Here is a 72089-nt window from a genome sequence, read left to right as displayed (position 1 = left end):
CGAATTTCTGGAGTGAATTGTGAATTGTGGTGAGTGATGATCTGATTTAGGGGTTAATAGGAGTATATATAGGCACTTAAAACCCTAGGGTAATCAGATATGGACTTGGATAACCCAAATCCACAAGGAAATAGGTCTAAACAATCAGATTTTGCAAGGAAAAAGGCTCCTAGGTGCGGCTGGATAGGGATAAGGTGGATAAGGCTTCTAGAAAGCCTTGCAAGGCAAGGAAATCAGATTTCTAGAAGCTAGGGTGCGGCACCAATGTAGGGATTAGGGATAGGGCTTCTAGAAAGCCCCAAAACTGATAGGAAATGTAGGAAACTCACGGCAAGGAGGAGAACACTCTAGAAACTTCTCATTTGTGTTCTACAACACTTAGGAGTCCTTCTAGCATTAGGAAAACATGTGAAAATCCTCCCTTGACTTGGAATTCTTCTCCTTCTTCATCTTGGATTCCTTTTCCTTCTTGGACTTGGAAAACTTCTTTGTTGCTGAAACTTGATGCCATTTGGATTTAACTTTCCTACTTCAAGTAGGAAACCTTGTTTGAGTAGGAATCTTCATCTTCTAGGAATCCCAATTCAACTAGGAAACCCATTTTGACTAGGAATCCTAATTCAACTAGGATTCCATCTTCACTTAGGCGCTTTCCTACTTCGACTAGGAAACCTTGTTCAAGTAGGAAACATCATCTTCAAATCTTCAATTTCGTCCATCCTTTTGGCTCCAAGCATATGACATTCATTCCAAGCTCAACTTTGCTCCAAAAGGCTCCAAAATGCATCCTTTTGCATACTTTGCCCTTAGAACCTGAAAACACATAAAACTAGCTTAAAAGACTACTTTACTAAGGAAAAACACTATAAATGCACAAGAACAAGCTAAACTAAGGCGCATAAATATGCTCCTATCAAATTCCCCCACACTTAGCTTTTGCTAGTCCTCGAGCAAAAACAAAACGAAACAAAAGAACAAAACGAAATAAAACAAGTAAAACAACCTAAACCTTCCAACAATCGCCTCAGGGATTTCCAATGCACATGACATGTTAAAAATCATCATTCCCACAGATTTTAACCATCTTTACACTTAAGCCCATACTTAATCATAGTCACTACTTACTAGTTCACATTTAACCAATTAAAACAATGTTTTGAATGTAGTAACATGCCTTAGAGAATCCCTCAATTCCTTACTAGATATGCACTCTATTTTCACTCAGATTTTCTAACTACACACCCTACACTAGTTATATGTGAGAAGATTGATGTAAAAATAAAAACGAATGCTCACATATATGTATAACAAAGAAAGCAATTTCCGGAGTTAATAACATGTTTATAAATATGATCTCATGAATGGAATGCTACTACTTAGATGCGAGAACCAATGACACCATATGCTCATACCAATTTCAAACTCCACAAATTGAAATACACAACACTCAAGATTAAAGTCAAGGGTTGTAACGGGGCTTAAGGTATTGGCTAACAAAAACGGATATGGAAAACAAACGTTCTTTAAAACAATAGTAAGCAAAGTATGGAAATCGAAACTTAGAATTCACTTTAGCATGCCGAAATCAAATTCAAAACAGAAGGGAAGACTCAAACAATCAATTAGGGCCGAATGCAACTCTTTGGACCCTTTCTTCAACAAACAACACTTTGGAACTCTTTTTCACATGCTCATCAACTATTTTGCATGTTTTTCACACTTTTCTTTTTTCTTTCTATTTTTCACGATTTTTTTTCTTTCTTTTCTCATTTTTCCTCTTCTTTGCCGTGCCTCATTCAAGACTTTGGCACATCCCTATATCACTAATCCTTCCCCCACACTTGTTTCCCGCACACATTGATCAAAAGGAATTCTTCTTACGTTATGCTTTACTACGTTTTAAGAACAAGGGTGTGGATGGTCCTAATCTAGGCTAGGTGAGGATAATGCGGTTGACAAGGGAAATAGGCTAAACGAGGCTCAACGGGGTTAACACCTACAAAACATTATGGAATAGGGATATACGGCTTCTAGGCTATGGTGGACACTACACAACTTAATCTTGAATATGTGTTATGCAAATCAATGACATGTTTTGAATGAAATGGGCATGAGTTCTAGTGTTTGGTTCTAAGTGATGAAACGCCTTCTAAGTAGCAACCAAGCAAAGAATAATGAGATCATGCAACGACTTTAGAAAACAAAGAATGCACAGATTTTAACTCTCCAAATAAACGTTTAGGCTCAAGTCTCACAAGGTTGTAGCGTTAGGTTGAGTTACTTCCTTCAAGCATGTTACAAAAACGGATTTTTTCTTTATGATTACATGTGAATTCATAAGTTATAACCACAACCAAGCATAAACCAAAGAGTGAATCAAACTTTTATCCATGTTTATAACTCTCTTTAACCGTCATGCAATTACAAACCGAATCCTCATCATTGTGTTGGAAGGTATCCTAAGACACAAACAAACACACAAAAACGACTCTTTTTGGGTTTTTTTAAAACAAAATTTTCAAATTTTTATGGGATTTTTGGATTTTTGACTCAAAACACATTAAAACACACCAAAACAACTTAAAAAGGCTTAAAAACAGCAAGAAACAACATTTGAAATTATGAGTGATAAACCCTACGAATTTGCATCAAAACACTTTGGTTACCCCCCCACACTTAAATCAAACATTGTCCTCAATGTTTCAAGCATAGACTCACACAAATAACAAACAAACAAACAAAACAACCTCTAAACAACCTAACATAGCAGAAACGAATTTAACAACAAAGAGAAGAGTTTAGGAACGCAAATCTGGAATTGGAGTGCTCTCTATGTCCTCCTTTGTTGAATGCATGGGTTGCCTCCCAAGTAGCGCTTGCTTTAACGTCGTACAGCCGGACGAAGACCTCATTCACTCCTTACTAGGGCCCACGGCATCCAAGGGTATGTCATCCACGGCATGCTCCACAAAGGTGTCATAATAGGGCTTCAAACGATGCCCGTTCACCTTGAATTCTTGTCCCGTTTTCAAGCTTTGGATTTGGACTGCACCATGAACAAAAACATTAGTAATAACAAACGGTCCAATCCACTTAGAACGTAACTTACCGGGAAACAAACGTAAACGGGAATTGAACAATAGCACTTTCTGCCCAATTGAGAATGATTTCCCACGGATCATGTTGTCATGGAAAGCTTTGGTCTTTTGCTTGTAAATGCTTGCATTATCGTATGCCTCGTGCCGTATCTCATCAAGCTCATTCAATTGCAATCTCCTTTGACTTCCCGCTTCATCGAGGTTCATGTTAAACTTCTTGATGGCCCAAAGTGCTTTGTGCTCCAATTCAACGGGAAGATGGCACGCCTTGCCATAGACAAGTCGGAAGGGGGACATCCCAATGGGGGTTTTGTACGCCGTACGATACGCCCAAAGTGCATCATCTAACCGTAAGCTCCAATCCTTCCGTGTTGGCCCAACGGTCTTCTCAAGTATTTGCTTGATCTCTCGGTTGGAAACCTCGGCTTGGCCATTTGTTTGAGGATGGTAAGGTGTAGAAACCTTATGGGTGACACTGTATTTCCTCAATAACGCTTCAATGGTCCGATTGCAAAAATGTGACCCTCCATCACTAATGATCACTCGTGGCATTCCAAACCTTGCAAAAATGTTAGTTCTAATAAAATCTGCAACCACTTTAGAATCATTAGTCCGGGTGGCCTTGGCTTCCACCCATTTCGACACATAATCAACCGCAAGCAAAATATACATGAAACCATACGATGAAGGGAAGGGACCCATAAAATCAATACCCCAAACATCAAAAATTTCAACATTTAGTATAGAAACCTGCTGCATTTGGTCCTTTGCACTAATACCACCCATTCGTTGGCATTTATCACACGTTAAGCAAAAAGTTTTAGCATCTTTAAAAATGCTAGGCCAATAGAATCCACATTGTAACACCTTGAGGGCTGTGCGTTGTGTGCCAAAGTGCCCTCCACATGCATATGTGTGACAAAAACTCAAAATTGAATGACATTCAGAATCATGCACACAACGACGTATAATCTGATCGGGGCAAAATTTCCATAAGTACGGATCATCCCACACAAAAAACCGTGCATCATGCCTAAGTTTATCACGTTGGTGCCTAGTGAACTCACTTGGAAAACGTTTTGACACTAAAAAGTTCACTAAATCGGCATACCAAGGCTCACTAACCTGTAGGGACATCAATTGCTTATCCGGGAATGTCTCTGGAATAGGTATGACATCTTCTTCATGCACCAAACGGCTCAAGTGATCAGCCACAACGTTCTCACTTCCTTTCTTGTCTCGGATTTCGATATCGAACTCTTGGAGAAGAAGCATCCATCGAATAAGCCTTGGTTTAGCCTCCTTCTTCGTGAGCAAGTACTTCAACGCTGCATGATCAGTGTAAATTATTACTTTAGTACCAAGTAAATAAGAACGAAACTTATCTAAAGCAAAAACAACGGCAAGGAGTTCTTTTTCCGTTGTGGAGTAGTTCAATTGAGCATCGTTCAAGGTCCGAGAGGCATAATATATGACGTGTGGCTGTTTGTCCTTCCTTTGTCCCAAAACAGCGCCTAGAGCATAATCGGATGCATCGCACATAAGCTCGAAGGGAATGCTCCAATCTGGTGGCCGAATGATGGGGGCCGAAGTTAGCATCTTTTTGAGGTGTTTGAACGCCTTTTCACATTCCTCGTTGAAGTCGAAGGTCACATCCTTTTGGAGAAGTCGGCATAGGGGTGTGGAAATCTTTGAAAAGTCCTTGATGAATCGCCTATAAAATCCTGCATGTCGCAAAAACGAACGAACCTCTCTAACCGAAGTCGGAGAGGGTAAGTAGCGTACAAGATCTATTTTCGATTTATCAACCTCAATTCCCCTTGCAGAAACAATATGCCCTAAAACTATGCCTTGTTTTACCATAAAGTGACACTTTTCCCAATTTAAAACAAGGTTAGTTTCCATGCATCGTTTTAAGATTAATGTGAGATTTGCCAAGCAACCATCAAACGAATCGCCAAAGACACTAAAATCATCCATGAATACCTCAATAATCTTCTCAATAAAATCGGAAAAGATACTTACCATGCATCTTTGGAACGTGGCCGGTGCATTGCATAAACCGAATGGCATGCGGCGGTAAGCAAAAGTACCAAATGGGCACGTGAAGGTGGTCTTTTCTTGGTCTTCCGGAGCTATGACAATTTGATTATATCCCAAATAACCGTCAAGAAAACAATAAAAAGAATGACCGGCTAACCTTTCTAGCATTTGATCGATGAATGGTAGTGGAAAGTGGTCATTCCTTGTGGTGTTGTTGAGCTTCCTATAGTCAATGCATACTCTCCAACCTGTTTGAATACGGGTTGGCACAAGCTCATCCTCGGCATTCTTCACCACAGTGACTCCGGACTTCTTTGGGACAACTTGAACCGGTGAGACCCAACGGCTATCCGAGATTGGATAGATCACTCCACAGTCGAGAAGCTTTATAATCTCTTTTTTCACGACTTCCATCATCGGAGGGTTGAGCCGGCGTTGAGCCTCTCGAGTTGGTTTAGCCCCCTCCTCTAGAAATATGCGATGCATGCATGTTGTAGGGCTAATTCCCTTAATATCGGCCAATGTCCATCCGATGGCTGTTTTGTGCTCTTTCAACACCCGAATCAACTTTTCTTCCTCTAATGCCGTGAGTGATGAAGAGACAATGATGGGCAACGTCTCTTCCTCTCCCAAGAATGCATACTTTAAATGGTCCGGCAACGGTTTAAGCTCAAGAACGAGGGCCTGAATCACAGAAGGTAACAACGTATTAGTGGAAACGGGAATTGGAATTGGGTTAGAAAGCTTACCATGATGTTTTGGCAATGATTCCAAGGCAGCCACAAGCTCGGCATGTTCATCCTTTGGTACGGCCATGTTGGGTTCTGTGCCAAGTCCTTGTGCAATTGTCGTTTTGAGTGGATCGTCCTCCAACATATCAAGATAATCCTGCGCCAATTCATCCAATATATCAATAGAAAAACAAGAATGATCATCTTTAGGAAATTTCATAGCTTCAGAAATGTTAAAGTTAATAATCTCCCCATCAAATTCCATTGTCAACGTCCCTTTGAACACATCGATCTTGGTGCGTGCTGTTTTCATGAAAGGCCTCCCAAGTAGAATCGGCAATGGGGTGACATTTGGTGAGTCCTCCATCTCTAAAACGTAGAAATCCGCTGGAAATATCAAGTTATCCACATGCACCAACACATCTTCCAAAACTCCTTTCGGATATGCATTAGAACGATCGGCTAATTGAATTATAACACCATCGTTTTTAAGCTCTCCTAAGTTCATGGATGCATATATTGAGTATGGCATGACATTAAATGAAGCTCCTAGATCTAACATAGCATGTTCAAATTTAGTATTGCCTATAACACATGGAATTGTAAAACTTCCCGGATCTTTGCATTTAGGAGGTAATTTTCTTTGCAAAACAGCGGAAACATTCTCACTTACCTGGACAACCTCTTTGTTTGAAATTCTCTTTCTTGTTGTACATAGTTCCTTCAAAAACTTGGCGTACCTAGGTACTTGCTTAATTGCGTCAAGGAGAGGTATATTGACTTGCACTTTCCGGAACGTCTCTAGAATGTCCTTTTCAGCTTCTTCTTTCTTTGTTTGCTTGAACCTACTAGGAAATGGGACATTCAAAGGAAAATCATTAGTAGGAATGGAATTGGACACAATTGTACCTTTATTTGGCAGATTGGATGGCTTAGGAGCCATGGAGACTTGCGGCAAAGGAACATCTTTCCTTGCCGTGGCTAACCCTTGTTCCTCCTCTTCAATTATCACTTCCTCCACCTTGTTTGGGGCTGATTTGGATGGTGGTGGGGTTGTTCCTACTTGTTTCCCACTTCTTAACATGATTGCCTTGGCGGATTCAAAGCCTCCTTTCGGATTTGCAATGGTTGAGCTAGGCAATCTTCCTTGCTCTCGAAACTGCCCCATGAACTCGGCAATTTGCCCTACTTGTTTCTCCAACTCGTCCACCTTTTTGTCCCTATTTTGCATTCCCTGCGCCATAGAAGTTAGTAAATTAAAAATTTGATCATTATCAATAGACGAACCTGATTTTTGGGTGGGTTGTGCTTGGGGTTGAGTTGGTGCAAATGGCTTTTGATAGAAACCCGGGGGTTGTTGCCTAAATGTGCTTTGTTGTTGGCCTTGTTGGGATTCTCGCCATTTGAAATTTGGATGATCACGCCAACCGGGATTGTAGGTGTTAGAAAAGGGATCATTTCTTTGTTGGTATTGCTGCCCAAAACCCACGGCATTGAGGGTCTCCCACCCTCCGTTCTCAATCAGTTGTGGGCATTTGTCCGTAGGGTGTCCTTGCATGGAACATACGCCACACGCACTTACATTTTGAACTTTTGGCCCTTCCACAACCTGAGAAAGCAAAGTAGTAAGGTTAGCCATTTGATTTTGAAGTTCGGTTATGGCACTTACCTCATTCACTTGGTGTTGCCGTGTGGTGCCTCTTTGTCCAACACCTTCGTATTGTTGAGCGTTCAACGCTCGATTGGCAATCAAAGTCTTTGCTGCCGTGGGGGTCTTGTCCACCAATGCTACTCCCGCCGAGGCATCTAGCATTTGTCGTTCGATTGGTAGAAGTCCCTCGTAGAAGTATTGCAGAAGAAGCTCCTCTTTCATTTGATGCTGTGGACAAGAAGCAACAAGAGATTTAAAACGTTCATAGTATGTAGGAAAAGACTCACCTTCTTCTTGTTGAATTCCACTTATCCTTTTTCGTAGGAGAATGACTCGAGAGGTTGGAAAAAACTTCTCTAAGAAAGCCCGTTTCATGCTCTCCCAAGATGTGACTGTTCCGGGAGCTAATTCATATAACCAATCTTTCGCCTTTTCCATAAGAGAAAAGGGGAAAGCCTTCATCTTCAATATACTCCCGTCCACGTTTACCGGAGTCATGCTTGAGCAAACGACTTCAAACTCCTTCAAGTGCTTGTTTGGATCTTCCATGGACAGCCCATGGTACTTCGGAATGTGATGTAACAAGCTTGACTTCAATTCGAACTCGGCAGTTTTGTCCTGAGCCGCCCTAGGGTACTAGATACATAGAGGTGCGGCATTATCCAATCTCGAAGCGGAAAGCTCCTTGATCGTTCGGTTGTCCGCTGCCATGTCTTCCACTTCCTCTTCAACTTCAGAAACGGACTCGGAACTTGCACTTGATTCACTAGGTTCCGGGTTCTTCCTCTTTCGTCTCAACTCACGCTCAAAATCGTCGTCAAAGTCTAAAATATGTTCTTGAACCGGATTAGAACTCCGAGTCATAAACAAGTACCTAAAACAAGAAACAAAATAACATAAGAATCTGATCTAATAAGAAAAACGAAAATAACAATCCAAGGGATTAGCAAAGTTGCTAATCCCCGGCAACGGCGCCAAAATTTGATGTGAAAATTATGTTGAAACTCAAATTAACCCTCTTTTTATCAATTGTAGCAAAATATGTAAGTAGGGATCGTTCTAAACCGGGGATTAGGAGGGATTGCAAAATCACTTGAAAACTGACTCAAATATGTAAAAACAAGTTTAAAACACTAAACTAGACTCAAAGAATGCAAAACTAAACTTTAAAACACCAAAACAAACCAAAAGACTCAAAACAGCACCAAAACACTCAAAACTGCCTTAAAAACACAATCTGGGCAGTTTTGGACACTAAGCACCAAATTAGACGAATTTGGGTTTTAACTTGAATCAAAACACTTAAAAACACAAAGTAAAACACTTACTAACTAATTTGACACTTTAAAACAAAGGGGGATTGGTTTTGGACGAATTTAAAACAAAACAAACTTTGTAAATTAAAACAGATTGTAAAAACGAATTCGATTTAAATGGGTGAATGGAAGGCTAGCTAAGGGGTTCATCTCCACACATGTTATACTTGCATACAAAACGATTTCCAATTGCTTTTCAATAAACCATGAATTCTCAATGCCCCAAGTTAATTAGGTCCGCTTAAATTAACCCTCAGATTTTCCTAACGTTATTGAATTGGATGATTGCATACGACAACCCAAACATTCCCCACAAGTCCCCTACATGATTGCATAATAGAGATACAAGCAAGAATCATTAAGTTCTATGAAAACCATAAGCATTGACGAAGCACTTGTTACTATGATTGCATGAAACTTATGCCAAGAATTTACTTAACGCGATTGAGATCATCAACTTTTACTACTTGTGAATATAATTCCATAACGATTAGGTGAAATTTCCTTATATCCTAGCATTCAATTCATGCATGATAATTAAGTGTGCACTCTCAACCAACACACACAAATCAATGTAATTCACATAGATAAGTAAATTGAATTCACAACTTATGAAACGCAATTAGAAGTAATCAAATCATAACGCAAGCATAAACATGTATTTCGAATCCCCCCTAGCCAAGGGGAGGTTTAGTTCCTCATACGCACAAAACAAAGAGAATTGAATTTAAACATTGAAATCAAAGGAAAAGAAACACCTAGAAATTCCAGCGACGCGAACTTGAATTGCATGAACTTCCGAGCTTCCTTCTCCTCCTCCTTGGTGCGGCAAGGGTCTAGGGACAGGTTTAGGACCTTAGGTGTATGGATGCATGGTTATGGAGGGATGTAGTAGTGTTTAGGGGAAGGGAATGGTGCGGTAAAGATGTGGAGAGAGTTTGGACGAATATCTGGAGTGAATTGTGAATTGTGGTGAATGATGATCTGATTTAGGGGTTAATAGGAGTATATATAGGCACTTAAAACCCTAGGGTAATCAGATATGGACTTGGATAACCCAAATCCACAAGGAAATAGGTCTAAACAATCAGATTTTGCAAGGAAAAAGGCTCCTAGGTGCGGCTGGATAGGGATAAGGTGGATAAGGCTTCTAGAAAGCCTTGCAAGGCAAGGAAATCAGATTTCTAGAAGCTAGGGTGCGGCACCAATGTAGGGATTAGGGATAGGGCTTCTAGAAAGCCCCAAAACTGATAGGAAATGTAGGAAACTCATGGCAAGGAGGAGAACACTCTAGAAACTTCTCATTTGTGTTCTACAACACTTAGGAGTCCTTCTAGCATTAGGAAAACATGTGAAAATCCTCCATTGACTTGGAATTCTTCTCCTTCTTCATCTTGGATTCCTTTTCCTTCTTGGACTTGGAAAACTTCTTTGTTGCTGAAACTTGATGCCATTTGGATTTAACTTTCCTACTTCAAGTAGGAAACCTTGTTTGAGTAGGAATCTTCATCTTCTAGGAATCCCAATTCAACTAGGAAACCCATTTTGACTAGGAATCCTAATTCAACTAGGATTCCATCTTCACTTAGGCGCTTTCCTACTTCGACTAGGAAACCTTGTTCAAGTAGGAAACATCATCTTCAAATCTTCAATTTCGTCCATCCTTTTGGCTCCAAGCATATGACATTCATTCCAAGCTCAACTTTGCTCCAAAAGGCTCCAAAATGCATCCTTTTGCATACTTTGCCCTTAGAACCTGAAAACACATAAAACTAGCTTAAAAGACTACTTTACTAAGGAAAAACACTATAAATGCACAAGAACAAGCTAAACTAAGGCGCATAAATATGATCCTATCAGTGGATTACAACTTTGCTTTTATAAAAAAAAAGGCACCTTAGATGAGTGTTTTACTTGTTGTTCCAGTAATAGTTTCTCATACTTGGTGGCAGCAATCACCAACTCTTGCAACTCATTGAATTGCACGTCATAAAACTTCTTCCTCAAAGGCAATCTCAACACATTCTGAGCGATGGATATAAGATGTGCATGATTTATAGGGAATTGGCACCTCATCGTGAAATCTTTAATGGATTCATGCTCATACTGCTTGACCTCAACCAAACAGTTGATAGTCATCTCAAGCTTGACCTTGTAAAACAGCTTATGGAAGGCCATTTCCATTTACCCCCAATCAGTAATAGAATTATGAGGCAACAAGAGTACCACTAAGATGCTAAGCCCACCAAGGAGTTCCCAAACAATCTCAACTTGTAGTTGAGATTGTCTTTAAATGCCACACAATGATTAGAAAACTTGAAAATGTGATATCTGGAAGACACATTGCCGTATTCTCAACTAAATGTTGGGAATGCGGGCATCTTGAAGTTGACTGAAAAATGGTTCTACTCGTCAACGTACTTAGGATAGGGCTTCTGATAGGTAATCCTAAACAGCGGGCGAGCTTGTGGCTGAGCATTCCAGGCCACCATCCTCCTCAACTCGGCCAATTTATCCCTGAACTGTATTATCAGGCAGAGTATGAGGAGGTTCCTATTTCAGGCTATGATCATTACCCAAGAAAGTCACTTTTCTTGGTTTGGACTTCCTTCACTTAGCATCCCCTCCCTTACTGGCCAATGGTAGGGGCCTATAAAGAGGAGGCTTATCTACCTTGGTAGGCCCGTCTTTTCCACTAGATTCCCTGATCAATTGAGGCATCACATACTTTATTCTTTCTTGCCCGCTCTGCCCTCTACTATAAAGTGAAAATAGTAAGGGGGTCAAGCAACTCCGTTTCTAGGATTTCCTCCAACACTGGCTGACTAGCTCCAGATTCCTCCTTGTTTTTATCTTTACCATTCTTTTCCTTAAGCAAAGGAAAGAATGGAGTAACTGGTTCTTTCTCAAGGCTTGCTCCCCTTACATAACCATTCTTTGGAGTAGAGTACTCCAGATCTAGTATTCTTTGCAAACTCCCTATTAAAGAACAAAGTCTATTTACTTCTCCCCTGGTTTCCAGGGAAATCTTCTCCATACTTTTTAACACTTGCAACATGGTGGCTTGCAAGTCTTCATTGGTTACCATTCCCCCCGACTTCACAGATGACGTCGAGCTTCTCAGGATAGCTGGTCCTTATAAGAAGGAAACATTCTCTGGGCGATCTGTCATGTTTGATCTTGGTAGACACTCGGGTAGCCTGTACTTTGTGTTGCACATGAAGGTTTTATCCTTCCTTCTTCTTTTTGGCATACAAGACTAATGTGATCCCACCGAGCGTGCCAAAACTATGTTCAGGCAAAGATTTCTTTGGAGAGGGCTCCTCGGCTTTCAGCACAGCTCCAAGGGATTGGCACTTTGGATATGCAGTCGAGCTTTTACCTGCTGATGTGCTGCAAGAAAGGGATAGAGTTTGTTTTAAAATGTGCTTTTGTAGGGCCTTAGATGTAGGCCTTGAGGCTCGCAATCAAAACTAACCAAGTGCTAAGCGTGCTACTATCTCAGTATAACAGATGTAGAACAAGATTGTGTTTAGTCGATTACTTGCGCCCCAAGTTACTTGGACTTCTTGTTATCAAAGGATTGTCATGGATGAGTTAAGTCCACATTAAGTTCTTTTTCTTGCCTTGCAAATGGAGGGAGTCCAGATCCTCTTAAGTCATTTACTTGGTTCTTGATTGATTTTAATGATAACATATCCATTAAACTAACCAGATCCGAATGAAAATGAAACTCTTATAATGGGAAAACTGATATAATTGACTTGAATACATGCTGGAGAAGGCATTAAGAAGTAGATCTATCAACTTATAAAACAAACAAAGAGCTTTGAGCAAGATTTCACCTTGTCGGGTAAGGTTGAACTTCTTGCAATCACTTCTCTTTTAAGTTTACAAGGTTTACTCACTAAAAAGGGATGGATGGTAAACAAGTTTACACAAGGGAATTGATATTACGCCACTAGGGGTGATAACAGAGCTTTAAACTAGACAAAATATGGCTTTTGTGAGGGAGATATCTTGAAAATGACTGTGATCTGGGCTAATTAAAACTTTTGGATGCAAATCTGGCTTGAGAGTAGAGTTTGTATGTTTTTTTGTTTAATTGGTTGAGTGTCCTTGTCTCTGGGGCCTCTTTCTCCTTTTATAGGCAGATTAGCCTGACTGTAGTGACTTTGCTCTTGCCCGAAAGCACTTGGAGGGTAGTAAGTCATCAGCTTTTTACTTGTGTTACGAATGAAAAATGCTTTTTGGCTAATTGTGAGTTAGTCCCTATCACTTGACATTTTAAATAATAGGCACATGACCTATGCATTAATAGGAAGGCACCAACTTGTCTCTGGGCTTGATGCTGGGCTTCGAGCAAGTCTTCTTTTAATCGGCATCTTTGGGCTTCCACCTACTTGTAGCCCAAGGTTCAAATATGAACCCAAACAATAGTATCATCTCACTGACTTTCTTGCCAAAATTAAAAGGGAATTGTTATTAGCACTCCAAAAATCTCATTTTACGCTCCAAACTTTCTATATTAGGAAAGAAAAATACACTTGTGAGGAGTGTAGAATGAGATTTTTGGAATGCCAATATCACTTCCCAATTAAAATAAAAATAACACAAATACATATATATTGGATATCCTAAGTCTTTTACTCAGCGTTTATTGTCTTTATAGAAAAAAAGATAATCACAGAATAAACACGACTATTGCTGAAATAACTATTACTAAAAGCATGATAATAATAAAAAAATATTGTGACAAAAATGTCTTTTAAATTGTTCCAACAACAATTAATAGTTATTTTTTTTCCAATGGCAAAAATCATGTCCTCTCAGCCAAAGACATAGAAATCTTGGTTTACCTCATTTTCTACAAGAAAATTAAGATAGAATATGGAGGCCTGTACCCCCTGTCTATGCTCTCTCATCATAAGAAACTAGCCTTTCTGCACACGGGTGAGGCATTTTTTGAATTACTTCAATGTTTTTTTTAATTCATTATTTTCTTTTTTTATGAATCAAATTAGAAACATAAAAGAAACGCGATCATCATCACTAACAACTCATTGCATTTTGAATTGCACCAAGAGAGAAAGGTCGCTATATATATATATATATATATATATATATATATATATATATATATATATATATATATATATATATATAATACATCTACTAACCTAGTAGAAATGACTTTTGTGGATGCAAATTTCTTCCTTCTTGCTCTTAGACAAAATTGCACCTACAAAACAAACAACACCTTAGGTCAAGGCCAAGAGCCTCACGCGCCCACGATAAATGTGGGGGGGGGGGGCTTTGGCCAAAAAACCTCTGATGCCAAAGTTAGAATTTTGAGGGAAAAGTGTTTGGAGAATTTAGAGAAATTAGCAAGAGTGTAGATGTCACATCCCAGACTTGACTTCGCCGTAACACCATATTGTCCACTTTGGGCCTCAGCCACGCCCTCACGGTTTTGTTTCTGGGAACTCACACGAGAACTTCCGAGTGGGTCAGCCATCCTAAGATTGCTCTTGCCCGAACTCACATAACTTCGGAGTTCTGATGGAATTCGAAGCCAATGAGTTCCAAAAAGGCCTCGTGCTATAGGAGGTGGGTATGTACATATAAGGCACATCACCCATTCTCTGTTGATCTATGTAGGATATTACAGTAGAACTTAGGTTTTGGAGAAAATGAGGGTGTTTATATAGGGGTGTGGCCGGCCATCTTGGGTGGCACTTGGATGTAGGGGTGGTTCGGTTCTATTCAGTTCGATTTTTGGCCAAAACCGGAAACCAAACTAAAATTTCTATTCGGTTTGGTTCAGTCTGATTTTTCTTCAGTTTGAATTTATTTCGGTTTGGTTTCAGGCCGATTTGGTTTTTTTCATGTTTTTTTTTTAAATTTGGATATTGGGCGGCGAAGATGGTGATGTGGGGATTAAAGAAGCTAGGTTTGGAAATAATTGGAAGGAATGTTGTGATGATGAAGAAGCGTTGCGCAGAACTTGCTGTGATTGCTGATCAATTGCCATGCCATGGCTATGAAAGAGAAAGACAAAATATCTGGTGGTGAGATTGGAAGTAGCACCTGTTCTGTAATCGAAGCAGCGCGTCGGCTTTTCTTCGAGCTTTCAAGGAACCGTCTACAACCAAGCTTTGGAGTGAAGGAATGCTTCACCTCCGCAGGTTTATAGAGGTGCAAGAAAAGAGAGAGAAAGTCTAATTTAAAGGAAGGGAGGAAGAAAACAGAGCATGGAAGAGACAAAGGCGGCAATTACAATATATATTTTGTGGAAGGAAGATTTAGGTGGGTGCTTGATACAATATATATTTTGTGGAAGGAAAGGTTTCTGCCTTCTAGGTTGTAGAGAGAGATAATATGAGAGAGACGACACAGAGGACAAGAGAGAGAGAGAGACAAGTAGAGTTCTGTAAAGCAGGCACATTGTTTCTGGGTGCCTTGATACAACTTTTGTCAGCACACGATTTCTGGGTTATAGAGAGAGAAAGAGAGATAACAGAGAATAAGAGAGGGAGAGAGAGACAGCTTTCTGTCTTTAGAAAGCAAGACCTATGTGCTTGATGTTGATAACTTGATATTTATCAGCCACATTTTAATTATTTTAATAATATACTAATTGTCCATTACACATTCCAACACACACACACACACACACACACACACACACATATATATCCAAAGCAGATAATTAAATAAAAAATATTAATTTAATTAATTCGGTTCGGTTCAGTTTCTAGACCACTGAAATCGGAACTGAAACCAAACTACAAGAATTCGGTTCGATTCGATTTTTTCAATTCAGTTCGGTTTTTTCGTTCGATTCGATTTTTTCGGTCTCGGTTCGATGTTCGGCTCGGTATTTTTCGGTTTTAGGTTTTTTGAACCCACCCCTACTTGGATGGTTTTGTGGGTGAAGTTCATGATTTGTGTTTAATTACAAATTAATTGAATAATTAATATAATAAAAAAAAGAATGATTTAGGGGTTACCTTGTGGAGAAGATATGATGAGGGATGAATGAAATAGGTTATAAATAAATACCTATTTGGGCACTTTTGACTTGATTGAGGGATGATTGTCCACTGCTCATGCGTAGGAATTCAGGTGTGCCTCGAGGGTAATTTTGTCCTTTTAACCCAAAAATTCACTTGTCCTCTCTTGATTTTTTTTGGCTCCACAACTTCGATTGACACAAATACTTATGCTAACCTAGTAGCAATGACTTTGATTGACACAAAAGGCCTGGTCTCAATCAAACCAATACCTATTTGATAGTAACAAAATGTGCTAAAAACCGTAAGTGGATGAAAAAGCAAAGAGGTCCGAGAGAAGTATTTTTACTTTTAACTGTGATAAACACTTTATTCCAACATTTGAAAGGACCACAATATACACAAATGAAGGATTTTTGTTCAACTCTTGTCTCCTATCTACTAAAAAAACCTATTTTTGCAAAGCATCGCAAAGCGAAAAAGTGAATTTTCTATAAACAATTAGGATTTCCAAAGTAAAATTTAGAACTTGATCTAAAAAAGGTTACTCACACCTTTACTTTCTATAGTTTAAGTCCCTCCACGATCAGGTTTTGTCACACCTTTACTTTCGACTCCGCCATAGCACAATATTGTCAGCTTTGGGCTCCGACCACGCCCTCACAGTTTTGTTTATGAGAACTCACACTAGAACTTCCTAGTGGGTCACCTATCTTGGGATTGTTGTGCGAACTCACTTAACTTCGGAGTTCTGATGGAACTCGAAGCTAGTGAGCTCCTAAAAGACCTCGTGCTAGGTAGAGATGAGAATATACATATAAGGCATAAAGGATTCACTCCCCTTGGCGATGTGGGATGTAACAATCCACCCCTCTTAAGGCCCGACTTCCTCATAGGCACACCTCCAGCCATGGATTGGCTTTGATACCAAATTGTCATATCCCTGTCCGGGCCCCCATTACATTCGGGGCTCGACTCCACCGTAGCACGATATAATCCGTTTTGGGCCCCGACCACGCCCTCACAGTTTTGTTTCTAGGAACTCACACGAGAACTTCACAGTGGGTCACCCATCCTGGGATTGCTCTCGAGCGAACTCACTTAACTTCGGAGTTTCGATGGAACCCAAAGCTAGTGAGCTCCCAAAAGGCCTCGTGCTAGGTAGAGATGGGAATATACATATAAGGATTAGAGGATCCACTCCCCTCGGCGATGTGGGATGTAACAGGTTTCTTTTGTTTTTTAAACTTTCTTTTTTCTATTTAGTAGGAGTTCTAAAGTAAAATTTGGGCGAGGGACATGTTTAAAAATAGAGAAAGTAATATTTAATAAACAACTGATTGTATGATGATTCGATACAATGAGCATGCAAAAAGTCTTTTTTATCACCGGTGCTACGTGTCACTTAAGATGTTTTGAACATGTTTAAAAATAGAGAAAATAATATTTAATAAACAATTGATTGTATGGTGATTCGATACAACAATTGCAACTTTTCATAATTAGTCATAGATCTTATAAATTCAACCAAGAAAAAGAAAGTTAAATATTTGGACTAAATGAATAATATTAGACCAAGCTAGAAGAAACTCGTGGATATTCCACATAATAGTGAGATACTAATTATAAAAAAAAAAAAGTTACACAACTGATTATATGATGATTCGATACAATGCATGTGTGAAAGACCTTTTCTATCATCGGCACTACGCGCTTCTTAAAATATTTTAAACGTGTTTAAAAATAAAGAAAATAATATTTAATGAACAACTAATTGTATGATGATTGGATACAACAATTGCAACTTTACATAATAGGTCATAGCTCTTATAAATTCAACCAAGAAAAAGAAAGTCAAATATTTGGACTAAATGAATAATATTAAACCATGCTATAAGAAACCTGTGGATATTCCATGTAATAGCGAGATACTAATTTAAAAAAAAATAAAAATTATGACAAAAAAAAAGGAACCCTTGATATTATATTAGTAAAGCGTGAGCACCCCCATAAAAAAAGCTATCTTCTGGATAGCTGTGAAGCCTCCGATGTTGGTATGAAGACTTTGTTTGCTTCCCGTTCGTTGAACAACCCCCCATAACTTTATTTTCATGAAAAAATTACACCTGCATTATTTTGGGCTTCTTTTGAACTTTTTTGTTTAGGAGGAGGCATTTTTGTTCTTTTATTTTAATTTTTTTTTTTGTGAAGCCTGTGACCCCAATTGGGTTGCTGGCATAACATATCAGTATAGATATAGATAGTTAAGAATAATAAAGTTGCATGATGAGCGTGGCTATTGACAAGAAAACGAAACATAAATTGTGGCTATTTTTATGGCACGTTTACATAAGGGTAATTGGAATAAGAAAATCAAAATTGAATTCTAAGTACAAAATACTTTGGTGTTTATCAAATATTGAGAAATCAAAAATTTGGTAAAACCCACGCAAATTTTGGAGGAATTGGATTCCTTACAATTTGGTGGTAATTGAATTCCGGGTTATTGGAAGAATTGAAATGAATATTTTCTCCTCATTATACCCTCACTCATTTCTAAATTTTCAAGTTTGCCCTTTACATTAACACAACACTACCAACCACTGTCCAGCTAAACCTTCCCTCTTCTTCCCCTCTGCTGCCCAGCTGAACCTCCTTTTCCTTCCCCTCCGCCACAAACACCTCCCTCTCCTATCCCACTCCTTCCCTATCCTCAAACCATCCTTCCCTAAACATCTTCCCAAACACACCTCCATCTTCCTTGGCTACAGCGGCTTCGACAAAGTTAAAGTAAAATAAATAAAGTTTTGCCAAAAAAAAACAAAAAGTAAATAAGAATTAGCATATAAAATAGATTACTAAAGTATGCACATTTTAGTAATCACAATTGATTTTTATTCCAATCATGTGAATTAATAAATACCTTATATGGTTCAGTACTATTCCTACTGTGATTCTAGAAAATTTAGTAAACAGTTTCAAGAGGAATATGATTTCGATTCCACCATATTCTAACTCCTCATCAATTCAATTATTCCTTAATTCAATTTCTCCCATTCTGATTACGAATTACTAAAAAAGCCACAATAAAAAATAAATTAACTACAAATCCACTTAAGTTCGATACAACGGTATATTTTTCTCTCCACACTCATTTCAAATTCTTCCATCCATTGCTTGATATTTTACTCACTCCTGAAGATAACATTATGTTGGTGTCAAGATCAAAGAAGAATATAGGAGAGAATGAAAAGATATAAAAGAAAATGCAAACAACCGGAAAAAAAAACAACAATAAAAATAAAATAATATAGACTTATAGTTGCAGACATGAATTTAACCAAGTTGGATAGAGTTTTATAGTTTTTTTTTTTTTTTTTTCTTTGTGTAGTATTTTTTTGGGTACTAACACCCCAATCCTTTTTACTCCATAAATTCAAAGAATTCGCTGGCAAAGATTTATACAATAAATAATGAGTTACAGGTTGGAAACTGCAAGTTTCTATTTTTGTAGCTTATTCTAGCTACAACAGAAAAGAAAAAGAACACTACGGAATTTTTCCAGGAATCTCGCAACACAATATAAGTGCATTCAAGGTTTTAAAATTTTCCCCCGTGCAGAGCCAAAGTGCAAGTCGTACGTCATTTGGAGCTTCATCCTCATAAGAGATAAATATGGGTTCTAACAGAAAGCCATACTGTCTTCATTTCGTAATTTGGACTCCACTATAAGAAGTAAATATTATTAGGGAAAGTGAAGACTAACATCCACTAAAAGGAGCCACAATCTGCTGTTGCTCGCTTTGATGAAGAGTAAGCTTTAGATTGACGGCTAACGCTGCATGTTTAGCTTTGCTAGAGTTTCATTCCGAATCAAGTTTCAATACGCTATCTGCCTTGTCGTGAGTGACATCGAAAATGGAAACGGTGTCGTTGTAGTAAAATTGTTAGCAGCATTGCTTCCCACAGACGGCGCCAAATGTTGATGCACAAAATCAGCGAGGACTTTGGTACAACAGAAAGTGTTAAGTTTGTGACCTTTGCTAGATTGCTCTGGTTACTAGTGTGGATAAGTAAGTAAATGGATAGGGATAGGGAAGCAAACACAAGATGTACGTGGTTCACCCAGATTGGCTATGTCCACGGAGTAGAGGAGTTCTCATTAATTGTGAAGGGTTTACACAAGTACATAGGTTCAAGCTCTCCTTTAGTGAGTACCAGTGAATGATTTAGTACAAATGACATTAGGAAATATTGTGAGAGAATGATTTCTATTTATAGAAGAGAGTTTCTAGTTTCATTCTGACATTGACACGTGTCATGTTGTGATTGGCTTCTAATGTTGACACGTGTCGCACTATGATTGGCTTTTGATGTCGACACGTGTCGCGCTGTGATTGGCCTCCTGGTTGGAGGGAAACTCTTCTGGGTCCTTGACGGTATAACGTTGACCGGTGCTCAATAGTTTCGGGATTGGTTAAGTATGGTACAAACAGTGTTCCCCTAAGTTCCCGAGTGAGGGAAGCTCCTTGGTTGGGGACTTGCAAGATCCAAGCTATTAAGTAATCACGAAACTTCTAAGTACCAAAGTGTGGTATCATTTTCACTTGCCTTATCTGTCTCATATGTAGATGTGGCATCTTCTCTGTAAGTACTTTTCCTCCATTCAGAGGTGGTATCTTTAACCGATGAAGATGCACAAGGTAATGTATCAATTTCACTTGAAGCTTACTTGTAGTTTCGGGCTTCGTCAAGTGCGATACAAACCCTATAGTAGGAGTCCCCCAAGTCGCCGAGTTAGGAGATTTGCCGAAGGAGGTAACAGACAAGGTAAGCAATCAAACTTCCAAGCAAACAACCTAGATCGGAGGTTCGACTTTGGCTTCCGGTTGATTGTTCTCCTTCGCCTTGTGTCGTAAGCAGCAACAAGGATAAGGAGAAGCAAATGGAGAAGAGATGATATGAGATACTTTTACTTTTAAAGAAGTAACTTTCCACATGCTTACTCTTGAACTGGGTTGGAGGGTTTTCTGGTTTCCTCTAGAGTATAAGGCCGACTCAAGAATTTGAGGGTCAAAACAAGTCCATCAAATCTAGAGTACGTTCGACCCTAATGATATGGGATACTTTTGCTTTTGACAAAGTAGTAGATGTATCAGCACGTGTTATGTTACGCTTGTCTCCACATGCTTCCTTGTATCTTTCTCACTTGCCCTATCTGTTCCTCAGACAAATGTGGTATCATCTTTGGAAGCATAAGATGTTGAAGATGAGTACTCGAGAGCAATGCCAGGTAAGTAATCAGGCAATGGGTTCCAGGCAGTCAGTTCCTGACTGGAAGCTTAATTCTAAGTGCTGACTGATTGCTCTCTTTCTCCTTGTCTTGTAGGTAAGAACAAGGCTAAAGGAAAAGACAGGGAAAAAGCATGATATAGGATACTCTTGATTTTAACCCTGATGATATGAGATACTCTTGCTCTAGTGTGGCTTGTTTGCAAAGGTATTATCGGGAGGAAAAGAAGCTGAGTATTTCGAGAGACTCTGCTGAGAGTGCCCTCTCGGATGTGAAGACCAATTGAGTATTTTTTTTATTTGCAGGCCTGCCTGGCTGTGGAGGATGAAGGTCGACATATATATGAGTCTCCCTAACAACAAGTAGTAGTGCTATTCCTTTACCCTTCTTGGTCATAGCAATGTAGTGGGAGCTGCAAGTTTCACGTGTTTTAACTTTTTCAGAGCACTTTGAAAAAGTGGTATGCGGTATCTGGAAAGCTGATGTTACGTGTGAAGATTGCAGACAAGTTTTATTCGAGGAAATCTGGCTCTTGAAGTTCGGAGAGCGGTGCCTCTTCAGTTTTCAAACAAGCAATCCTGTCGGGGATCTGGCTCTCGAGATTCAGAAAACGGTGCCTCTTTAATTTTTGAGAAGGCAATCTTGTTGGGAGTCTGACTCTTGAGATTCGAAGAGCAGTGTCTATTCAATTTTTGAGAAAGTAATCATGTTGGGAGGCTGGCTTTCAAGATTCGGAGGGCGGTACCTTTTCAATTTTTGAGCACGTAATCTTGTTGGGAGTTTGGCTGTTGAGATTCGGGGAACGATGCTTTTTCGATTTTTGAGAAAGCAATCATGTTGGGAGTTTGACTCCTGAGATTTGGAGAGCAGTGTCTCTTCGATTTTGGAGAAAGTAATCCTATTGAAAGTCTAACTCTCAAGATTCGGAGGGCGGTGCCTCTTCGATTTTTGAGCAAGCAATCTTGTTGGGAGTGTTTTCTCGAATGTGAGTAAAGGTTAGGCATTTTTGCCAGTCTGCCTTGCCACGGAGCACAAAGGTTGACACACATTGGGACTTTCTAGTTATCAAGCAGTGGTGCTGTTCCTTTACCCTTGTGGGTAATAATAGGGTAGCTGGACCTTCAAACTTTATGTGTCTAAACTTTGTCAGAGATCTTTGGCAAAGTTATCTGTGGTACCCGAGGAGCTGATGTTGCATGTGGAAAGTAGTGCCTCTTCGAAATTCGGAGAGTGGTGCATCTTCAATTTTTGAACCAACGGCCATGTTGCCCTTTCTTTTATAAGGGCATCAATTGTGTGCAAGAAGTATATTCAGAGAGTTATTGCTTGTAGGAATTTTCCCCCTACTTCAGAGATTTATTGCACCTCATTTCTCCTTCATCATTTCTGAGAACGTCTGGCCCATCCGATCGTCGTTTTGACTTGAACTTTGGTGAAGAGGTAGCCATGCCTTCTTAAGACAACATATGGCGCCCATCCTTCTTATCCTCTACTGGTCCTCTTACCGTTGGGGACTCTGTGATGAAGAATGATATGACCGCTGCGATGGTGGCCATGAACCTTCTCGCTCCCAAAGATAACAGACTACTTTCCAAACGATCTGATGAGTTGGCTGTTAAGGATTCTTTGGCTCTCAATGTTCAGTGTGCAGGTTCTGTGTCTAATATGGCCCAACGCCTATTTGCTCGAACTCGCCAAGTTTTATCATTGGCGGCTGAAGTGATAAGTCTCAAAAGAAGATCAGAGGGCTCAAGCATGAGAATAAACAGTTGCATAGGCTCGCACATGACTATGCTACAAACATGAAGATGAAGCTCGACCAGCTGCAGGAATCTGATGGTTAGATTTTACTTGATCATCAGAGATTTGTGGGTTTGTTCCAAAGGCATTTATTGCCTTCATCTTCTAGGGCTGTACCACATAATGAAGCTCTAAATGATCAACCTTCGGTGCCTCCCCCTTCTGGGGTTCTGCCTAGTACTGAGGCTCCGAATAATCATCCTATGGTGCCTCTTCTTTCCAGAGCTCTGCTGACTGCTGAGACTTCTCCTGAGTAACCTTTGTGAAGACTCCCTCTTGTTTGTTTATTTTGATTCATGTATATGTAAATATTTGTAACTTATCAAAGATATCAATAAACAAGCTGTGCTTCATTTCAACGTATTGTGTTAAATACACCAAGGCCTTCTTCACTAAGTTCTTTGAATTTTTCCTTTTGTTGAAGCTTGTATGTTGAAACTTTATGAGTGAAGCATGTAGGTTGAGGTAGTGCTCCCTTAATTTCCCGAGTGAGGAAGCCTTCTCGTTTGGAGACTTGAAAAATCCAAGTCACTGAGTGGTCGTGAGACTTCTGAGTATCAAAGTGCAGTAGCATATGGTAGGAGTCCCCCAAGTCTCCGGTTGAGGAAGTTGACGAATGAGGCATTTCCTTTCTAAGTGGTAGCCCAAAACTCTTTCTTCATATATATTTGTTATGAAAATTGTTAGGCCCAAAGAAGAGGAGGTCTAGGCAATTTTTTTTCGAATTTTCGAATTTCCAAAAGAAAAAAAAATTATATATATATATATATATATTAAAGCTTTGTAGATGAAGCTTTGGTGTTGAAGCTTTGTAGGTGAAGCTTTGAGGTTGAAGCTTTGTTGGGTACCATGAATTGATTTTGCTTCACACTATCTTGATCAAGATAGTGTGAAGCTTTTGTAGGTGAAGGTTTTGTGTTGAAGCTTTGTAGGTGAAGCTTTTGTGGGTGAATGTGGTGGGTGAAGCTTTTGTTGGTGAAGCTTTTATGGGTGAAGCTTTTGTGGGTGAAGCTTTTGTGGTGGGGGAAGCTTTTGTGGGTGAAGCTTTTGTTAGTGAAGCTTTTGTGGTGGGTGAAGCTTTTGTTGGTGAAGCTTTTATAGGTGAAGCTATTGAGGGTGAAGCTTTTGTAGGTGAAGCTTTGGAGTTGAAGCTTTGGAGTTGAAGCTTTGTAGGTGAAGCTTTAGAGTTGAAGCTTTTGTTGGGTACCATGAATTGATTTTGCTTCACACTATCTTGATTAAGATAGTGTGAAGCTTTTGAGAATTTTTAGTTGTCTTCCATTAATGAAGCTTTTGTTGGTGAAGCTTTGGAGTTGAAGCTTTTGTTGGGAACCATGAATTGATTTTGCTTCACACTATCTTGATCAAGATAGTGTGAAGCTTTTGAGAATTTGTAGTTGTCCTCCATTGATGAAGCTTTTGTTGGTGAAGCTTTTGTGGTGAAGCTTTGTTGGGTACCACGAATTGATTTTGCTTCACATTATCTTGATCAAGATAGTGTGAAGCTTTTGAGAATTTGTAGTTGTCCTCCATTGATGAAGCTTTGTTGAATTTCCCTTTTTTATTTTTTCTTTTTTATTTATTTTTCATTTTTGGGAAACTAGAAGTTTGAAAATGTGGGAGAGACAACATATACAAATTTTGCTTCCATATTGTTGAGTAAGAGATTGTGATGCAAGCCATACCTTGTAGTAGTCGAAGGTTTAGATGAACCATATAAATTGAATTTGCTTCGAACGGTCTTGAATTTTCTTCGAAGGTTTGAGAATTGTAGTTGCCCTCCATTGATGAAGCTTTTGTTGGCACCATAAATTGGTTTTGCTTCACATTGTCTTGATCAAGAGCATGTGAAGCTTTTGAGAATTATGGTTGAACTCCTTTGATGAAGCTTTTGTTGGCACCATAAATTGGTTTTGCTTCACACTGTCTTGATCAAGAGTGTGTGAAGCTTTTGAGAATTGTGGTTGCCCTCCATTGACGAAGCTCTTGTTGGCACCATATATTGGTTTTGCTTCACAATGTCTTGATCAATAATGTGTGAAGCTTTTGAGAATTGTGGTTGAACTCCTTTGATGAAGCTCTTGTTGGCACCGTAAATTGGTTTTGCTTCACACTGTCTTGATCAAGAGTGTGTGAAGCTTTTGAGAATTACGGTTGCCCTCCATTAATGAAGCTCTTGTTGGTACCATAAATTGGTTTTGCTTCACACTGTCTTGATCAAAAGTGTGTGAAGCTTTTAAGAATTGTGGTTGAACTCATTTGATGAAGCTCTTGTTGGCACCATAAATTGGTTTTGCTTCACACTGTCTTGATTAAGAGTGTGTGAAGCTTTTGAGAATTGTGGTTGCCCTCCATTGATGAAGCTCTTGTTGGCACCATAAATTGGTTTTGCCTCACATTGTCTTGATCAAGAGTGTGTGAAGCTTTTGAGAATTATGGTTGAACTCCTTTGATGAAGCTCTTGTTGGCACCATAAATTGGTTTTGCTTCACACTATCTTGATCAAGAGTGTGTGAAGCTTTCTACTAGTTGTAGTGTTTGCATTGTTACAGAGGGAAAATGTTTGAAGCAGATGCAAGAGGGCTGAATAGCTTGATCTTCGTGTGCCATGCACTGAAGTTGTTGTTGGCTTGCAATAAGACTTTGTTGGTGACTATAACTCTTGTTGGGCATAAGTGCTCCCCTAGTTGAGTTGTCAAGCTTGAGGGTTTTTTATTATTTGTGAATGCTAGGAGTTCACATGTACAAGTTATACCACTCGTCTTCTGGTAGGTAGAATGAATGGTGAGTTGCTTTTATCACTTGGTTGGTGGTACAAAGGTGAGTTCCTTCATCACATTTCATCACATTTCATCACCTGGTTGGTGGCACGAGGATGAGTTCCTTCTTCCCCTGGTTGGTGACATGAATGACAAGTTGCCAAATGATATTAGAGTACGGGTTGTACATTTCATCACCTGGTTAGTGGTATGAATGAGAGTACAAGTTGTACATTTCATCACCTGGTTGGTGGCATGAATGGCAAGTTGCCAAATGATATTAGAGTACAGGTTGTACATTTCATCACCTAGTTGGTGGCATGAAGGAGAGTACGGGTTATACATTTCATCACCTGGTTGGTGGCATGAATGGCAAGTTGCCAAATGATATTAGAGTATGGGTTATACATTTCATCACCTGGTTTGTGGCATGAATGAGAGTACGAGTTGTACATTTCATCACCTGGTTGGTGGCATAAAGATGAGTTCCTTCTTCACCTGGTTGGTGGCATGAGTGGCAAGTTGCCAAATGATATTAGAGTACGGGTTGTACATTTCATCACCTGGTTGGTGGCATGAAGGAGAGTACAGGTTGTACATTTCATCACCTGGTTGGTGGCATGAAGATGAGTTCCTTCTTCACCTGGTTGGTGGCATGAGTGGCTAGTTGCCAAATGATATTAGAGTACGGGTTGTACATTTCATCACTTGGTTGGTGGCATGAAGGAGAGTACGGGTTGTACATTTCATCACCTGGTTGGTGGCATGAAGATGAGTTCCTTCTTCACCTAGTTGGTGAGAATAAGGGCAAGGTGTCGAGGCACATTGTAGCAAGTGTCGAAGACACAAAGTATGTTGAACCCTTTCGAAGCACAATTAGCTTATGTATGGATGTGTTGGAATGTATGATGTTTATGTATGAATGTGTCAGAATGTATGATGTTTATGTATGAATGTGTTGGAATGTATAATGTTTATGTTGATTGATATGAGTGATGTTTATGAATGTTTTGCTATGCTTGAAGGGATCCATGCTTTTGATATGTGAACCATGTTGGTTGTAACACTTAGTATCACATACTTTGTGTCAAAGTACGCATGTTGAAGCTCTGAGTTGGAGTATAAGGGTAGGTTAGCGTAGACCAAGTGTTCTAGTGCTAGGAACGCAAAAGACTCAGAAGAAATTGTCTGAATTCCCTCTTCTTTAAATATTTTCCGAATGTCTTGTGTGACAAAATATCTCAAGCGGTTGAAAGTCGAAACATTTGTAATGTGTATGCCTTCTTATAATAGCATTTCCTTCAGTACTTAGTCCTCCATTTTGAAAAAGTGAAGCTTGGCCCCATAGTCATAATAGTCGATGGTATGTTCACCCTTGGTTGTCTTGATACGAACTTTTATCCCGCTTATTGTAATGGGCTTGCTGAGAGTAAAAATCATTCCTCTTACTAAGAGACAGATACGTTTGGTGACTTAGTAAGTAGCTAAATGAGGCAGGAGATGATGCAATGGGTGTCTGAATGGCCAATATCTCCTCACTTGGTAGAACTTGACCTCCACTTCCCATTTGTTGATAGGGGTTAACCATATGTGGGTTCCTTTGGTATGTCATTGCTTCGGCGGATGCGTGGTTATAAGCTTGTGCCATCACTTCAGAGTAAGTCTTCCAAGTGTTGTCATTGATCATGTACTTGAAGAAACAATCATGTAGGCCTGCCGTGAAGGCCTTGAGGGTGGTCTTGTCATCTACCTCAGCGCAGCGAGAATACTCATGGCTGAAGCGACTGGCATACTCTCGTAGTGACTCGTCCGGCTTCTGGCGAATAATGTACAAGTCATCTGAGAATCCAAATGATCGATTTGGAAGATGTGTTGAAAGACAAACAGTTTTCTCAATTCCTTAAATGAGTTTACTGTCTCAGGTGAAAGACGGCAATACCAGTTTAGGGCTTCACCAGAAAGGGTGGAGGGGAAGAGCAAATATCGCTCTTCGTCGGTATGCATTCGATATGCCATGGTGGACTCAAAGAGGTTAAGGTGTTCGATTGGGTCTTCCCTTCCAGTACAGAGTTGTAAACCAAGCTTTTCTTTTGTCTTCGCTTGAAGGGGGTGTCGAGGATCCTTCTTGTGAGAGGGCCAGGCCTTAGTTGGTTTCAGTCAGGTATCTCGGCCTGACGTTCGGCCTTCAACTTGTTTACTTCCTCAAAAAGCTGTAGGACAAAGGGGTCCTGAGTGGAGTTATGTACCACTGGAATGTTCTTTTGTAAGTCTCCATCGCCTCTTGGAAGTAGGAAAGTTTGAGCAAGGGCGTGTGATTTTTTCTTGGACTTGCCGTACTGACTTCTAGGGCGAGTTTGTCAAAATACCTTAGAGTTTCCTGTACCTTCATGTTCCTCTAAGACCTGTCGTTCCTTCCCTAGATTGACAGCTGGCCTGGGTCGTGAGATGGGACCGAGTCTTTCAGAAACCCTTGGATCATTGATCTTCGAGCATATGTGGAGGGGATTCTCTCGACGTTGCTTTAGGAAGTCTCAGCAGTCATAATAAACGACTTCGATCCTTCCAACATTTCTGCAAGGAGGTATCTTCCTCCACTTCTTCTACTTTGGGTCGAAGCATTTGGGTTGAGAGAAGTCTCATGTTGATCAATGTTTTGATGATTAGCTCGCTATTCATCAGGGATACCCATGTCGAAGGAAGGTGACCTTCCGTGTTGGAGGGATCCTAAATGATGCTTGGTGTCCACAGGGGCAACGAGCTCGCGTGTTTGAGTACGCCTAGTTTTGTGGAGCATTTCAAATAGCTTCTCATACTGCTCTTGGAGGACCTCATTCTTCATTGCTATCTTGTTGTTCTGAGCTTCTAACTCATCGACTTTAGCTTGAAGAGCAACCTTCTTTCCTTCCTTTTTTCGTTGCTTCGCACTAGGAGCATGAGAGGTGTCATTCTGTGTGCTGTGGCTTCCTTCGCTCCCCATGTTGGAGAGGGATGCCTGGTCAAAAGAGAGTGTACGAATGGTGGAAACCAGTTTGGCAAAGCTGAAAAGAGTGGGAATAAGTGTCGTTCCCACAAACGGCGCCAAATGTTGATGCACAAAATCAGTGAGAACTTTGGTACAACAAAAAGTGTTAAGTTTGTGACCTTCGCTAGATTACTCCGGTCACTAGTGTGGATAAGTAAGTAAATAGATAGGGACAGGGAAGCAAACACAAGATGTACGTGGTTCACCCAGATTGGCTACGTCCACAGAGTAGAAGAGTTCTCATTAATTGTGAAGGGTTTACACAAGTACATAGGTTCAAGCTCTCCTTTAGTGAGTACTAGTGAATGATTTAGTACAAATGACATTAGGAAATATTGTGAGAGAATGATCTTTATTTATAGAAGAGAGTTTCTAGTTTCATTCTGACATTGACACGTGTCATGTTGTGATTGGCTTCAGATGTTGACACGTGTCGTGCTATGATTGGTTTCTGATGTTGACATGTGTCGTGCTATGATTGGCCTCCTGGTTGGAGGGAAACTCTTATGGGTCCTTGACGGTATAACGTTGACCAGTGCTCAGTAGTTTCGGGATTGGTCAAGTATGGTACCAACAAAGAGTAAGCTTTAGATTGACGGCTAACGCTGTATATTTAGCTTTGCTAGAGTTTCATTTTGAATCAAGTTTCAATACGCTATCTGCCTTGTCGTGAGTGACATAAAAAATGGAAACAGTGTCGTTGTAGTAAAATTGTTAGCAGCATTGCTTCTTATAGGCTCTCAGAAACAGGGCTAACACATTGTATACACTTCTATACAGTCTAAAATCAATCATTAGTGGCACTGTTTCCTAAAAGCTCTCGAAAGAGGCAGCCACGAAAGAGGAAACAGAAGTATGAAATTGATTTTAGAATATATAGAAGTGTGTACAACGTGTTAGCCCAAATCAACCTGACTCATAGTACATATATATTGTGTTCGTGGAGTATTTGGGTATGTTCTACTGAGATCTACAATGTCTAGTACATTTATGCTAAATTTAAATGAGTCAAATTGAGTTGGGCAAGAGGCTAGTTTACCTTAAGCACATAATTGACAAAATGAAAATAAATTATATATTTGAAAAAAAAAAAGTTTTAAATGAGTCAGATTGAGCACTACAACAAAACTGGCCTTTGGGTACAAAACTAAGGACACAAATGAAGAGTTTGTGTCTCTATGAACACCAATACGATGGAACAGTGTCCATTCAATAAAGAGCACAATGTATTGTGCCCAATGTAAAAGAAAATTGACACAAACACATTAGGCTGACAATTTTTTGATAAAAAATACACACAAAGGGATATTTGTGTCCATACAAAGACTTAAGCGCACAATTGTACATGTCCTACTTTTATAATCGCAAAAGTATATGTGTCTTACTAAAAAAATCTGGACACAAAATCATTTTAATATTATTTTTTATTGATCAAGGCCCCACCACCTCACCCTACTCAACATTTTCTCTCTCTTTCAATCTCTCTTCCACAGTTTCGCTTACTGTCCCTCTGTCGTCTGTCCCTTTTCCCCCTTTGTCTTACTCTTTCTCTCTCTCTCTTTTTCTGTGTCTCTCTCTCATCTATCCATCATCCTTCCCCTACTTTCTTCTTCCGCTCCGCCTCCTTCAGACTCTCTCTCTCTCACTTATGTCTCTCTCTCCGACCCCCTTTCTCGACCTTCTCGGATTCATCCATCTCTCTTTCCCTTTTCTATCTAGTGGTTTTTGATGAACCAATCCCAGATTCGGTCCATCTCGCTTCCCTTTCCCGATTTGGTGGTTTTTTATGAACCAATCCAAGGTTGCACATCAATAAAAATATCGTGGGTCGTAGGGGTGGGGCAAAAAAATCTCATCAATCCACCACTTCGCCGCTAAATGGGTTTGGGCGGATGTTTTCTGTAAGTTTATAGGTTGTAATTAAGAGTAAGATCCCTCTTGCCACTCTTTTCTTCAAGTATAAATTAATTTTTAAGTTTGAGTTTCTTTCGTGCTATTTAATTTTTGGGATTGTCTTCATCAAGCTATGTTGATCTGGATATGATGAAGGCTTTGATGAAGGGATCTGGGATTATATTTTGTATTTCTTTCTTGCTCTCAGCTTCCAGCCACAACCTCATATAGATGGGTATTTCTAAAGCTTAAAGCTGCAATTATGATTTCAGATTTCTTTTATTCTATTTCTGAATATGTAGTTTACTTCTAGGGTAATTCTTTGGGTATAGTGCATGTTGATTCTAAGAGAAGATTTGAATATGTGAAGCGCAGGTCTCCGATTGCTCCATTTCCTCAGTGTAAGTACATCTCTGCATCTTTATTTCATCAATTATTTTTTATTTTGTTATATTGAGTACCCAAATTACAGATCTTGCACTGACTTTTCGAGACTACTGAATCTGGAACATGCTAACAACGTGTCCTGCAATTTTCAATTTGCAAAAATCCACACTAATGGTTTGGGGTTTGATAATCCTGGGTTAGTCTTTCAATCAATATATTTTGATTATATGGTTATGTATACTGAGGAACAAAAATAAGGAAGCATTTATGATTCTAGGGCTGTTGAGGAATATGCTTTCAGTTAGTCACTATATTAAGAGAACTGTTTGTATATTTTTCCAAGGTAGGTGAGCAGGGCTGATTTTAAAACAACTGAACCTTATTATTTTTCGCTTGAAAATTATATTTTTATTTGGTTTGATACAAACAGCAACAAAAACAAAGCTAGATAGCTTTTGAAAATTATCATTTTTACACAAAAGAAATAGTTGCTTATTTGAGATAATTGCAAACTCATTTCACTTGTTACTTTCATAGCTTATTATTTTATCTTACAATACAAGGTAAAAGTGTAAAATACATTAACGTATGGGAGAGGTTAATAAATATCCTTTTATTTCCCACTTGTATCTAAACATGTAATTAACTCATGTTGAGCTTCAAATTTACTAGGATGATTACAGTCTTTTAGCTCTCCTATATGTAGAATGAAAATAGCTAATATTAATTTGTTTTTGACAAAAAATTGCGATGGAAGAGTTTCTGATGTCAAAAAGTTTGACTTTATGACCTGGAGTTGAAGAGTGAGTTTCTGATTACATAAAATTTGATTGGATATATACTGAGTCTAAATTTCTTCTTGATATTTTAGCTCTCATATATACCGAATCTGATTACACAATCTTGTAGCTCTTATATATACCGAGTCTAAATTTCTTCTTGATATTTTTACCTTATTCAAATATGCATATCTTAGACCAAACCCATTTGCAAAACCTCTTTATCTGTACTCATTTAGTCATTCTTGGCTCAGCTATACTTTTCAGAGTTTCCGAAATTTGGAAATAGCTCAAAACTATATAGAACATGGTATGAAAGTTTTTACCATGACCAACATTTGGTAATTCGGCTAATGTGTTGCCAAAGAAATGATGTGACATCGAAGCTACCTTGTTGTTATTTCATGTCAAATATACCAGACTTTTGTTCTCATAAGTTTTGGCTTAGACTCTGCCTTAGGTGTGCTGGGAGTTTATTTTTGATAAATTTTCAGAAGTCTCTTTGTTGATAGTCTAGATGAACCAGTGATCCTAAATCTATAGGAAGCCAGAAGTGATGAACCATGGACAAACAAAAACAAGAAGACTAGAAATAATCAGTTGAAATCTAGTGGGATTTAATATGCATGTCAATGCATGTCAATGCTTTGTTTAGTTGTATATCTTTCTTTGTACTAATATATGTTTACTGATCTTTAATTTTACCTCAAAAATGTTATCACCCTTTACCCACTAGAATTTTAGTTCTAAAACTCCTCAGACTAAGTATCTTGGTGGTTTCATAATTTGATTGCTGAACAGAAAGTTTGTGTGATACTGTTGTGTTGTTCATGCAGTGTTTCAATGAATAAATTTTCCATGTCATTTCCATTATGATTAGAAACTAAAAGCATACATGATATTAGTTTCAAATAGGATCTTTAAACTCTCTATTTTAGACTTGGGTAGTTATGATTTTGATTCACACTGAAATGATCCGAGTTTGTTGTATGTAGTTGAAAAATTAGACCTTTGATAGTAAGGTTTGTGTAATTGTTCTATTTATGTTTAGGTAAAATTGCTAAAATTAGTTTAGTTGCTTTGCAAGGTTGTGTTTATTTGGATTTCTGGTGGGTGAATTTCAGTTTTCAGCTCTTCGGGCACCAACACTAGTAGCTGCACCATTTGGTTATAATCTTTGGAAAACTAAACACTGGGGTATGTGTGTTTTTGCAAGAAAAATTGAAACTTTTTGTTAAGGATGAAGATTGATACTAATTGAGAGAAGGATATACATTTTTATAGTCAAATTTTTGTTAGATATTGCTATTTGAGATTACTATCAACTCAACCATTTGTTTTTTTTATGATTTCTAAGCTTATAGATTAAAAATGTCAGCTTCAATAACTTGGTATATGATCAAGTAGAAGATTGGGGTAATGGCAAATTTAATGTTTGCTTTCTACAGTTTCTTATATTGCTCTATTGTTTTAGGTTGTATATAAATTGTAAAGTGTTTATGCTTACTGAGTAAAATTAAGAAGTTAATTAGGTCCTCTTGAGGAATACAGGGAATAAGCTTATGGGTGTTAACTTAGTTCTTTGATTGTTTCTCAAATGATAACATCAAATTTGAATGTTTACATGCATCTGCAATATATTGATGTCATCTGCTAAGTACTAGGTTGCATTGCATCTTTGAAAAACAATTAATCAGTTGACATATTAAACTTATTCATTAACTTTTGTTATCAAATTGTGAGTTCAATTGTAAACAAGTGCCAAACAGTAGAAGCAAAGATAACTGAAAACTCCAAAACAAGCCACCTAAAGATTAATGTAGACATCGAAATTTCGGTAAATAAATGTTGACCGATAAATCAAAGTTTCAACGCTCATGTATTACATAAATTTTACACGTAGCGTGTGTCTAAACAAAAAATCGAAATAAATTGGAAAAGTCATCAAACAGGACACGTGTCAACACCTGGCAGAAACGACTTATTTCATCTGGAATATTATATTCAAAATTAGGCCTTGGAAATTTCTATAAATAGAAGGCTAATTCATTCATTTGAGGGGAGGAATTCATATTACACCTTGAAGCTCTGAAGCTCTGAAACTCCGAAGCTCTCAAGCAATTCCCGAAAGATCAAGAAAGCCCTTTTCGATCAACAATCATCCACCTTCAAGATCAAGCCCCGACGGCCCTTGAAGAAAGTGTTCTTCGTTCTTCGTTCTTCGTTCATCATTCTTCCAAGATCAAGCCCCGACGGCCCCTTGGATCAACAATCATCCTCCTTCAAGATCAAGCCCCGACGGCCCTTGAAGAAAGTGTTCTTCGTTCTTCATTCATCATTCTTCCAAGATCAAGCCCCGACGGCCCCTTGGATCAATAATCATCCATCTTCAAGATCAAGCCCCGACGGCCCCGTGAAGAACTTCCACCAAATTCAAGATCAAGCCCCGACGGCCCTTGAAGAAAGTGTTCTTCGTTCTTCGTTCATCGTTCTTCTAAGATCAAGCCCCGACGGCCCCTTGGATCAACAACATCAACAAATCCACACGTCCAACCGTTCTTCAAGATCAAAGCCCAAAAGCCCCTGGAGATCCGTTCATCACTGTTCTTCAAAGATCAAGCCTAAAAGCCCCTTTGAAGATCTGCTCAAATCCACCTTCAAGATCAAGTCCACGGCCCTTGAAGAACGTTCATCCTTAGATCAAGCCCAACGGCCTTTTGGATCAATCGCACATCCACAAATCAACACCTTACGGAGATTGAATCAGAGGATCAAATTTAAGAGAGATTGTAACCCAAAATCATCAAATACAAATATTATTTTGTGCACGTTGTTCTTGTCTCTTTCGTTTCAGGAAATTTCCGTGTTCACAAATTGGCACGCCCAGTGGGACCATCTATACCTCTCATCTCTTTCTCCGTTCAAGAAATTCGAGCACACTTCCAAAATCAATGGCATCAAGGAAGGCTCAAGCTGTTCCCACAACCAACACGAAGAACAAGAGCATCCTTGCCGCAGGCGGCGCCATTTCAGGCATCGTAACTCGAAGCAAGGCAAGAGCTCTTGTTGCCTCCTCTTCCACCCCTACATCAACCCTACCAAAGGAACAAGAGTACCCGAGGTACGAACCTGTGATCACCCTGGCCTCGCTAAGGGCACCAAGGGAGGAAAGCCCGAAGAAGTACTCCGAGTCTTTGTTTTCCAATACTGACTCAAGCGACAGCACATCCATGCAAGTTATGGCTACCGGAGCAACTTCAATCGATGAGCAGCTGGCTCAGATGAATGAAGCAATTGCAAGGTTAACCCGAACTGTGGAAGAAAAAGACTTACAAATTGCAGCACTCGTCAACCGACTAGAGGCGCAAGATGGCGAGAAACCCAACCCGAAGATTGATCATCTGAAGAAGGAAGACGACGAAGAAGACGAGCCCCCGGTGAAGAAAATCGATGTGAAGCCGGAGCCAGACCAAGTAGCGGCACTCATGGGATCTCTTTCTATCCAGCAGCTGCAAGAGATGATCACCAACACCATCAAGGCACAGTATGAAGGAAGCTCTCATGCCTCCACGTTGTACTCGAAGCCTTACTCCAGGAAGATCGACGCCTTAAGGATGTCGAAGGGCTATCAACCGCCGAAGTTTATGCAATTTGACGGAAAGGGAAACCCAAAGCAACATGTCGCACATTTCGTCGAAACCTGCAACAATGCAGGGACGGAGGGAGATTACCTCGCCAAGCAGTTTGTGCGCTCGTTAAAAGGAAATGCCTTTGAGTGGTACACAGACCTGGAGCCCGAGTCCATCAACAGCTGGGAACAGTTGGAAAGGGAATTCCTCAACTGCTTCTACAGTACTCGCCGCACTGTGAGCATGCTGGAGCTGACGAGCACGAAACAATGGAGGGAAGAACCAGTCATGGACTACATCAACCGATGGCGTAATTTAAGCCTCGACTGTAAGGACAGGCTCTCCGAGATTTCTTCAATCGAGATGTGCATCCAGGGCATGCAATTGGGTTTACAATACATCCTTCAAGGTATCAAGCCACAGACTTTTGAAGAATTAGCCACCCGTGCCCACGACATGGAACTGAGCATCGCCCACCATGGAAAGAAGGAGCCAATCACCGATTTCAAAAGGGATAAGGTGTTTACTTCAAGAGCAGACAATCATGGGAAAAAGCCCGCCAAGGAAGCTTTTACCACCAAAACCATCCCTATCAAGACCTCGTCCGCACCCGTCAAAATCTCATTCAATAACAAAGCAAAGGAGATAAAAAGAAGTGAGCCTTCCCATACCCAAGATAGGTACAAGAACACTTTGAGGGAACTGGAGCAGAAGGTATACCCTTTTCCGGACTCCGACATGGATGCAATGCTGGACGACTTGCTGGAGAAAAAGGTGATTGAGTTGCCTGAATGCAAACGCCCTGAAGAGATAAATCGTACCAACGATCCCAAGTACTGCAAGTACCATCGTATCGTGGGTCATCATGTGGGCAAATGTTTCATCCTAAAAGAACTCATCATGAAGTTGGCACAGCAAGGTCGGATTGAGCTCGACCTAGAAGACACAGCCGCAACGCATACCACTACGATCGTGTTCGGGTCCTTTGATCCCGTGCCTCTTCAAGAAATACCCGACCATTCCTATCAATGCACAAGCTACACAGCACCTTCTGCACAACCATCATTGGGGGCAAACGACCAGGATGCACCTATCGATGATGAAAAAGGGTGGGCATTGGTGACCTATAAGAAGACGAGGAAGCCAATACCACAAGCTATAAAGCCAAAGGGGGAGCAAGCGAGAAAGCATCGTCGTCGCAACAATAGGAAGCCTAAAAGAAGTATAAGAGCTGCTAAGTCAACATATGCTGGGGAACCTATAGAGCAAGAGCCACGTATTCATGTCTTCTTGCACGAATAATTCCCGGAGGACTTCTTCCAACAGTGCACTATCACTGCATGTCACATGGTCGAAGTAGAAATGGAAGAACCCTCAAAAGGCAAAGCTGTCACCACTGAGGGGGAAAAGACTCCTACAACTGAAGAAGGTCTGCCAACACACTTTAGCATCGAGGAAGCGCTCCGGTTGCCAAAAAAGATGCGAAAAGCACTGGCAGCGGTCTTGGCAAGTTCCGACGACCATGAAGTGCAAGAAAGCAAGAACGAAAGCTTGAAGCTTCAACCACATGAATGTGCCACATGCTGTGCCGCCGAGGACGTAATCCACTTCACCGACGAAGACTTGCTGCTAGGATCCAAGCCTCACAACCGACCTCTCTTCATCTCTGGTTACGTAAGGGAGCACAAAGTCAGCCGCATGTTTGTGGATGGCGGATCAGCCATAAATATCATGCCAAAGTCAACAATGACCACAATCGGCATCAAGGTGGATGAACTATCCCTAAGCCGTCTACTAATCCAAGGTTTTAATCAAGGAGGACAAAGAGCAATGGGCATGATCCGAGTAGAGATGACCATTGGTGAACTCAAGTCAAGCACAATATTCCATGTGATTGATGCAAGAACTTCCTACAGTTTGCTCTTAGGAAGGCCTTGGATCCATGCGAATGGAGTAGTACCGTCCATCCTTCACCAATGCTTAAAATTTTACCGAGAAGGAGTAAAAGTGATCTATGGCGACACCAAGCCATTCACCGAAGCCGAATCACATTTCGCAGACGCCAAGTTCTACATGGATGAAGACATGGTGCCCGAAACTCTTCCAAAAGAGATCAAATCCATGGGCAAAGCAACACCTAAAAAACAGGAGTGGCAAGCCGTGCCCAAGAAGCAAGAAGAAGAAGCTATGCCATCTTCAAACAAAAACGACGATGAGCTTGCTAAACCTGCAACAACCAGAGGGAATATGACGCCTTCAAATGGACCAAACATACCCGTTTTCCGATACATCCCAACGTCGAGAAGAAAGAATGGTCAATCCCCGTTTGAAACTGCAGCAAGCAAAGCCGATACACAGCGGCACATGGATAATGTAAAGTTGCTCAAAACAAATGCAGTTTTGCCTCTGACACAGCTAAGCGACATTAAGGTTGCAAGGCCATCACAAGGCTTCATAAAAGGCCTGCCAAATGGGGTAGAACCAAGCTTTCTCCCAACCAAGAGGACCAAAGAAGGTTTTGATCCAAACGCCTACAAACTCATGTAGAAAGCTGGGTACAACTTCACCTCCTCTGCAAATTTGGGAAAGAAGGATTTGAACACCATCAAAGACAACGAACGTGATCTTACTAAAACTCAGAAGAAGTTGGAGGAGCATGGTTACAGGGTCAACAACAACAAAGTTGGACTTGGCTTCACACCAAATGCACCGGTGAAGATCTCCAGCAAGGCAAAAAATGCTAGCGCTCAACACATCAGCGTGAGCATTATACAAGATAAAGAGGAGCCTTGAACTGCCCCTCAGACGTCAGTATTCGATAGAATGAATCGTTCAAGGACCAGAGTTTCGGCACCTAAACTCATTGGCGGTGAAAACAGAACTTCCGTCTTCAAAAGGCTTAACACGTCAGTATCTCGAAGCTCTGTTTTCAAAAGGTTATTGAAACCTAAGAAGCAAAACGATACAACTAGCTTTCCTCCACGACAGTCAGTTATGGAAAAACTTGGAGAAGCCAAAGAGCCTTCCAAAGGGGAAAGACAACACCAGAAGTAGAAAAGATCGATCGTCTGGCAGAAAAGGATGACATTCGAAGTTCCATTCCTTCAAGAATGAAGCGCCAAGCAATTTTAGAGGTTAACACAGTTGGATCACTGAAAGTGACAAGGCGCACCATCATCCACACTGGACAATCTTCATGCCAACAAGCTCGAGAGGTCAACACCGAAAAGGAGGCCCAAGACGTTTTCCACATCACAATCCAAGAAGGTGAAGAAGATGAAATCCTCGAGGAAGATGTCATTGCAGCACCATCACAACTCGAAGATGGAGGGCAAGCCACAGTTGACGATCTCAAAGAACTCAACTTAGGCACAAGTGAGGAACCAAAGCCTATCTTCGTAAGTGCATTACTAAGTGCAGACGAGATAGAGAAGTATTACCAGCTGCTATTAGAGTACAATGACGTCTTTGCTTGGACCTACAAGGAAATGCCCGGCCTCGACCCTATCATTGTTGTGTATCATCTTGCAGTCAAGCCTGGAACGCGACCAATAAAGCAAACTCAAAGACGCTATCGATCCGAGCTCATCCCACAAATCGAGGCTGAGATTGACAAGTTGATCGAAGCAGGCTTCATTCGAGAGGTGCAATACCCTAAGTGGATCTCTAACATCGTCATAGTTCTTAAGAAATCTGGACAAATACGTGTTTGCGTAGACTTCCGAGACCTCAATGATGTTTGCCCAAAGGATGACTTCCCATTGCCAATCATTGAAATCATGGTGGATGCGACCACTGGCCATGAGGCACTATCATTCATGGACGGCTCTTCTGGATACAATCAAATTCGTATGGCTCTTGAAGATGAGGAACTAACAGCCTTTCGCACTCCAAAAGGTATCTACTGCTACAAGGTGATGCCCTTTGGCCTGAAGAATGCTGGAGCTACATATCAACGCCCAATGCAGAAGATCTTCAATGACATGCTACACAAGAATGTAGAATGCTATGTAGACGATGTGGTGGTCAAGACAAAGAAAAGACCAGATCACTTGAAGGATTTGCGAGTAGTGTTCAAAAGGTTGCGAAAATATAGCCTCAAGATGAACCCGTTAAAATATGCATTTGGCGTCACATCTGGAAAGTTCCTCGGCTTCATTGTCAAGCATCATGGCATTGAAGTGGACCAATCAAAGATCAAGGCCATTCAAAGCATGCCCGAGCCAAGAAACTTGCACGAGTTGAAAAGTCTACAAGGATGGCTAGCCTTCATCAGACGCTTCATCTCCAACCTTGCAGGGCGTTGTCAACCATTCAGTCGACTCATGAAGAAATATGTTCCATTCGTATGGGACAAAGCATGCAACAATGCTTTTGAAAGCATAAAGAAGTATTTATCAAGTCCACCTGTCCTGGGGGCACCTGTACCAGGGAAACCGCTCATATTGTACATCGCTGCTCAGGAAAGTTCAGTTGGAGCACTCTTGGCACAGGAAAACGAATCCCAGAAAGAATGAGCGCTCTACTACCTTAGTCGAACGCTCACCGGCACTGAGTTGAACTACTCCCCAATAGAAAAAATGTGCCTTGCCTTGATGTTTGCCATCCAAAAGCTCAGACATTACATGCATGCTTACACCATCCACTTGGTTGCTAAAGCTGACCCGGTCAAATATGTCATGTCCAAGCCAGTTTTGACAGGACGACTAGCTAAATGGGCATTGCTTCTCAATCAATACGAGATCATCTACGTCCCAGCTAAAGCCATCAAGGGACAAGCGCTAGCAGACTTCCTTGCCGACCATCCAATCCCAGCCGATTGGAAAATCTCAGACGACTTGCCTGACGAAGAGGTGTTCTACATCGACATATTTCTGACATGGACGATGTTCTTCGACGGATCTGCACGAGCAGACGGAGCGGGGGCAGGAGTAGTATTCATGTCGCCACAAAGGCAATACTACCTTATTCATTCCAACTAAGCGAATTTTGCTCCAACAACGTCGCTGAGTACCAAGCACTGATCATCGGGCTCCAAATGGCAATCAACATGGAAATCATAGCCCTTGAGATATATGGCGACTCAAAGCTCATAATCAATCAACTCTTGACTGAATATGAGGTTAGGAAAGATGATCTCGTCCCATACTTCCTGCTGGCAACGCAATTGCTACAAAGATTTGAGGCCGTAACACTAGAACACGTGCCAAGAAAAGAGAATCAAATGGCAGACGCTCTCGCCAACCTAGCCTCGAGCATAACGTTAGGAGAAGACGAAGCCACAAACGTGCCAGTCTGCCAAAGATGGGTAATCCCGCCTGTCACTGAAATGGTACTAAGTGATACAAATGTTATTTCCATACTTCCGGTCAACGTTGAAGAATGGAGACAGCCGCTGATCAACTACTTGGAGCATGGAATACTCCCAGATGATCCAAAACACCGTTCTGAAGTACGTCGACGAGCGCATCGCTTCCTCTATTACAAATGGACACTCTACCGACGATCTTTTGAAGGAGTACTTGTGAGATGCTTAGGCGATGAAGAAGCCAATCAAGCCATGGAAGAAGCACACTTAGAAATATGTGGAGCGCATCAGTCCGGACCGAAGCTTCATTTCCAGCTCAAAAGAATGGGTTACTACTGGCCAAGCATGGTAAATGACTGCCTAGAACACGCCAAAAGGTGCCAAGCCTGCCAATTTCACGCCAACTTCATACATCAACCGCCTGAACCATTACACCCTACAGCTACTTCATGGCCATTCGATGCATGAGGATTAGACGTAGTAGGACCAATTGCGCCAAAGTCATCTGCAAGAGAAGCTTACATCCTAGCTGCAACAGATTACTTCTCCAAGTGGGCTGAAGCCATACCCCTGAAGGAAGTCAAGAAGGAAACTGTCGTCCGTTTCATCAAGGAACATATCATCCACCGATATGGCGTGCCTCGCTACATTGTCACTGACAACGGAAAACAGTTCTCCAACCGACTCGTGGACGAGCTCTGCGAGAAATACAAGTTCAAGCAGCACAAATCCTCCATGTATCATGCTCCGGCCAACGGTCTTGCAGAAGCATTTAACAAGACATTGTGCAACCTCCTGAAGAAGGTAATCGGCAGAACAAAGAAAGACTGGCATGAAAGAATAGGCGAAGCACTTTGGGCATACAGGACGACATATAGAACGCCTACCCAAGCTACACCATATTCTCTCGTATATGGCGTGGAAGCTGTTCTACCACTCGAAAGTCAAATCCCCTCGCTAAGGATGGCTCTACAAGAAGGCTTGACTGACGAAGAGAATGCAAAGTTGCGCCTTCAAGAGTTGGAAGCCCTGGATGAGAAAAGACTCGAAGCCCAGCAACACTTGGAGTGTTATCAAGCACGACTCTCCAAGGCCTTCAACAAGAAAGTTTTCCCTCGTTCTTTTCAAATAGGAGATCTCGTCCTTTCATTGCGTAGGCCTATCATCACAACTCACAAGACAAAGAGCAAGTTCACGTCAAAATGGGATGGACCATACGTAATACAAGAAGTCTACACCAATGGCGCCTACTTAATCATGGTGGAAGACAGCTTGAAGATCGGCCCTATCAATGGCAGATTCTTGAAGCGCTACTACCCCTGAAAGGCGACAACTCATGCTCTTTGTTCGCACGAGCTTAAACTGCATGAACCAAAGCTCCTGGCCCGCAAGAACATAAACTGTGTACGGTAAATCATCATCAAAATCACTGTTAAATTCATCACTCATTTGAACTACGTTATGACTTGATCCCTCTTCAACAAAGGGTACGTAGGCAACTTGAAACATCAAAACTTCAAGTACAGTCACACCATCTAAAAAATATATATATAACACTTTGAAGATGGAAGAGCAAATTCAAGAACATAAGTGCTTTATTTCTCTAGAAGAAGAAGTTGGCTCCAAAGCCTTATTTTTAAAAAAAAAAAAAAAAAAAAAAAAAAAAAAACATAAGGTACTACTTGAAAACTATGTCCTTAAAACTACGAAGGCGCTCTTCAAGCGAGCCTTCCAAAGTCTTCAAAGTCTCTACCTCGATGGGAGACAAGATGGGCAACTCCATAGCCATGCCTTTCTCTCGTTCTAGGCACGAAATCTCCTCTTGGTACTGAGAAAGTGCAGTTCCCTGCTCCGCAAGAACACTTTCAAGTTGCGATGCTTCGATTACCAATGCATCTAGACGCCCCTGGACAGAAGTTAAAGAAGTCTCCGTGACTTGATAATTTCCTGAAACAGCTTGCTGAAAAGACCGGACTTGGGCCAGTGACGAGTTTATCGTTGCTAGCTGATGAGCTCTAACATCTGGACTCAACTTCTTCAAGGAAATAGCACGCAAGGAAGAATACTCAGTCGAGGCAACCATAAGTTCGGCAATCTTGATCTTCAAGGATGACGAATCAACGTTAAGGTTGTCAATCGCAGAAACAAACTTCAACAAATCCTCATTGAGCAACGTAAGGTCTTCCAGTGGACACTTAGAAATCCTCGCTTCAATATGGCCCTTGATCTCCATTGCCGCACCAAGACTGATATGACGGATGAGTCGCTCAGTACCGCTAAGGTTCGGCCCTCTCAAAGAGATCTCAGAGCTAGTTGGCAAAGGTGTTAGACGCATGACAGGTTCTTGCATACCTCCACCTACACATGGCAAACTCGGGAAGTTCGGCGGATTTGGAACAAGCTCTACACCAGGCGGATCCCCGATCTCTCTATCTGTAGGTAGGCCGCCTATAAATAGCATCTCCGTATATGAATAAACATCTGCAGTTGCCAAATCAAAATGACGGGAAGGCCCAACCTAAAGACAACAAAGAAAGATGTTAGAAACAAAAGCCAAAATCATAAAAGCAGAAGAAATCATGAGAGAAAATAAAGTACATGCATCTCTCTCAAATGGCGCACGGTCATCGAATTGAGGAGGTCTAAACACTTCTTTCTTCTTATGACAAAAATTGACATCACTGTCAGCCTGAGCATCCTCAAGTGGTCGCTTGTTTGAAACTTGTTGACGCTGCTGCAAAATAAATCCATCTTCGTGCGAGTCACCTTCATCTCCTGCCTCTTCAGAAGCATCCGAATGTCGAGGAGACAAGCATGGGCGTTGAGGAGCTAAAGCTACAGGTCTATCTCGCAAAGGAGTGACACTCGCACAATCAAAAGGTACCAACTGTGTAGGAACCACAGAACAACCCTCTTTTAACGCATCATGATGTGAATGGGAAGAATTGGTACCACTTGCCGTCCCTAAATTCTCATAATATACCTTTGACCACTAACGTACGTAAACACGGGTTACTGGATTACTCTTGAACTCGTCCTTGGTCGGCAGGGTGATAGAAGCATTTGTACATGCACGGGTACACGACTCCCAATGCATATACACGGCTTGCAAGGATTCTGATCGAGCTTTCTCCCTCAACGTGCCTGGCACATTTTGGACAAAACCAAATTGCCTACTAAAGCGATGAGGATTGTACGGCTGAATAATACATCGATCTTCTTGCCGCAAAGAAACATACCCTGAGCGGAGACTTATAAGGTAAGACAAGTCTGAAAAGTGGATATGTGAATCATCTATGATGTCTCGCCGCACCGTGCCAAACCTCGCCAGGCGATCAATCTTCAATCCTTCACAACTTCTAAACAATGCTTGCGCCTGCTGATCGTCGAGACTCTTCGCAGAAAACACGCCAGAATACTTCATCATCAAAGGTCCTAGCTTGACTACAGAAGGCCCATACTTGTCTAAAGTTGACGAAGAAAAATGAGTACCAAAGTACTCACTCAACCAACCGTACACATAATGGTAAGGAAGTACCGCATCACGATCTTCAGTGCTTGCCAAGTCCGAAACAACTCTTAAGCCGTCGTAAATATTGGCTAAGACCGGTATAGCAAGGCTAAAAGATTCTCCTGCAGCCATCTTGCTAGCAACTTTGAAGACTCCAGGACGAATCAAGTTGACATCGTCTTTAGGGAAGACAAACTTACAAAGCCAACAAGCTAAGAATGCAGCTAAGTAAGATTCTTCCAAGTGCTCTAACGCCACGCCAAGATCCTCAAATGTCCTTAACTCGTTAGGGGTACGGCGCCCAGCTAGACCAATGACGCCTGACGGATCAGAATCTCCCTTAGGCCTGGTTGTTTTGTTACGACCATTTTTTTTCGAAGGCCTCTTGTACTTCATGGCATCCCAATACCAAAACCGGATCCACGAAGAAATCTTCACGCCTGACTTACCGGGGGCCTCTTGGAAAAGCTTATGGTACGCCCAGAACAAATAGCGGCAGCTAGCAGGCAATCCTCGACTGTTGCGACAAGAAAACTCCTTCACACTAGGAACAACCTCGTCATAAAATTTTCCCTGGATGGGCAGACCCCCTAGCTTGTGGAGATCCCTAAGTGAAATCGACATCTCCCTTTGAGCCGTGTAAAGCGTGTTGGTCGCTGAACACCAATGCTCAAAGAATGCACGAATGACGGAAGGATGGCGATCATAACTAAACAAAGATGCGTATACAGCATGATAAAGGCCTGTGTTGGTAAGTGCATCTTTGGAGCGGCTCAAGACATCTTCAAGCCATTCCCAATAAAACTCAACGAAGGCGGCTCCTCCAGTAGTCGACAGGGTGCTATTCCAAGCTATAGCTCCGCTACGGATACGATCACCAAGAAGCTTAGACTTAACCAAAGGGTTGGCACGATCATGGTGCGAAGAGTTCAAGATAAGAATCCTCGATCTGCACACCTTCCTCTTTGTAGTTGGTCGAACGGAGTCTACCAGCTCCCAAAATACCTCAGAAGACCACGACTTAATATGCATGGAATTGTCTTTTATGGGAAGAACAAGTGCCTTAGGGCCAGTCAGTGGCACATAAAGCTTCAATGTCGTTCCACTATCTTGTGGATCGCCTTCCTTCGCAAGAATGGTGATGGTGTTGTTTTTAAAGCACTTAAGAAACACCATGACTGCAACGGAAAAGTCAGCCACAAAGCTTGAATAGGCACGGCAAAAGTGGGCAGCTACAAGACGATCCTTCAAAACACGTTACAGTAGCAAAGAAATCCATCAGTGAGGGCACAAACACACTGTGTATAAAAATAGACACATTATATGGTATTATATGTGTGTGCGTATATGGGTGTGTGTGCACATATATATATATATATATATATATATATATATATATATATATATATATATATATATATATATAAGACACGGCAACCAAGTTCCATATACAAATATATATAATGTGTACACAATGATGGTGATGGGACGATTGAAGGAATGTATATATATTCTAGCATCATAAACAGATTATATATATATATATATATATATGAGGTCCAAAAAAAAAAATAAAATAAAAAAAAGCTTAAAAAAAATACCTAAAAGCTTGCTGTTACTGCACCACGATGTCACCCGTCTGCATCCTCCCTCTGCTCAATCTTCTGCCCATTGCCAAGCAACCTATGGGGGTATTTATAGGAAAAAAGATGAGAGGGTGATGATTAAAAAATAAAAAATAAAAAATAAAAAATAAAAAAAAAGATGGTGCGGAATGCACCATCTTAAAAAGGAAAAAATATAAAAATATAAAAAATAATATAAATAAATTAAATAAATAATAAATTAATTAAAAAAAGGGGGGGGATGGTGCGGATTGCACCATCTCAAAAGAAAAAAAAAATTTAAAAACAAATAATATAAAAAAAAAAGGGGGATGGTGCGGATTGCACCATCTCAAAAGAAAAAAAAATTAAAAAAAAATAATATAAAAAAAAAGGGGGATGGTGCGGATTGCACCATCTGAAAAGAAAAAAATAATAATAAAATAATATATAAAATATATATATATATATAATAAAATAAAATAAATAAATAATAAATAAATAAAAAAGGGGATGGTGCGGATTGCACCATTGAAAAGAAAAAAATTATAATAATAAAAAATTAATATAAAAAAAAGGAGGGATGGTGCGGATTGCACCATCTGAAAAGAAAAATAAATAATAATAAAAATAAATAAAAAATAAAAAATAAATATATAAATTTAAAAAAAAAAAAAAAGGATGTTGCGGATTGCACCACATGAAAAAAAAAATGCATTGAGAGAAATAAAGTCCATTTCATTGATTTCTCTGGAAAAATTACAGACGGAACATTTACATACCAAAAAAAAAAAAAAAAAAAAAAAAAAAAAAAAAAAAAAGTGCAAACAAACAAAAGCCTTCATTGATCAGGTGGCGCCTCAGTACTCGGCAGAGCCCCAGATCGGAGAGGCACCAGAGGGTGATTATTCAGAGCATCATCACTCGGCAGAACCCCAGAAGGAGAAGGCACCGAAGGTTGATCATTTGGAGCTTCATTACGCGGTACAGCCCCAGAAGACGAAGGCAAATGCTGCTGGAACAAACCCACAAACCTCCGATGATCAAGTAAAATCTGACCATCAGATTCCTGCATCTGGTCAATCTTCCTCTTCATGTTTGTCGCATAGCTATGTGCGAGCTTATACAACTGTTTATTCTCTTGCTTGAGCCCTCTAATCTCCTGTTTGAGACTTATCACCTCAGCTGCCAATGATTCAACTTGACGGGTTCGAGCAAATAGGCGTTGGGCCATATTAGACACAGAACCTGCACACTGCACACTGAGAGCTAGAGAATCCTTAACAGCCAACTCATCAGACCGTTTGGAAAGTAGTCTGTTATCTCTGGGAGTGACAAGGTTTCGGGCCACCACCGCAGCAGTCATATCATTCTTCATCACCGAATCCCCAACGGTAAGAAGACCAGTAGGGGATATGAAGGATGGGCGCCATATGTTGTCTGGGGAAGGCGGGACTGCCTCTTCACCAATATTTAAGTCAAAACGACGGTCGGAGGGTCCAGACATTTTCAAAGGTGTTGAAGAAAGAAGAGGTCGGACAAATCAAGATCTTAGAAGTGCAAGAAGGGAGTTTTCTACAAGCAAAAAATTCAAGTGTGCATTGAAACGAACTGCGTGCCTCTATAAAAATCAACACTCGATGAGAGTTCAGAGATTGAAGAAGCGAGCTCAGAATTCGAAGAGGCCAATTCAAAAATCGAAGAGGCAAGCTCAGATATCGGATAAGCATCTTGCTTTTCCAGACGCGTTAGCACCTGTCACGCGCAAACTCAGCTTTGCGGAAATCACGGGCAATTTGTTAAAGCGCCAATCCCAGATATCGAAAAGGCGCCAGTCTTTTTCAGCCTCGTCAGCACCCGTCACGCGCAAACTCAGCTTTGCGGAAATCACGGGTAATTTGTCGAAGCGCCGATCCCAGATATCGAAGAGGCGCCAGTCTTTTTCAGCCTCGTCAACACCTGTCACATGCACACTCAGCTTGGCGGAAATTACGGACAATTTGTCGAAGATTTCTAATAAAGAAGAAAGCACATGAAGCCATACTGATCAATCACGCATTGGTTGCCGACATGAGTAAAAGAATAGTACCTCTACAGGTACTAAAGAATTTCCTATAACTGTCCACCTTCACCCTCCATAGCAAGGCAGACATACATAACCTTTCTTCATCTCCGAGAATGCCTTCCCAACGAAGCCTCTCGAGTTACTCAGTGTTTCTTATTCCTTGGGGTACCTCTGCAAACAAATGACACCAAAGCAAAAGTATCTCATATCACCAGGGTAGAAAGCAAGAGTATCTCATATCATGCGTTCTCCCTGTCCTTTCCTTTGTCCTTGTTCTTACCTACAAAGACAAGGATAAAGAAAACAATATGCCGGAACCTCCACTCAAACTCGGATGCCACATTTGCCTGGAGAACAGATAAGGCAAGTGAAAATGATACCTTGCAGCATGTGAAGACAACGTGCAGAAGAAACAAGCAGAAAAGAATGCAGTCTTCACAGTCAGCTCGGCAGAAGGAGTCCGAGCTGAGGAACTCAAGAAGCTGCCACATCTGCCTGAAGAAACAAGCAGAGAAGAAAGCAGCCTGCACAGTCAGCTCAGCAGAAGGAGTCTGAGCTGAAGAACTCGAGAAGATGCTACATTCTGCCAGAAGAATAGATAAGATAAGGGAAAATGATACATTGAAGCATGTGGAAACAAGCACAACAAAGCACGTGTCGATTCATCCGCTACTTCTTCAAAATCAAAAGTATCTCATATCATCAGGTTTGCAATCACTCTGGGTGGATGACTCGTTTTGACCCTCAAATTCTTGGGTCGACTTGCTAGGCGTTGTGGGCTGCATGTGCCGTTTCACCACCCTTGGATCAAATCCTTAAAGATCAAGTCACCAACTGGAAGAAGAACCCATCAATCTTGAAGATCATACCGTTGACCAAACTGCTCAGGTGTGAATTAAAAAGATTGAACAAAGCAACAAGCCGTCACCTTCACCTCGTGCCTGCTTGCCATGTGTTCGAGTCAACCTTCAAGAATCAAGCCTCAACGGCCCTTGAAAAAGTTTCCGGCCAAATTCAAGATCAAGCATCGACGGCCCTTGAGGAAATCACAAGTCCGATTCAAGATCAAGCGTCCACCATATTTGAATCAAATCCAGTTCAAGAATAAGCTGTGGAAAATCAACAATTGGAGGAATCCAGAAAATCCTCCAACCCAGTTCAAGATCAAAGCTGTGGAAAGTCAACAAGCGCAACAAAATACGTGCCGATTCATCCACTACCAAAGTCAAAGATCATCTACCACATGAAGCTCCTTGTGGTCCAATTTCAACCTTCAAGATCAAGCCTCGACAACCCTTAAAGAAATCTCCAACCCAATTCAAGATCAAGCCTCAACGGCCCTTGAAGAAATCTCCAGCCTAATTCAAGATCAAGCCCCGACGGCCCTTGGATCGACATCTACATTAAGGGACTTCAAAACGCATCTCCTACACGTGACAAGCACATGTATATGACGCGCCTTGAAGTGGGGGCATTTGTAGACATCGAAATTTCGGTAAATAAATGTTGACCGATAAATCAAAGTTTCAACGCTCATGTATTACATAAATTTTACACGTAGCGTGTGTCTAAACAAAAAATCGAAATAAATTGGAAAAGTCATCAAACAGGACACGTGTCAACACCTGGCAGAAACGACTTATTTCATCTGCAATATTATATTCAAAATTAGGCCTTGGAAATTTCTATAAATAGAAGGCTAATTCATTCATTTGAGGGGAGGAATTCATATTACACCTTGAAGCTCTGAAGCTCTGAAACTCCGAAGCTCTCAAGCAATTCCCGAAAGATCAAGAAAGCCATTTTCGATCAACAATCATCCACCTTCAAGATCAAGCCCCGACGGCCCTTGAAGAAAGTGTTCTTCGTTCTTCGTTCTTCGTTCTTCGTTCTTCGTTCATCATTCTTCCAAGATTAAGCCCCGACGGCCCTTTGGATCAACAATCATCCTCCTTCAAGATTAAGCCCCGACGGCCCTTGAAGAAAGTGTTCTTCGTTCTTCATTCATCATTCTTCCAAGATCAAGCCCCGACGGCCTCTTGGATCAACAATCATCCACCTTCAAGATCAAGCCCCGACGGCCCCGTGAAGAACTTCCACCAAATTCAAGATCAAGCCCCGACGGCCCTTGAAGAAAGTGTTATTCGTTCTTCGTTCATCGTTCTTCTAAGATCAAGCCCCGACGGCCCCTTGGATCAACAACATCAACAAATCCACACGTCCAACCGTTCTTCAAGATCAAAGCCCAAAAGCCCCTGGAGATCCGTTCATCACTGTTCTTCAAAGATCAAGCCCAAAAGCCCCTTTGAAGATCTGCTCAAATCCACCTTCAAGATCAAGTCCACGGCCCTTGAAGAACGTTCATCCTTAGATCAAGCCCAACGGCCCTTTGGATCAATCGCACATCCACAAATCAACACCTTACGGAGATTGAATCAGAGGATCAAATTTAAGAGAGATTGTAACCCAAAATCATCAAATACAAATATTATTTTGTGCACGTTGTTCTTGTCTCTTTCGTTTCAGGAAATTTCCGTGTTCACAATTAATAAATATATTAATTAGTTAAATTTGCAATGAAAAAATGGGTGCGCCTCAGTGGAATTACTATTTCGTTTTATTATGTGGTTTTTGAATTTATGTTTTTTTTAATATTTGACCTATTGGGCACAATAATAAAATTTGTGCCAACATTGGATGAGAAAGTACTCTGACAGCATTGTCAGAATTGAGGCACAAAAGACCCTTAATTTGTGCTTGCATCTTTAGCACGAAACACGGTATTGTGCCCTTTGACAAATGGTGACGCCCATAGAGGGCACAAACAATATTTTAGTTGCTGCACTATTGCTATTGGTCTATGGGCACAATTGTTGGTGCTCTTTGACCTCAAATGGCATAGATAATTTATTGTGTGCAGTGCCCATATTTGTTGTAGTGGAGCTAGGCTAACACGTTGTACAGACCAAACTCTTTCACAGAGCCATCGTCAAGCTCGAGTTTTTCTCCATGGACCAGCACCACTGCCTACGCGGCATCTCCCTCTTCCAAATCCCAGTTGCAGAAATTCCTCACCCCAGAAGCTTCCGAGGCATTCACACTGGGTGGTCCAAGATCAATCTAGAGGTCTTCAAATCTGTCATCACTTCCGGCACCTAGCATTCTAAATCCAAGGAAATTGTTTTCAGTGCCTTTTAATTGAAAATTTGTCACTTTACTTATAGTTAGGTTTAGCATAATCCTTGGGGATGAACTTTTAAGTGAAGTTTCCTCAACAATAAAAATAAATAAGTAGAAGCTTTAAGAAGTAAATATTGATAGGGAAAGTGAAGATTAACATCAGCTAAGAGTATTCACAAGCTGCTTCTACCGATGCTCAGTTGGATGAAGAGTAAGTTTAAGATCAATGGCTAACGCTGCTTGTGCATCTTTGTTGGGGTTTCCTTCCGAAGCAAGCTTTAATACGATATCCGCCTTGTCGCAGGGACACTGAAAACAGAGACGATGCCATTGTAGAAATTCGTCAGCGGCATTGTTTCCTAAAGACTATTGGAAGTTTGGGCTAACATGTTGTACACACTTCTATATATTCTAAAATCAATCGCCAACGGCATTGTTTCCTGAAGGCTCTCAGAAGTGGCAGCCGCGAAAGAGGAAACATAAGTATGAAATTGATTTTAGAATATATGAAAGTGTGTATAACGTGTCAGCCCAACTCAACCTGACTCATTTAAAACGAGCCCAATATAGTACATATATGTTGTGTTCGTGGAGTATTGGTACGTTCTACACAAAGATCTACAAAATCCAGTACATTTTATGCTGAATTCAAATGATTCAAGTTGAGCTGGGCAATATGCTAGTGTACTTTAAGCACATAATTGACAAAGTGAAAATAAATTATATATTTAAAAGAAATAAATGTTTTAAATGAGTCAAGATGAGTTGAGCTGACACGTTGTACAAACCAAACTCTTTCATAGAGCCACCGTCGAGCTAGACATTTTCGCCATTGACCAGCACCACTGCGAAGCTATTTCCCCGCTACTCCAAATCCCAGTTTTAGAAATTCCTCCATTGCCCCAGAAGCTTCCGAAGCATTCACACCGGGATGTCTAAGATCAATCCCGAGGTCTTCAAATTCGTCATCACTTTCGGCAATGCCTGTCTCAGCATTCCAAATCTAAAGAAATCATTTTCGGTGCCCTTTAATCGAAAGTTGTCACTTTACTTAAAGTGAGGCTTGGCATAGTTCCTCAGGATTAATTTTTAAGTGAAGTTTCGTCGACAATAAAAATAAATAAGCAAATGCTATAAAAAGTAAATATTATTACGGAAAGTGAAGACTAACATCCGCTAAGAGGATCCACAAGCTGCTTCTGCCGCTGCTCACTATGCTATTCGCCTTATCGCGAGGGACATCGAAAACAGAGATGGTGTCGTTGTAACTTGTAGAAAATCGTTAGCGACATTGTTTCCTGAAGACTCTCGGAAGCTACGCTGACAGGTTGTACACGCTTCTATATATTCTAAAATCAATCGTTAGCGGCATTGTTTCCTAAAGGCTCTCAAAAGTGGCAGCCGCGAAAGAGGAAACAGAAGTATGAAATTGATTTTAGAATATATAAAAATGTGTACGTGTTATCCCAGCTCAACTTGACTAATGTATGACAAGCCCAATAGTACATTTATGTTGTGTTTGTGGAATATTTGGGTACGTTCTACACCAAGATCTACAAAGTCTATTATATTTGTGCTGAATTTAAATGAGTCAAGTTGAGCTGGGCAAGAAGCTAGTGTACTCATAATTGACAAAATGAAAATAAATTGTATATTTTAAAGAAATAAATGTTTTAAACGAGTTAGGTTGAGCTGGGCTGACACGTTGTACATACCAAACTCTTTCACAAAGCCACCATTAAGCTCAACTTCTTCGCCATGGACAAGCACCACCGCGATATTGCCTCCTCCTGCTCTAAATCCCAGTTGTAGAAATTCCTCCACCGCCCCAGAAGCTTCAGTCTTCCATCTTATCTCACTGGAGCAAATATGTTATCTGAGCTGGGATCTCAAAATAAGTGATTTTATAGATAATTAGCGTTAAGATCGAGTGAAGCTCAACCAAATAGTCAGTTATGAAGTGGTTAGGAAGATATATTATGTTGCTATTCCTTGTTGTAATACTAATGACAAATTAGTGTGGGGAGCCTCAATGTCCGATGAGTTCACAATTAAGTCGGCTACTTGGTTACAAAATAGTACTTGTCAGCAATCGGTTGGACAAGTCTTTTTAATTACTGTTTACGAAAAAAAAAATTAAACTTTAACTAAGAAATAAAAAAATTCAAAATTAACGAAATTAAAATGAATTCACGAAGCGAGGTACGATAATTGTACATCCAGGGACGAAATTTTACATCCTCTCCACCTTATAGAAATTTCGTCCCCCAAATATTCAGTGCCTATCACACTGCAAGTAGCTCAAATAATAACAATGCTACATAAGCATAACAAAAGGATTCAAACTAACAAAGTCATCCTCTTACGTTTAGTCTCATCTTAGCTACCCATGATGCTACCCAAATGTTTTCTCCAACGTTAAGGTAAAGGTACAAGGACCTAATTTCTAAGCTCTGATAATACTCAAAGTTGTCAAGCTTCAATTTTGAGTTACGTTCAGGATCGACACGTGACATAAGGCTTTATCAGAATAACCACATAAAATGAAGCTAGATTCAATATTATTGTCATATTTTCTGATATTGTTTCAACAATAAGGTGGTATAAGATATATGATTCAAATTAATAGTTGGTAAGAATAGCATTATGAATAAGGTGTTGTTATTGTCGCCACTCCAAAAATCTCATTATACACTCCTCATAAATGTATTTTGCTTTCTAAATATAGAACATTTGAAGTGCACAATGAGATTTTTGTAGCATCGATAAAAGCTCCAAAGCATAATTATCGTATTGTCTGTTAAAAAAAAAAAAAAACTAATTAGGGCAAACTTAAACCTGGTTCACTACAAGGTTAATAATGAGACAACACTTTATGTGCATTGCTCTAAAAATCTCTGCCTAGGCAGCTGGCCACCGCCCCAATTAATCTCTAGGCGTTTGAAAATTAAGAAAGTACGCCTAGACATGCTTAGGCATCTGCCTAGCCCTCTTATACCCACCTAGGTCATGACTCTCACTTAGACAAAAAATCAATAACTTTCATTTTGCATTTTAATTTTTCAATAAAATGTAAGAGACTTGTTAAATACTTGGATGAACACTCAATGTATGCTTGTTCCCCATGTTTGTAATATGTTCTAATACTTTATAATTTATGTCATTTTATTTTACTATTTATGTATCTCAATATCATTATATGTGGTTTTTAAGGATAAATAGGCACTTATTTATACAATATATAATAAATTTATTTAAATCCGACTAGGCGCTAGGCCCCAACTCGCCGCTCAACTAACGCCTAGTGTCTTTCAGAACCTTGTTTACGTGTTATGCAAGTTTCTAGGCAAGCTGAATTTAGAAACACTAATCTGTTGAAAGTCGAATGATGTTGTTGTAGAGTAGTCCTGAGTACACATAAAATAGAGCCCATGCATACAGTCAAATACAAAAGCTTGGCAGGTAACGGGTTTCACTTGGTTGTACCCTATGTCAAATACAAGTGGCTACATTTGATGGTGTTATGGGGTTGCTGGGAATTTAGGTTTGGGAACTTTGATGATTAGGACCTCGCCAATGACTCAAAAGTTGATAGTTTTGTTGTTCAACAAAGTGAAGAAGATCATAGAAATTCAAAAAAGCGATACTAAGAGTCGAAAATCTTGGGTAAGAGATCATTAATTTGTCTATGAAAGTAATCATACCAAAATTTTGGGTACATGTCGATAGATGGAATTACTAATGTCTATCTATATTGTTTATAGATGTGTCTGTAAATTAAGACCTAGTAGTTATATGTTTAAGCTCAACAGTTTTACTTCACAGTTAGGCAAGAAAAGTTTGTACACCGAAGATTTTCCTTTGCAGACTTTTTAATATATCAAAAAAGAATAAGGTAGGATTTTGAGGGCTTACTTTGTAGGGTTGAACAAAAAGATAACACAACCTTGCCCGATCTTCACATCCATAAATTTTTTAATGAATGAATGATATTGGTTGGATTGATATGTTTGGCTTACCAATTCGACAGGTGCTTTCATCAGAAAAAGGGAAATAAATGTTATCATAATTGAAAACTTTAAACAAAATTGTCATCTATATATGGATAACACTTAATTATCCAAAAATTACAAACTATGATTCAGACAAAAAAACCTCCCTCCATGTTACTTCATCAATACCAAAATGAAGATTGGCGATCAAACTTTTTCTGCCCCTCCCTTCCCACATCAGACACACTCCTAAAGCCAACTTTCTCACCATGAGATCTACGAGGGCTAAGGTTAACCAACTTCGAGAACATTCCACTTATCAAATTACCATCCGGCGCCTTCTCATAAAACTCATCTTCATCATCATCTTCTGCATCACCTTCATCCCCAGATTCGAGCAGTGAACCCTTTTCTTCGATTGGAGGACAATCCCAAAGGTGTGATCCTTCACTATTTTCATTGGTTTCTAGGAAATTGGAAGCCTTATCATAGTCATTGCTGCGCAGTCCGCTCGGTGAATATCTTTCCATGGCTTCCAATTTTGTGGGAGATGGCTCATATGACCTACTTAGCTCATTGATATCATTCCATACAGAACTTGTGGTTGAAAAAGAGCCAAAGGATGTTCTTGAGGCTTCGGAGGCCGATGAAGAGAAAGAAGTTGCTGATGAAGGAGAAGCCGTTGCACTTCCAAATCCTTGGATTTCATTTGTTATTTTGAGAGCTTTTAAACGTGCTTCTCTTAGGATTTGTCCTCCTCCTAGCAAGTTAAGTATTTGGTCTGATTTCTTTTGCATGCTAACACCCCAATTGAATCTATCATGATAAAAAATTAAAATTAAAATTAAAATCAAAAGGTATAAAAAATCAAAAATTTAATATTTCAAAGAAATGAATATAGACTATATGAAATTACCCTTTATTATCTATGTATTTAAACGATCCAAGCTCTTGGATGACATAACTATCACGTTGAAATTCTTCAGCAAAATCTTCAGGGCCATGTGTTAGTAAGAACTCCAGAAGTATTAATGCTTTGTAGGATTGCCTCCACTCTTTCCAATCTATGCTATATAACCTATATTATTTATTTTGTGCATATTAACCTTATATTAAACCAAGAAATTATAGCATTAATATGCAATTTACAGTAGACACTTCTGGTTGATATAAGTTTAAACAAGAAGAAAATGATTACCTCCGATGCAGAATATCGACAATTCTCCAATAGTCATCCACGTCAAAGGAGGCATCAGCTATTTTAGTCATTGTCTTAGCATCAGGGCTATATGGATCATTATTTGTTGCTTCCTCAGCTAACCTTTATGACAAGATGGATCTCATGGCATGTTAGGGTTTATATTCGACAAAGGGGGCCGGGTTGGGAACAAATGAAATAACATAATAAAAAAGGTGCAAAGAGAAAAGTACTTACAATTCAGTTGGAGTAACATCAGTAAAAGTCAGCCTAGCAATTTTGTATTTCTCCTGTAGAAAATTAGATGCTTGCTTTTTGATATGGTTCAAAAACAAGGTTCCCATAGCTGCCAATAAGTTCTTAAAAATTTGTAACCATGAACCCTAGTTTGAAACCCTAAACTAATTGGTAAGTTTAATGCTTATGCGCAAAATTTTGGTAACAATAATCCAATCACTAATGTCTAGTACCCCATATTAGAGGATAATTGAGGCCTCAAACTCAGTTCCCTAAATGTTTAAATTAAACCGAAGGTTTCTTAGTTTAGAAGAAAATTCATAAACTTTTTGAGATAGAGGAGATTAGTATAGGATCAACTATTTCATGGGAAGCCATGATTATAGCTCAAATAGTGGAGGACGGGTAGGGTACCCATTTTGAATGTGGGGGAAATTACAATTGACTAATATTGGAAATTTGACCGAATGTTACCCACAAATTTTTAACTATTTTGTTTTTAATTTTTCTATTGAAAAATTATAAACTATATACATAATTATAGTTATAACCCAAACAAAATTCGTGCCTCATTTGAGATTTCTAATTCTATCATTTTTCTATTTTTATTTTTATGTATAACTAAACTATTTCCCAAGTATTTTTTTAATTATTATTTGATTACATGCCATGTTTCACTTGCATGCAAATTCTAGTTTCAAATGATCCTATGACTGGCCATCATTAGAAACTTTGTTGATAGAGACTTAGATAAATCTAAGAGGATGACCAATCAATTAGATTTATTGAAACTAAGGTTAAAAACAATATATAAACTAGTAAGGATGACCCATCAATAAAATTTTCTATATACGAGATATTTACAAGATTTATAAGCCGAACATAGTAAAGTTAAAACTTACTTGTTTCCTAAACGAGTCGAGCTCAAATTTGTTTTTTTTTTTCTATTACAATCGAGGGGAACTCAAATTTGTTTATTTATATATATTAGAAGCAGAAATTGCAAGGAAATGGCCACGGACGAGGTTGTGTATGGTTTGGTGGGTGGCTATCGGGTAGGTGGAGGGTTTTTTTTTTTTATTATAGTACAAAAGATAACATTGTTACATTAAAGGTTGAAGTTCAATGTTACATTAAAGGTTAAGTTCATAGACAGTTGTCAAAAAATTAGAAAACAAACACTGCATCATAAACAACAAACCCGCGGCCCCTAGTATTACCCTTATCTTCAATCCTAAATACTTTTTTTTTGAGAAAAAATACGATATACATTGAAGATTGAAATACGTACAAATTGAGGATAAGGTGCTTTCAGTGGGTTTCGATAAAAACCTTGCCAAGGTTTTCAACCCGATCGAAAGGAAAAAGAGCATCCCGCACCAAATTAGCTACTAGTACTATCCTCTAATAATAAATCAGAAATTACATCAGGAGATTCTTCAAACCAGGAAATAGGGCGATCAACAGTGAGACTAAACCTCGCAAGGCGGTGAGCCACCTTATTCGTCTCTCTTCGACCAAATGTGATTTGCCATTGCTTGAAGTCCTGCAAGAGCCACGTAGTATCGTCGAACATATGTCCATAATGACCACTAAACGTTGCACCTGCATTTTGAATTGCAGAAGTCACTAACAATGCATCCCCTTCCACCTGAACTTGCTTCGTGACCCATCTGCGTAAGAAAACAACTGCTACCTCTGCATGCAGCGCTGATCTCATGTCGTCCTCCCTTCACCTGCGCTGCCAAAAACCGTCCCTCCAAGTTTCTCACTACCAACCCACAGCCTCCAATTGACCCCTGCTCATCCAATGATGCATCAAAATTACATTTAAACCAACCAGAGGCCAGAGATTGCCATTTATTTATTCTATCCGAGGAAATATATGGTGCCACCTCATTCCATTTTTTATATTGCACCAACTAAGTTTGTGCTTTGATTTGTGTATCCAACAGATCCGCCTCAACCCCATTCCAAAGAAAATCATTACGAACCTTCTAAATACTCCAAATAAGTGCCAATAGCAACTCAAATTGTCCTTGGACAAACTTTGCGCCATATACTCCAACCAACGTCCAAATCCCTCCTCAATTCGATAAAATGAACAAATTCCCAACGGACTTCCAAACCACACCGATGCCGCTCTAGGACACCATATTAGAGCATGTTCTATCGTCTCTTCCTTTTTATCACAAAACCCACAAGTATCCTCCATAATCGCCCATCTACTCTTCAAGTTCACTTTGGAAGGCAATGCATTCATAAACCCACGCCATACATAAATTTTCACTTTCCTTGTAACCTTAGCTCGCCACAAAGCTTTCTATAGGAATCGTGTGTTACGGAACACATAGGCTCATCACCACTCATCCTCGGACACGATCGAGCCACAAAGTATGCACTCTTAGTAGTGAACATGCCCTTAGGTTCCTTAGCCCACATCAAAGAACCGGCATGGTAGAATAAGCTCAAGGGTATACTCAAAATCAAATTCGCTTCCTCTTCCAAGAACCAACTTCAAACTAAATTAGAGTTCCATTGAACCCCATCATCCTCCAACATCAGTGATGTCATCGTGAGCTCTGAGGGCACCCCTACCAGTATGGGGCTAAGCACTTTGTAATAATGTTCTCATGGTAGCCAATTATCTCCCCATATATGAATTTGCAAGCCATCCCCCACCCTTCATTGCATACCTCGACAAATAATAGACCTAGATGCCACCACACTACGCCAACAGTAGGACAAGTTAGGTTTGACTGGAGCCTGTAAGAACTTAGAATTAGGCTAATACCGAGCTTTGAAAATTCTTGCCACAAGGGAATTAGGCTGCTGTAATAATCTCCACCCTTGCTTCGCAAGCAAAGCAAGGTTAAACGCATATAGGTCTTTAAATCCCAAACCACCTACACTTTTCGGCTAACACAATTGTTGCCATTTCACCCAATGTGTTCTCCATTTCCCTCATTCTCTTCCCCACCAAAATTGAGCCACCATTTGGTTTAGTTCATCACAAAATGACTTAGGGAGCAAAAAAGTATGCATCGTATATAATGGCACAACTTGAACAACCGCTTTTATCAAGATCTCTTTCCCCGCACTACTCAACAATGAACAACGCTTACCATTCAACTTTTCCACAGCCTATCTTTAATATAAGCAAATGTGTCTTTCTTGGACCTACCAATGAACACCGGTAAGCCAAAATATCAGTCGTGACACTCCACTCATTCCATCTCTAGGCAATCTGCCAACAATTGTGCATCCAATTTCATAAGGCTCCGACTAAACGCCACACTGCTTTTGGTAAGATTGACCGCTTATCCAAACGCCCTTTCATATGTACGTAAGAGCTCCTTCACCTGCAAACACTCTTGCAAAAAACTCCTGGCAAAAATAAAGCTATCATCCGCAAATAGAAAATGGTGAACACTTGGTGCACCTTTGCATTCCTGGACCCCCTGAATTTGGCCTTGTGCTTCCCAGGAATCAAATAGAGCCGATAAACCATCCGTGCAGAAAACAAAAAGGAACGGTGATAACGGATCTCTTTGGCGGATTCCCCTTTTCGGATAAACTAATCCCACAAGCTCTCCATTCAATTTGAACGAGTAAGATACCGTAAACACACATTATTATCCATTCCTCCGCAAATCCCAACATTCTCATTATTTGCAATAAGAAACTCCATTCAATACAATCATAGGCTTTACTGATATCTAACTTCAACGCCATCACCCCATTCCACCCATTATTCTTCATATGCATATAATCTGCAATCTCCGAGGCTACCAAACAATTGTCAGAAATTAGCCTTCCCTGTATAAAAGCACTTTGAGATGGTGAAATAATTTCCAGAATAATGGCCTTCAGCCGGTTAGTAAGAACCTTTGAGCATATCTTGTAAATCACATTACAAAAACTAATTGGCCTAAGCGTCATCGCTAAGGGATCAACTTTCTTTGGAATCAATGTGACATGGGTATAGTTGATTTTTTTAAGCATATGACCCGATGAAAAAAATATGCCTAACCCCATCACACACATCTTGGCAGACCGTCTCCCAATACTTCTGATAAAAACCCGATGACTTAACATCAGGTCTTGGCACCTTAGTCGGGTGCATTTGAAACAACGCCTCTTTAATTTCATCATTGGATACCTGTCAAATAAGCTCCTGATTCATCTTAGCCGACATTTTGGGTGTCACTACCCGCATGATTTCCGACACATCTGTCTAACCCTGAGAATCAAACAATTTCGTGAAATAATCAACAATCACCATCTCCATACCCCTCTTATCTTCATGCCACACCCTAGCCTCATCATACAATCCCGACAAAGCATTCCTACATTGTCTTCGATTAGCCTTCTGGTGAAATTTTTTTGTATTTTGGTCTCCAAGTTTTAACCAATTTTCCTTGGTTGTATTTTGGTCTCCAAGTTTTAACCAATTTTCCTTGGACCTCTGCCTCCAGAACGCTTCTTCATGAACCAATAAAGCTTGCAACTGAGTGTTTAATTCATGTCATTGTGCAATTGTTGTTTCAGTAAAGGGCTTTCCAAATAATGCATTCAATTTATCTTCTGTTTCTGAGATCTCCCCCAGAATTGACCCCTTCGTAGTTTTAGCCCAATTAGTCAACTGTAATCGTGTATCTTCTTTGTGACTCAAAACATTGGTGAACCGTAGAACTCCGTTGCCCAACCTTGTTTGACTGCCTTTACACGCCCCTCTTCCACCGACCACCCTTCCTTATATATAAAGAGTTTTTTTTAATTTAGTTTTGGTTTTTGGCGTCCATTCAACCATTATAGGTATATCGTCCGACGAATTTGGTTTCAAATGATAAACTCGAAACCCCGAAAACACATTCACCCATTTTTGCGAAGCTACAACTCTGTCTAATCTTACTTTGATTCCCCAACACTTGGTAGTCACCCAAGTAACATATCCCAAATCTTGTAATTGGCAATTTGCAAGTGCATTCTGAAACCCTTCCATTTGGCATTCACTTCTTATATCACCTCATTCCTATTCCTCGGCATACAAAATCTCATTGAAAGCTCCCATGCAACACCATGATAAATTCGATTTCCAATCAACCTTTGAAGCAAACTCTATGATTTATGTCTATCCACCTCTGCCGAAAAACCATAGAAGAAAGTAAGTCTCCAGTGATTAGCATCGCCTATTTCTCCAACCTCCAAGTTAATATTATTTGACGAATACAATCTTAGCAACAAATTTGCCTCCTCTCTCCACATTGCACACAAATCCCCAGATTTTCCCGAACTTGGAATTGAAATCACAAAATCAAACTTCAACTGTGATTTTAACCCTTCCATACGCTCTTTCAAGCTTTTTGTTCTATGAAACTCAGTGAAGTAGACAAAGCACGCTTCTTTGCACCGGGATCAATCCTTTTTTCTTCATTCTCCCGCTGCCCTTTTTTTGCCAACTCTGATGGAACAAAACGACGAAGTTTAGATTGCCTCCTTTTATTCCTGCGACTAGCCTTTCCTCCCGAGCTATCACCATGCACAGATCCCATTCCAAAAATAAACGGGCTAAATTAAACGGTTCTGAATCAATGGACCGAGGAGACTCACCTCATGCTATCAAATCTTCCTCATTAACCCACTCGCCAAGGTTAAAGCAAATGTCTCATCACTATCTCTCTGTACCTTTGGACTTCCTCTCTTACCTCCCACACTTGGTTCAATCGCAGCCCCAAACAACCGCAATGGCTGCCTCATTTCTATCTCTAAACCTTCCCTTCTATCCTCCAACATATCCTGGTGTTGGCTACCTAATACCCTCAGCAAAAATTGTACCAATGCTAACTGATCTCCCCTGTTTTCTGTCTCGTCTACGCCCTTATTCAAATCAGGAATTGGCAAATTACCTTGCCCCATTGCCCTTATCTCCATCAAATCTTCCCCGTCCACATCCATTGGAACATCCAACTCCTCTAACACCAGAGCCTTCATTACCTAACCACCCTTCCCATCCAATCTAAAACGTCTTCCTAAGGGCCGACAATAATCTTTATCCAGCACATCCATTTGGAACCAACGACCATATGGTTTGGCCTTATCATCCAAAACTTTTCCTTCATAGCATTCACATTAGTCTTCAACATAGCCCATCATTCCGCAAAGAAAGCAAGTGAGAGGTAATTTCTCATATCTAGCATCAACTTGTATCTTCCTGCCATCCAGTTGTAAGTTCACAAACCTTCGTAACAAATTCCTCATGTCCAGTAGCACCCACAACCGAAGAATACTACTAAATAATTCATCCTTGCGACTTTGATCCGTGAAGATATACTTTCCCAAGAGATTCCCTAAAAATTTCCCCATATGTCGAGTCATGTAGCAGAGGGGTAACCCCTTAAATTGCACCCAAAATTCCTGAAATTGCAAAGGGATCCTAGCTAGGTATACAAACGTATCTGCCTCTCTAAGCAGCAACATGTATGCTTGTTACACAGCCATAGTCCTCCTCAAAGAATGGTCGTACGTTCCTGCATGTAATTAAATCCAAATCCTAAATACTATTCTTAAACGATATGTGCAGTTTTCGTGAAAAAGAAATAAACAATTCAGGCACAACACAAATATAACATTAATAAAGCAAATTTAAATAGAGTATCTTATTTCCAAAAAAAAAGAAGAGAGAAATAATGAAAGAAACAAATATTGTTTGCGTGTTCACTTGTTAGTTATACACTATTTGAATTTGTCAGCTGGTATATCAAATACACACAATAAATACTTTTTTGTGCAAGATGTAACTATGTATTGTTTGCGTGTTCACTTGTTAGTTATACACTATTCGAATTTGTCAACTGGTATATCAAATAAAATACACACAATAAATAATTCTTAGTAGTCAGTACTACTACTAAATGTGTTCATACCTATGCCATCTCACTTGTCAATGAGTGCAAACTATTGATAAGATAAGAGGAAGGTAGATTTAAGCGCTCAAATTATGTGGGTTATTAATTAAATATTTGTGGATTTTTAAAATTTTGGTAAATTATATTTTACGCTCTTAAGTTTGGGTGTATGTCACATCTCAAACTCAACTCTGCCGTAACATGATATTGTCCGTTTTGGGCCCCGGCCATGCCTTCACGGTTTTGTTTCTAGGAACTCATACAGAACTTCCTAGTGGATCACCCAACCTGGGAATGCTCTCGCCCGAACTCGCTTAACTTCAGAGTTCCGATGGAATCTAAAGCCAGTGAATTCCCAAAAGGCCGGTAGAGTGGCTTTGATACCAAATTGTCACATCCCAAACTCGACTCCACGATAGCATGATATTGTCCGCTTTGGGCCCTGGCCGCGCCTTCACGGTTTTGTTTCTGGGAACTCATACGAGAACTTCCCAATGGGTCATCCATCCTAGGATTGCTCTCGTCCAATCTCGCTTAACTTCGGAGTTCCGATGGAATCCAAAGCCAGTGAGTTTCCAAAAGGCCTCATGATATAGGGAGGGGAGCATGTACGTATAAAGCACATCACCCCATCTTCATTGGTCGATATGAGATCTTACAGTGTAACTACAACCTCATAGAATATTTTTAAAAGCATTTCAATCCCATACATTTACTTACATTTTATTTCAATATCTTTCTATCAATTTTATTTTATTTTTTATTTCAATATCTTTAATGTGAAAGTTAACTGGGATTAGGTGAAACAGCACATGGCAAATGAATAGGTGTGCAGTGAGAATACACTATAGTTATGGTAGTGAGCAAAAATGCTCTCTAAAAAATTTATTAAATTTACTGTTAATGATGACATGACATATGTGGGTCCACATTTATGCTGAAGCAAAAAAATAACTAAATATTAAAATCAATTTAAAATATAATATTAAATTAAAAAAAAAAAGTCCACTTCCTTAACATATTCTCATAATAAACCTCTTGCTTCACATGAGTCACAATCATGTTCTTGTGTTCTTCTTTGACACCGCATCTGCTGCCTTCTGAATCATCTTAACATTTCTGGTCCAGTCCTACGCCAATCACCACCATTACACAGATAATGGTGATGATGGATGGATGGGGAAGGAGGGTGATGATGGATGGGTTGCTGGGCCACTGTGTTTTTTTAATTAATTAATGTTATAAACTTTGTATTTAAGTATGATTGTGTAAATTCTAGATTAGATTTGATTCTAGTTATTCTTTCCTATTAGGACTTGTATTACTTGGAGGAGAAGGATTCTTCTCTCCCTTATTATTATAAATAAAGGTAATGCGTAGGGAGAATAACACATCCTCTACATAATCCTACAAACACATCTCTCTCCAGTCTCTCTCTCTGTTGTGCCCTTTCTCTCCCTTGTCAGTTAAATATAGGTCAAAACATTATCAGCACGCTCCTACGGCTGCGCTTAGGCATCTGACGTCGAAGTTTTCTGCATCAAACTAGTTCATCAATATTATCATGCAATCAGGTTCTTTCAAAACAACTTTTTTTATCTCGCTATTTTTGCAGCGCTGTAGTATGAACATTTACCATAATGCATGACCCAACTTTACGTTTTTTCGAATTTTAGATTCTACATAAATTGTATATGCATTATATCCATAATTGTTGAATTATGTGAACTGATATTGCCATGAATTGCATCCTATATCTGTCCATGCTTTAAATATGCATTGAATTAATTGAATTTGAAAAATTAAATTTAGGGTTCTTCGAACCCAAACCAACACGCCCGACCCTAATATTCACCAAACACCAGGGTAGGTACATGCTGGCCGACACCCAAAGGTGACGAAGCCATATTAGGATGCATGAGAACTAAAACAATTAACTGACATAAATAAAAGTTGTAACTTTAATTATAATAAATGTGCATTTAGGGAACGTGTTCAGAGTATACAACTAAAAAGGAAATAATATAAAATTGAATGAACAAAGGAGTGGGTCCTACACTGAGATGACTCGAAGATGCCGATGCGAGAGTGCCTCGACGCCGGGATTGTACATCGCCCTGAGGGGGCGCAAAACAAAACATGAGTGGACCAAGTTGATATATAAGTAATATAAAACAATTAATCTTTAACGTACTAATCCCCAGGTTTGGAAAACTTGTATAGCATAATAAGTAATAAGTTTTTCCGAAAACCCTAGTATGCCATAAAACCTTTCATAAAACATATATTGTATATAGGTTGCTTAGTAGTAGTAGTAGTAGTAGTAGTAGTAGTAGTAGTAGTAGTAGTAGTAGTAGTGTGTATATATATAAATCTTCATTCGCCTGAAGGCACTACATCTCCCGGCCGAAGCCAATATAAATATCTTCTGCCCGTAAGCACCAACCAATGCCCGACCGTAGCCAATATAAATATCAATTGCTCGTAGGCTCTTACAGTACCCACCCGAAGGCATATATAGAAGTATCATTCGCTCATAGGTAGGACATACGTCGATAGGCAGAACACACGCTCGTAGGCAAACCCGTTCGAATTACCATTAAGTAAGTACATAAAGACATTAACATAATATTTCTAATATATATATATAAATCGATCTTAATCGGAGCTCAATAGCTAAAACGTCATATCGTAAAACCTATTTGTAGTATATAGTCATCAATCGTATATACTACAAAGAACGTAAAGTCGATAAAGCATAACATATCATAAAAAGTAAAATCTAATTTACTTATAAAACGTTTCATAAAATGTAGTCATAAAATCATGCTTTTCATGTATGCATTTTTAATAGCAAAAATTATGCATTTTGGAAGGGGTCCACTTACCGATACTTTGCCGTCAAAGAGCCATGTAACTAGCGAAGACGAAAACGCCACAATAAAGGGTCCAATTAATAAAACTCTATTCAAACAATTGAATTTGAGGAAACGGACATCAGAATTGAAATCAAAACGTCAAAATTAGGCTAAGATGGGTCCCGAACAAAACCCAAAAAAGTCAACCCAAAAGTTCAACGTTGACAGTCAACGGTTAACGGGTCAGACCAGGTCAATGGACTGGTCGGGTCAATGCAGGTTCAGGTCGGGTTAACAATTAGTGGGTTGGCCAGGTTCAATTAGGTCAAATGGGTTGGGTTGGGTTAGATTCGGTTAGGGTTTAGGGTTTTGGACTTAGGTTAGGAATAGATTTAGGTAGGTTGGGCCAGGTTAGTTTAGTGGGTTAAGGCCTAGGCTAATGGGTTGTCTGGCCCAGCAACTGGGTTAGGCTCGGCCTAGTTTCCTTTGCATGTCATCGGAGTCCAACGGAAGGGAAAGCCAGGTTTTTGGGTTTTCACCTGGAAAACTTCCTCAGCTCTGATATGGGGTTAAACCTTAACCAAAAACTACCATTCAAGAGCCAAAAACTACCACCAGTCTTGGCCCAAGTTGGCCAGATGAGGACCTGGAACCCATGACATTCTAGCCGGAAATCTGGGGGAAGTATCCCCGAAGTGTTTTCTACTTCAAACGACCACCAAAATTACTCAAAAGAAGTCCTACACTCGCATAAACACAAACCAAGAGATTCTAAAGGGCTTACCTACGTCGAGGGCGATGGAAACTTGACATAGTTCATCAAATGGGGAAAGAACAGTGGTATCTGCCACTATGCACTATAACGGACCTGTCATGGGTTCGAGAGTTGATGTCTTGGTCTTTGGGTTTGAAAGTCGATGTGTGTGTATGGGTGTGTGTATGGGTGTGGGTCATCGGAGAGGAGGAGCACATAAAGGGAACTTGGGGGGAAGGGGGAAAGAGTTAGAGATAAAAAGGGAAAAGTGAAGGGGAGACAGAGTGAGATGTTTTGGGCTAGGGGACAAAAAACCAAAGCTGGGCCCCTTGGGCACACCAAACAAGAACCAAAAGCAACCCAAAATAAAATATCCCACCCCAAGTGAAGTTACGAAATTACTCTTTTGTTCTGAAAAAAATCTGGGATTGGTTGTTATAATCTACCCCCGTTAAATAAAATTGCATCTCGAAATTTGAAATAACTTGCTACACTGAAAAACTCAAAAATAGAAAGAAGAAAAATATATGTGTAACGAAGAAATCAAATTAGAGCAGTTGTACAAAAAGGAAAATGCTGCCCCGTCGCGATCGGGTTACAATGATTCCATCTTTCGTGCCTCCAGGCTTATACCTTATTCCCCCATTAGTGTAAAAGTACAAACATATACTTTATAAAGATATAAAGTCAAAAACATATAATGACATAAGGTCAAAAATAAGTATGCAAAATACAATAACGTCAAAATAGATATGTATTAACATAGAGGTCGAAAACTCATATTGAAATTAACACTGAAAGTGGAAGAGACTCAACCAAACATTTGTAACGTCAGAAAACAAATAAATATAATAAGGTAAGTTAAAAATACATGTACTAAAAATCAAAACCAAAAATGAAAGTGGGTTTCGCCCAAGCATACGTACGTCACGTACTACGAGGAAAATGGTGTCTTCGCGTCGAGCCCTAATAATAACAAAAAGTAATAACTACTGTGGACAGGTTTACCTGCCCACTTGCTTAACGAGGCTCAATAAATATGTCATCGATATTACAGTCGGCCACCCGCAATATCGAAAATACATTGTTGACTCGATAAGCAAGTAGTAGTTTCCTAAGGGTGCAAACATACCAATTTGTCCAATCCCAAGTCAACAACAACATGAGTACATAATTTCTCATAACGCAAAGGAATCAAACATCTAAAAATTGATTCGCAAAATCAACATTGACCGAAGTCAACGGGTCAGACCAGATCAGGGGTCTGGTCGGGTCAAGGTGGGTTCAGGTTAGATCAACGGTTAGTGGGTTATCCTGGTTAAATTGAATCAAATGGGTTGGCTTAGATCCGGTTATGGTTTAGGGCTTTGCACTTGGGTTAGGATTAGGTTTAGGTGGGTTGGGCCAGGTTAGATTAGTGGGTTAGGATTTAGGCTAATGGGTTGTTAGGCCCAAAGGTTTGCGTTTTTATGTTCTAATTTAAATGGGTTGGGCTTGGATTTGGGCTGGTTACTCAACCCAAGGGTTTAGGCCGGTTCAATGGGTTGGCCTTAGACCAGTTTCCTTTGCATGTCGCTGGAGTCCAACGGTAGGGAAAGCTGGATTTTTGGGTTTTTACCGGGAAAACTTCCCCGACTTCAATCCGAGGTCAAACCTTAACCAAAAACTACCATTCAAGAGCCAAATTGAAGGTAAGAAAGTAAAGGTTCAAGTCATACCATTTGTTCTCTCATTGAGGAAGGAAAGAACAGTGGTCTCTGCCACTGTGCACTATAACAGACCTATCATGGGTTCAAGAGTTAATGTCTTGGTCTTTGGGTTTGAAAGTTGGTGTGTGTGTGGGTGTGGGTCGCCGAAAAGGGGGAGCATAGAGAGAGAGTGAGTTGTTTTGGGCCGAGGGACAAAAAACCAAAGGTGGGCCCCTTGGGCGCACCGAACAATAACCAAAAGCAACCCAAAATAAAATATCCCACCCCAAATGAAGTTATGAAATTACCATTTTGTTGCAAAAGAATCTGGGATGGGTTGTTACACAAACCCATCACAGTCAGAGCCCATAGCTCTAAGTCCCTGGAACCCAGCCTAAAAACCCTGGCACTCTTCACGACGTCACACGCATGGCCTACATCCATGCCAGCCATCATAGCTGCCATCTCCGTTTGGCCGAGATTCATATGAATCTCCCCGAATTTCAAAAATCCATATTCGAATCCTAGGGTTTTTCTTGTTTTTTGGACGTCGAGATCTTCTCCTTCACACCATCTAGGTTATATGTCAAAATCATGACTCGTTCCGAGTTATTTTGACCAGAACACGGCTGCCTGAAGCAACGGCGCCGGCTTCATCCCTGATGACCACACCCAACGAAGCTGAGGTGTTCTTTAGCTGAAACCCAAGCCCAATTGGGCCTTGGTTTCTACTCGGCCTGAGAAATTTTTTTTCTTTTTTGGGCTCGCTTGCAGCGACCTAAGCAGTTGGCTCGTCCTAAACATAACATTAGCCGAGGGCTACGGTGTCCCCCTACCTGTGTTACATCAGTTCCCAATCTGTCACTAGTGTATATGTGTCCACGTCGCACTGGATTCTAGCCCGATACTGGAACATCGGTGCACTGCACCGCGAAGCACCAGAGCACACCTTCGAGTGGGCTTACAGCCTCAACCTGCTCATTGCCACATCTGATCAATGCCCCATAAGGGCCCCTTATTTTTTTAGGCATATTCCTTCAGCCCGTTTGCTACTAATAGGCTCGCAGTCCAATTTGTTTATGGCTTGATCAGTCCATGCATACTCCAGCCAAATTTTGGGCCTAGATCTCACAACATATATTTGCTTAGCCCACCCGTGGGCTTTGATCCATTATTTTGGGCCCCGAGTATAATTGTTTATTTTTTTAGACAATTTGGTTTTTATAATTTTGACCCACAATTTAATTTTGGCCCGAAGTCCAAATAATTAATTCAATTATAATCATAGGCCCCGAAGACCTACGTGTATATATTTGTTGCATATTTTTGTATATACATGCCTTTGTTTGCAGGTGCTATGAACTTGAATGGTTTTAAGTTTTTGAAGTTTTATGCATGTGACTGGTTTAATTAAATTTATTTCTAGGTATGACTAATGGGAAAGTTGGTTGTCTGGTAAATAGTGCAACCACGCACACCATTTTACTTGAACGCATCTATTTCACTACATACCTAAAAATACACCTCTGACAATCCTCTCAGGCCCATCCAACCTGATTGAAGGATACGGAAAGGCCCGTATAATGTTGTCCAATGGCATTATTTTGACCATTCAAGAGGCATTTTATTCTCCACGTTCCAGAAGAACATTGTTGAGCATTAAAGATATTCAAGACAATAACTACCACGCTGAAACCTATGTAGAAAACAGAGTTGAATTTTGTGTATCACTTCCTATGAATATGGCCAAAAGTGTATTCTAGAGAAGATGGAGCGTATCCCGAGGGGTTTGTACACTACAACCATACCTCTAGAACCGTTCATGAAATTACACTTTGGCATAATCGTTTGGGACACCTTGGATGAACAACAATGTGTTGTATCCTCAAATCATCACACGAACATCCACTAACCCGAAGTTTAGGTTCAATTCAAAGAATCACATGTCAAACCTACTCTATGGGAAAGCTTATTATTAAGCCTTCTTATCATAAGATTCATTCAAATCCTCCTATTTTTCTACAAATGATTCAGGGGGACATTTGTGGATCGATTCATCCTCCTTGCGGACCATTTAGATATTTTATGGTTTTGGTTGATGTTTCCACACGTTGGTTACACATTTGCTTGTTATCCATAAGGAACACTGCATTCTCTAAACTGTTGGCTCAGGTTATCAAGCTCAGAGCTCACCACCCTAATTATCCAATCAAATTTATTCGATTGGATAATGCTGGAGAATTCACATCTAAAACTTTTGATGACTATTGCATGTCGGTTGGGGTTGAAGTTGAACATCCAGCACTCTATGTTCACACCTAGAACGGCCTGGCAGAGGCATTCATTAAGCACTTACAAATGATTGTTCGATCGTTGGTCATACTTACCAAGCTCCCGATCGCTGCTTGGGGCCATGCAATATTGCACGTAACCATGTTGGCCCTTTTAAAGCCTGTTGTAACCCAACCATATAGCGTCTTTCAGTTCATTACCGGATATGAACCCGACATATCACATCTGTGCAGTTTTTGTTATGCAGTCTATGTGTCGATTTTGCCGCCCTTAGGTTCAAAAATAGAGCCATAGCAAAGGATAGGAATCTATGTCGGATATGATTCTCCTTCAATCATTCGTTACTTAGAACCTTTGAAAGGCGATCTTTTTACTACTCGTTTCACGGATTGTCACTTCTATGAAACAGTCTTATCACCGTTAAGGGGAAATAAGAACGTCAACGTTCTTGAAGAATGACGTGAATTATCGTGGATGACTCCCACTTTGTCTTATTTAGATCCTCGCACTACTTGATCTAAAACTGAAGTGCAACGCATATTAGATCTTCAGAGCGTAGCTCAAAGTATGCTAGATGCTTTCACTAATCTAGCGCGAGTGACAAAATCACATATTCCAGCTATGCATGTGCCTGCAAAGATAAATGTACCAAATGTACGACGGACTTCCTTCCTGGAGGCCCGGGACGCCACTTTGCCGATCCACTTACATTAGTGACTAGCCAATCCTTTGCCTTTTACACAAAAGCGTGGCAGACCACTTGGTTCAAAGGATTCACACCCCCATAAGAGGAAACCATGGCACAGGCTCCTGCTGAGCCTACTGAGAGTTAGATTGTCGCCTACTCATTTTATCCAACTCATGAGGAAATTCTAGATTACGAAAGCGTCCTTGAAGAGACGAATCCACCTCTCGAGAATTATGAGATTTTAGTCCATTATGCTAGCTTGGATGATATTTGGTGTAGAAATGAGATGATCATCGACGATTCATTAGCATACGCAGTAGCTACTGAGATCATGTTGAGCGATGACATTGAACCTTATTCCGTTTATGAATGTCGACATAGAACTGCTT

General features: G+C 40.1%; 2 protein-coding genes and 1 long non-coding RNA gene across 4 annotated transcripts in view; 1 reads left to right on the top strand and 2 right to left on the bottom strand.

The window, feature by feature from the left end:
- LOC126595780 (uncharacterized) overlaps positions 1-9745 on the bottom strand; it is a 10080-nt gene extending 335 nt beyond the window's left edge. Inside the window, exon 1 of the long non-coding RNA XR_007613682.1 lies at positions 9598-9745. This is a non-coding gene — a long non-coding RNA (uncharacterized LOC126595780). The remainder of the gene's footprint in view (positions 1-9597) is intronic.
- A 21093-nt stretch (positions 9746-30838) lies between these two features.
- On the top strand, positions 30839-51072 carry LOC126595327 (uncharacterized). Its single transcript, XM_050261657.1, has 4 exons — positions 30839-30857; positions 30955-31027; positions 32876-32985; positions 50870-51072. Exons 1-4 carry the CDS (start codon positions 30854-30856, stop codon positions 51070-51072), a joined length of 390 nt encoding a protein of 129 aa, XP_050117614.1. The 5' UTR covers positions 30839-30853.
- Positions 51073-55131: 4059 nt separating this feature from the next.
- LOC126596129 (uncharacterized) lies at positions 55132-56838 on the bottom strand. Of its 2 annotated transcripts, XM_050262612.1 has the most exons (4): positions 56513-56835; positions 56276-56398; positions 55994-56155; positions 55132-55893 (listed from the first exon to the last, which is right to left on the bottom strand). In XM_050262612.1, the coding sequence occupies exons 1-4, from the start codon at positions 56617-56619 to the stop codon at positions 55260-55262; spliced, it is 1026 nt and encodes a 341-aa protein (XP_050118569.1). In that variant the 5' UTR covers positions 56620-56835; the 3' UTR covers positions 55132-55259. The 2 variants fall into 2 exon arrangements, with proteins under 2 accessions (XP_050118569.1, XP_050118570.1); XM_050262613.1 differs by lacking the exon at positions 55994-56155 and having other exon boundaries at positions 56513-56838.
- Positions 56839-72089: the final 15251 nt, after the last annotated feature.

The sequence above is a fragment of the Malus sylvestris genome, chromosome 13 (genome assembly GCF_916048215.2).
Source record: "Malus sylvestris chromosome 13, drMalSylv7.2, whole genome shotgun sequence".
Classification (NCBI taxonomy): Eukaryota; Viridiplantae; Streptophyta; class Magnoliopsida; order Rosales; family Rosaceae; genus Malus; species Malus sylvestris.
The sequence above is the reverse complement of the archived record's forward strand: the minus strand, read 5'-3'. Positions and strand labels throughout refer to the sequence as shown.

Coding starts and splice junctions, on each gene's coding strand:
- LOC126595327 (XM_050261657.1), top strand. Junction 31,028..32,875: donor GCTCCATTTCCTCAGTGTAA/GTACATCTCTGC, acceptor TTGCTTTGCAAG/GTTGTGTTTATTTGGATTTC. Junction 32,986..50,869: donor TTGGAAAACTAAACACTGGG/GTATGTGTGTTT, acceptor CACGTTGTACAG/ACCAAACTCTTTCACAGAGC.
- LOC126596129 (XM_050262612.1), bottom strand. CDS start 56,619: ATGGGAACCTTGTTTTTGAACCATATCAAAAAGCAAGCATCTAATTTT. Junction 56,399..56,512: donor GATGTTACTCCAACTGAATT/GTAAGTACTTTT, acceptor CTTGTCATAAAG/GTTAGCTGAGGAAGCAACAA. Junction 55,894..55,993: donor AAATACATAGATAATAAAGG/GTAATTTCATAT, acceptor TTATCATGATAG/ATTCAATTGGGGTGTTAGCA.